At 35.6% G+C, this 59,335-nt stretch overlaps 6 protein-coding genes across 13 annotated transcripts in view; 3 read left to right on the forward strand and 3 right to left on the reverse strand.

Annotated features, from left to right (window-relative positions):
* Nucleotides 1-9,573: 9,573 nt before the first annotated feature.
* On the reverse strand, nucleotides 9,574-12,904 carry LOC109791868 (calmodulin). Of its 2 annotated transcripts, none has more exons than XM_020351233.3 (4): nucleotides 10,760-12,904; nucleotides 10,164-10,324; nucleotides 9,959-10,039; nucleotides 9,574-9,875 (listed from the first exon to the last, which is right to left on the reverse strand). In XM_020351233.3, exons 1-4 carry the CDS (start codon nucleotides 10,788-10,790, stop codon nucleotides 9,744-9,746), a joined length of 405 nt encoding a protein of 134 aa, XP_020206822.1. In that variant the 5' UTR covers nucleotides 10,791-12,904; the 3' UTR covers nucleotides 9,574-9,743. The 2 variants fall into 2 exon arrangements, with proteins under 2 accessions (XP_020206822.1, XP_020206814.1); XM_020351225.3 differs by having other exon boundaries at nucleotides 10,715-12,904.
* Nucleotides 12,905-13,043: 139 nt separating this feature from the next.
* On the reverse strand, nucleotides 13,044-16,399 carry LOC109791853 (GDP-mannose 3,5-epimerase 2). 2 transcript variants are annotated; one of them, XM_020351215.2, is made up of 7 exons: nucleotides 16,167-16,399; nucleotides 15,196-15,606; nucleotides 14,986-15,079; nucleotides 14,772-14,901; nucleotides 14,512-14,644; nucleotides 13,894-14,101; nucleotides 13,044-13,551 (listed from the first exon to the last, which is right to left on the reverse strand). In XM_020351215.2, the coding sequence occupies exons 2-7, from the start codon at nucleotides 15,603-15,605 to the stop codon at nucleotides 13,396-13,398; spliced, it is 1,131 nt and encodes a 376-aa protein (XP_020206804.1). In that variant the 5' UTR covers nucleotide 15,606; nucleotides 16,167-16,399; the 3' UTR covers nucleotides 13,044-13,395. The 2 variants fall into 2 exon arrangements, with proteins under 2 accessions (XP_020206804.1, XP_020206796.1); XM_020351207.3 differs by lacking the exon at nucleotides 16,167-16,399 and adding an exon at nucleotides 15,896-16,047.
* A 3,837-nt stretch (nucleotides 16,400-20,236) lies between these two features.
* LOC145950042 (uncharacterized) lies at nucleotides 20,237-29,778 on the reverse strand. Its single transcript, XM_083060961.1, has 4 exons — nucleotides 29,523-29,778; nucleotides 28,686-28,999; nucleotides 20,911-21,094; nucleotides 20,237-20,745 (listed from the first exon to the last, which is right to left on the reverse strand). The coding sequence occupies exons 1-4, from the start codon at nucleotides 29,776-29,778 to the stop codon at nucleotides 20,237-20,239; spliced, it is 1,263 nt and encodes a 420-aa protein (XP_082917087.1).
* Nucleotides 29,779-41,779: 12,001 nt separating this feature from the next.
* On the forward strand, nucleotides 41,780-43,315 carry LOC145950043 (uncharacterized). Its single transcript, XM_083060962.1, has 4 exons — nucleotides 41,780-42,260; nucleotides 42,305-42,318; nucleotides 42,431-42,501; nucleotides 42,568-43,315. Exons 1-4 carry the CDS (start codon nucleotides 41,780-41,782, stop codon nucleotides 43,313-43,315), a joined length of 1,314 nt encoding a protein of 437 aa, XP_082917088.1.
* Nucleotides 43,316-52,328: 9,013 nt separating this feature from the next.
* Nucleotides 52,329-56,473, forward strand: LOC109795315 (light-inducible protein CPRF2). Its single transcript, XM_020354771.3, has 6 exons — nucleotides 52,329-52,821; nucleotides 53,799-53,895; nucleotides 54,196-54,415; nucleotides 55,325-55,400; nucleotides 55,513-55,638; nucleotides 55,828-56,473. Exons 1-6 carry the CDS (start codon nucleotides 52,486-52,488, stop codon nucleotides 56,212-56,214), a joined length of 1,242 nt encoding a protein of 413 aa, XP_020210360.1. The 5' UTR covers nucleotides 52,329-52,485; the 3' UTR covers nucleotides 56,215-56,473.
* Nucleotides 56,474-58,381: 1,908 nt separating this feature from the next.
* The window catches only part of LOC109816443 (transcription factor UNE12), a 5,471-nt gene continuing 4,517 nt past the window's right edge, over nucleotides 58,382-59,335 (forward strand). The window contains exons 1-2 of one of the 6 annotated variants that reach the window (XM_020381476.3): nucleotides 58,382-58,834; nucleotides 58,929-59,036. In XM_020381476.3, the coding sequence (XP_020237065.1) occupies nucleotides 58,613-58,834; nucleotides 58,929-59,036 (330 nt within the window). In that variant the 5' untranslated portion in view covers nucleotides 58,382-58,612. The remainder of the gene's footprint in view (nucleotides 58,835-58,928; nucleotides 59,037-59,335) is intronic. The other 5 variants (XM_020381485.2, XM_020381469.3, XM_020381502.3 and 2 more) reach the window with 5 other exon arrangements.

Raw genomic sequence — 59,335 nt, forward strand, 5'->3', positions numbered from 1 at the left:
ATAAAAAAAAATTCTTAAAAGTTAAAAAGATATTATACTTTTTCCTACCGTAAGTCCGTTGTCATCGTTAGGGTCACCGCATCTAAGGTATTGTCCGCTTTGACCCTCTTCATTTGGCGCTAGAAGGAGGGCGTGACCAGAAGCTTCGTCGACCAACCTATCAATGCTTGGTAAGGGGTACGCGTCTTTGAGGCAAGCTTTGTTCAAGTCGGTATAGTCGACGCACATACGCCACTTTCCCGAGTTTTTTTTTATGAGAACTACATTGGCCAGCCATGTAGTGTATCTGACTTCTCAAATGAAACCTGCTCTTATTAGCTTTTGTGTCTCGGTTATGATGGCTTCTCATCTTTCTCCACCGACCTTTCGTTTTCTCTAAGCCACTGGTTTGGCCTCTTTGTAGATTGTCAACCTGTGACAGATAAGGTTAGGGTCTATACCTGGCATGTCGGCGCTGGACCATGCAAATAGATCGACGTTCTTGGAGATCTCGGCTATCAGTTGTTGTCCCAGCTCCGGGCTTAGTTGTTGACTTATTTTGGTGCATTGGCCGGGGAGTTTGCTGATTTAGAGATCGGCCAATTCATCGATAGGGCTTGGGCAGTTGTTGTGGGACTCCAATCTAGGATCCAGGTTGGTAATTTTGGCCTGAGTTGTGTGAGCTACGGTGGTAGGTTCGTCTCGGCGTTGCTCCGCTACTGGTGATGATGCTTTTAGGCTTTCGGCGTAGCATTGCCGAGTTGTCCTCTGATTTGCCTTAATAGAGACTCTGCCCATTGCCCCTTGGGAGTTTCATCGTCAAGTGCGGGGTAGACACCACCGCTCCAAGTTGGTTCAGCGTTGGCCTGCCTATGATGATGTTATACGATGTGTTGGCATCGACGAGGAGGTATGTGACCATGATTCTTTTTGAGTTGGGGGATCCCAAAGGTTGTTAGCAGCTCTATGTATCCCTGAGTGTGGACACGTTCACCTGCAAAACCGACTAGGGGTTCTGTGTGAGATTGGATGAGAGAGTGAGAGATTTCTAACCTTAAGAACGTTAGTTAATATAGGACGTCAGCTGAGCTTTCTTGGTCAATCAACATCTTGTGGACTTCCCAGTTAGCTACTTCAATAGTGATGACCATGGGGTCATCTTGGTTTGGACAGATGCCGACATAGTCGTCATCCGTGAAGGTAATTGGTGGTGTGTTGCGCGGTAGGGTTGAGGTGTCAACATGGACATTGTTGATACTGCGCAAGTATCTTTTGCGTGCTGAACTACTTGAACCACCCCCTGCGAAGCTGCCTGCAATCGTATTGATGACTCCGCGTAAGGGAGTCTTACCTGTGTCATGACTTACCACGGCATGCACCGCCCACCAATGTTTTGCTGGGAACTGGAGGGTTCGTCTGTCCAGGCATTGGAGCCCCAACCTCATCCTCGTCTGCGACCATGTCCATGGTAGCCTCCCCTATGAGATTGTGACCGTTGGACGTACTGTCCACGGTGTCCTCCTTGGACGCGAGTTCCTCAATGCGATCCCTGAGTGTTTGGCTTTCCTCGATTGTGTGATCGTAATTTCTATGGTATTGGCAATGCTTGGATTTGTTAGCATTGTTGGGGTTGTGCCTCGATGGTGGCAGGGTAATCAGGTCGGTGTTACTGGCTTCCTCTAGTATATGAACTCGGGGCGCGTTCAGGGGGGTGTAGAAGTCATACCTCTCGCCTTTAGTCTTCCGAGGCTTTTTGAATTGATTGTCATTGGAGACTCTCATCTTGTCTTTGTGACCGTGGTCTTGCTTCCCTTGTGGCTTTCCACGGACTTGGTCACGGAATGTCCTGTGCTCCTCCATCTGGATGTATCTGGCGGCTCGGGCGCGGAGCTCGTCCATGTCCGGGGGAGGTCACCGACAAAGGTTGTCGACAAAGGGCCCGACTTGAGCGCCATGAGCATGGAAAAATACTTATACTCCTAAATTCTCCTTCTTTCAATAAGATTTTTTAAAAGTTGAAAAATACTACTCTCACATCTCCTAACTTCTTCTTCCTTCACGCAGTCTTCTTTAAACTCCATCATCGCCTCATCCTCCTCTTCCTCTTCCCCCCTCTTTAGTGCCTTGCTCTAGAAAAAATAAAACACAAGCTTAAACATAAAAATTTGGCATACATGCTACTCTAGAATAAGACATTTTTATTACTCAATGAATAAAATCTTTACTGAATAAGGGACCCAAATCTCACCTTTGCACCTCCTAATCTCATTATCTACACATGATGCTTTATTTATTTTTAGATAATCTATCTTTCCATTAGAAGTTTAGAACATTCAATTATGCATAATCGGTGTAAACAAGGTTGCACCAGAAAAAGAAAATTGATATTGGAAAGAGATAGAAGGAAAAAAAATATTTAAAACAAGTACAAAACTAAAACTAAAACTAAAAAAGAGGCAACACAAAATTATAGTAGAATTCAGTGTAATACATTGTGGATTTCTTCTTATTTCCATAATAAAGATTTGAAAGTCATGAGTGGTCCATTTCTTGGACTTGAGCTGAGAGTAAACATGGTCAAAGCTTTAGGGCAGTTGGTGTATATGAGCAAGGTGCTAGAAAGGAAGGAAGAAATGGAGGAGAATGTGTGACACCATCCACCTTGCATGCCATAACACATAATATAATTAAAATTGAAATACCTCAATAAAATAAATGAACTCTAATTTTACACAGGTAGAGAGGATCACATTGTTAACATAAATAAGACTTAGCGAAAATAACAAATTACAAAGCAATTAAAATTAAAATACTCAATTTAAATAACATGAATCAAATCCTAATTAGTCCTAACTAATTCCCTAGTGTCACGTATCCTATCAGGGTAAAATCTAATGTTGAGGACTAACTCTCATCGTTGACATCCTCAACACTATGCTAATGATTACCTGCAAAAACCAAAAGAAGACAACACAAAAGAAAAAGGAGTGAGAAACATTTCACTCTGACCCACAGTGCAAGAATGTAAATCGGTTAGTCAAATATAAACAATTCATACAATATGATATAGCATACACAGTTACACATCATCATGATACTTAGTTCATCCATAATATAATAAACAACAACATATATAATTTTAATGCATATGCAATAGACATAGATTACATGTTATCATGCATGTGGCACTAGTAAAAATATCACACTTGTGCATTACTGCTAATAATACACTAGAATAGTCTAGGAGTACATGTCGGGTTACACCCTCTACGCACTCTCACTCGAAGGACATACTATCAAGGTCTGGTCAAGATAGCTAAGCCATACAGGATACATCTCATGCTCATAACGAAATGACTAAGACTTCCAAATCGAGTTATCCTCAAGGTTAATTCCCAAGTTTTTACACAAGGGACCTTCCCTGACACTGTATTCCATGTCATACCCCTTTAAAAAAATATTTTATACATATGATGCATGTCAAATAGACTTTATGCATCACATTGACATGGTTCCATAATCTTATATTTAACATACTTCTTATATCACATTACTCCTTATTCGTATTTATATATTCATATATAGACACCAATTCACATCCACATCCACATTACAATATAGGAATTACATCATTAAATTTAATAGAAGCTCAATAGGGAATTCATAAGCAGCATGGCGCCCGCGCCCGACATGATACCTCTAGAGGACCACATTAGACTCTGTCTAAATCGCACCTGGCACCTAGAGCTCTATAGAGTGTCCACACTTAATGAGAACCAACTCATGCTTGGCGGCAACATCATAAGGAACCCTTGGAGCTTCTACGCCTGATGAAGGTCATCCCACGCCTAACGTGAGAGACCTTGAGAGCAAACTTTGCTCTCAGCCTCAATGATGCTCGGTGTGCCCCAAGTGGCGTTTGACGACATATTATAAAACCCACACAGCAAAAGCACAAATTTTGCGAGTCGCATATTAATTCACCAAAACATATCATTTAATTGGTAAAAGCGTTATATAGCAAGTAATTAACATCCAACATCATTCAATTCACACATGCCACTATTATCATTTCCCCATCATCATAACAAGTTCCCTTAGGGTTTTTTCACGGGAACCCATAGGACCCTAAATCATATAATTTTCATCCAAAACATGAAATTAATCATTCATTCAAACAATTCATGCAATTAATTATGAGTAAGAAGAATAAAGAACATAACAGAAACATTAGGGGAAACCCTTTATACATATATAGGCACACAACATACATAGAATTGGGGACCAATCCCATTACCCCACACCCAGAGCGGGGTTTCTCACTCTCCTCCTTACCTTATTGAGCAAAAAAAGATGGGTGCACAACTTCGTGGTGATCTCCTTCTCCTTCAAGTCCTCCGAGCTCTAAAATATAAGCGCGTACATGAAGAAGTGAGAATGTAAAAATTGATCAATCTATTTTTAAAACTTAACTTCTCCTTAATCATCTAGTTAAAACATATTAACCACAAATATTTTAAAGATCTCTTCCCTTTTTAATAAAATATCATATTATTCTTTAATGAAATATCATATAATATATTCTAAAATATATTACATAATTAAAACAAATATTTAACAATTCCTATAAATAAAATAAAATTATTAAAATTATTAATAAAATACTTATATTACCTTTTATAAAAAATAAGGTGTTACAAAATGAGGTGGTGGTGGAATTCAAGGAAGACCCATGAAGGAATGAGAAGCTAGGAGATGCAAGTGTAACATCTTTGTAATTTTTAACATCTCTGAAGGAAGGGAAATCCAATGGTATAAGTATAACAATTTTTTAGCTTTTAAGAGATCTCATTATAGGTCCAAATAACAAATGGGCCAAGTGCAATGTCGAAAAAACACACGAGATGCAAATGTAATTTACTATTATAATAATAATAATAATAATAATAATAATAATAATAATAATAATAAAGTCACATTACAAGAGAACAAAATAAAAAGTAACTTACGTAAGATAAATATTTATTTCATATGACTCAATTTTATAATAAATACATATTTTAAAATATACAAATTATATTATAATTAAGCTTTATAATAAATAAATTTTCTGTGCATATAAATCATATTTTTAATTTATAAAAAAATTATATTATAATATAACACTATTTTTAATTATTAATAATTCTTAAAACATTAAATTCAATTTAAAACTAAAAAAATAAAATATAACATAGAGAAATCTATTTTTTATTCAAGATAATTATTCTAATATAATTTATAGCGAGAAAATTGTAATAAACCTTACTACATAGGAGTATTATTTATATAAGATTCGTTGATTTGTTTATATAATTTATAACATCACACTCATATTTATTAGTTTTGTAACATCTTTTCATTTTTTTTTCTATCTAATTTGATTCAATTTATCAATTGCGTACTTTTGCCCATTGCAATGGTTTTTACGGTCACTGTTGGTAAATTAATCCAAATGAAATTGTAATACGTGGCTTTTCATAAAATATAATATAAATATTTTATTAATAATTTTAATATTTTTATTTTTATTAATGAGAGTTGATTAATATTTATTTTATTATTAATTATTATATTTTGTGACAATTAAATATGTTAATTTTAATAATTATTTGTAATTATTTTTATATGAATATATTGTGAGATTTTATAATTAAAAGTTATATTATTTAATTATTTATTAAATAAGGAAAAAGATTTTTGAGATAACCATGAGGAATTTTTACGTCCTCATTTTTCATGTATGTGTTTATGCTTCAAAGCTCGAAGAACCTAAACAAGGAGGGGGAATGAGAAATCCCGCTCTAGGTGTGGAAATGTATGTTGTTAGTGGGATTGACCCTCAAGCCTGTCTCTGTTGTATGTCTATGCATGAGGGGTTTTCCCGAAATGTGCCTTTTTCTATTCTCTATTTCTCCTTGAATGTTCTAATTAATGTAATTAGTATATATGTATGTAAGAGTAATGTTTGTGTTTGACTTTTAATTGTAGATTTTGTGTTCCTATGAAAATCCTAAGAGAATACATTGGTAGTTGTATGAGAAGATTGTTTGAAGACATACTTGTATGAGTAAATTGTACTGTTTTTAATGCTTATTGCATGATTTAGAACACTTTCACCAACTGTGTGAATAGATTGATGGTTTGGGATGCAAATACAAAAATCACATATTTTAGAGTTTCTCATCATAGAAACCACGCTGAGTGTCATTTATGGCATTAAACGTCAAGGTGACAAAGAACTGAAAGTGTTGTATGTGACTCTCAGGTTGAGCGTGAGTTTCACACTAAACGAGGCTCAATCAAAGAGTCAGAGTTACTCCCTAGAAACCTTGCACTAAGTGCTCACATTGAGCGCCAGTTGTCCTGTTGTGCTTCCTTCCTTCTTTGTTCCATGAATTCTATTGGTGTAATGTGAATCTTATGTTACTTCTCTCTTGTAGTCTATGATTGGCAATGATGTAAATTCATATGTTATTCAATGTTAACCTTTAATGAATACAATCGATGATTATATGATATGAGATAAATTGATATGATTGAAACGACATGATGAGGTTATATGATAATGAGACATGATAATATGATACGATAATGTATAGAGTCTTGATTTACATGCATTATTTGCATAAATGTTTTTAAGGATACAATATGAAATATACCGCCAAGAAAGACCCCCTTGTGTAAAAGTTTGGGGATCAGTCCTTGAAGATAGCTCAATTTGTAAGTCTTGGTCTCACCTATTGTTTGCATGGGATGTATCTTGTGCGGCTTAACAATCGACTTAACTATTCTAATTAACTAGACCCTAATAGTATGTCCTTCTAATGAGAGTGTGTAAAGGGTGTGACCCGACATGTACTCTTAGACTACTCTATGTGTGTTGCTAACAACAATGCACCATGTGATGTTTTATTGACGTTACATGCATGATAATATGTAGTTCGTATCCATTACATGTGCATTTTAATGTTATATGTTAATTATTTTTTATGTCATGAATCAATGAAGTGTAATATTGTTATTAATCTGTCTATGTTATGTATACATACGTGTCTTATTTGTGTTTGATTATTCGGTGTGCATTCCTATACCGTAAGCTAGAGTGAGATATTTCTCACTCTCTTTCCTTTTGTATTGTTTTTCTTTAATTGTTATGTAAGTGATCATCAACACAAGATTTAGGATGTTAACGATGAAACTTATGCTTCAATGTTGAACTTTGCTCTGATAGGACTAGATTAGGATATTATTTCTATTAATTTATTTCAAAAACCTTAGTTTTATTTTTTTTATAATTTTCATTGATTGTGCTATTTTGTTCAAATTACGGATGTAATACTCTCTATATGAACATATTTAATATCTAATTATGAATAATTATATTATTCAAATTTTATTATTTATGTATTATATTATGCGAGATAAAGAGTGTCACAAAAATAAAATAAAAAGATAAAAAAAATTATAATAAAATGGAGAATCTAACCGAAAAATATATATAAAGTTAAAGAAGCAAATAACTAATTTTGTAAAATTCTCTCGTTCTTTTACTTATCGTCCGAGTTCCAATTTTCATTTGTCGAAGGCGACAAGGAGATTATTATTGTACCTGCACGAGGGTACTCCGGTAATTTTGCTACTCCTGCTGGGTCTTCGTCTTCCATGATGTATCCTAGGGAAAGAGAGGGGTACCTGCAAAAGGCACTTCAATGCTTAAGTCAATCCTCGGTCTCAGAGATATCAATGCTAATCAAATTGATAATTATGAAAACGTACCTTTGTTTGTCACTAGTCACACTTATTTATACTAACCTTGGTGGGCTCAGGCCCATATGCAGGCCCATAAGAGGACGAGAAGTCCTCAGTGCGATCAAGCGAGGAATTATGGATTCTTCTAAGATGCTTTCCCTAATATTCATATCATTATATGGTATAATTATCATTCATTATAGACCTTGAATAGTGAGACACAACCTTAATTTTCTTCAACCTTGTTAAAATAAAATAATGATTCTATCCTTCTCTGGCATATTGTCAGAATCCTCTAACAGGTGATGTTAAGCAATATCACATGCTGAGGAGGGAATTTTTTTTCTTTCTTTTTCTTTTAAAGGTTGGTTGATTTTCTTTTTAAGTAACTATTGTATTGGAAGGAAGTATTTGCTCTTGAAAATATTAACTAATTTTTATGTTAGAAATAGTAAGATACGTATTTTTCTTTTGACAAAATTTATTCGTTGGTTGATGGGCAAGGAATATATCACTATTTTTTTTCTTATCAATTTAGAGTCTATTTAAAAATTGAAGTTAGCTCAACTTCCGCACTCTAAGCCGCATTATATTTGAGCGCAGATATATAAACAAACGCTTTTTATATAGAAGTTGGGTTATATAGGCATGGTTGTTTCAAATTAAAAGTGATGAAATAAAAGGAAGTGAAATAGTGCATGTTTGGATTTCAATTCTAACGTGAATTTTCACGTTTAGTTGAAGTAAAAAAATTTTGCTTCCACGTAAAATCCATATTTAACATGGAGAGAAAGTGTAAAATTACGTTTGAAAATCTAATCTAAACATGCACATAGGAGAGATAGATGACATTTCAACTTTTGGTTGAAGAGAAATGAGAGAGACCATGCACATATAACATTCTTTTCCCTCGTCGAAGGCTTGAAATTGGAGGGATTCCATTACGGTAAATCCTTGTCCATGTTCAGCAATGTCTCACATGTAAAAACAGTTTTCATTTTCCCATGGGGTGCAGATCTTTTTGCGGTTGCTACAAGAGGTTTTCAAAGATAAAATAGTATTTGCTATTAACTTGATTTTTTTTTCTCCTTAACTTTTTCTATTTAAACCAAATGTTTTTTTAGTTTTATTTTCTCTTTATTTTTTTTTACAATTATATTATTAGTTTATTTTTTTTATAAAGATAGAAAAAATTACAAAGATGATCACAATGAGAATTGAACCTAGGTCCTCATACTTCTAATTACCTCAACCCCTCCTCACCTAACCATTAGGCTAACCATAGTGGTTATATTATTAGTTTAGAAGTATCACTAATGTTATAATAACTACTTTTTTTAAATTATTATTTTTTATTTATAAACAAACTTTGATAATAAATAACTTAGGATTATGTTTTCAATCTTAAAGAATTTATAAACAAGAGTTATAAAGTATGATAATAATATTTATATTAAAATTAATTATCATTTTATAAAATCTGCAATATGTAATAATATTATTAAAATGTTACAAAAATATCATCTTGATAATTAATATTTTTATTAATATGTAAGATTATTGTAAAAAGTATTTAATAACATTAACTTTAATTTACATTAAATATAATATTATAAAAATAAATTAACAACATTCACTCATAATTTGACAGTAATATTTTTACTGTTTACTAAAAATACATCATCTTGTTATAGTGGAGTGGAGTTAGATGAAGTTTACTAATTTGTAAACATCATTAACATTTGTATATACAAACAGCTATAATTTGACTGAAAAGTAAGATAAAAAAAAAACAAAATGAAATTTGAAAAAAATAAGATTATATCACTTGAATGATTTTACAAAAATGTATCATTTCATCTAATTATAACTTTTATGAATTTTTATTTCACTTATTTTCCTTTAAGCCTCATTTGGCTTCCCAAATTTTACATATTGATCATGTGCGCGACTAACAGTATTATTACAATGATTTAGAGAGCCATCATCCTGACGAACTCTTGATAATTAACTCGACCATCACCATCCAAATCAGCCACTCTAATCATCTGCTCCAGCTCTTCTTCTGTGACCTTCACTCCAATATTTCTCATCACAGATAACAACTGTACATAAATATATATATCAACTATATATATGTTTAATTACACCAACTTATAATGTCAAACTAATTAATTGAGATTTCAACCTCCGTTGGTGATATGTAACCATCTTGATCTTTGTCAAACAGTCTGAAAGCTTCCTTCAATTCCTCTTCTGCTTCAGTTTGCTTCTCGATCCATCCATACACATACACATGCATTCATAATGCATTAATTTTAGCGTCTTTTTTCAGCATATGTATTACTCTCATTCATAATTCAATTAAATTAAATTTCTTGATCCACACGAACCTTCATTTTTCTGGCCATGAGATTCAAGAACTGCCCAAACTCTATGGTTCCGTTGCCAACCATATCCACTTCATTCATCATGATTTCCAACTCCTCCTTCCTAGGACTATTTTGATTTAGTGTTCTAATTGCACTAGCTAATTCTTCCATGGTTATGCAACCTTTTTCCAATTTACATTATATGTACCAAATACACATGTCATTACATTAGCAAAGACTTAAAAGAGAGCAAATTTTAATAATAGACAAAACTTAATTAGATATATTACTATAGGTATTGGTATTGGTATTGTTTTACAATTAAAATTAAAATTTTATCCAAAAATATATATTAAGATTTAATGGAATCATTTGTTACATATATTACTGAAAAATGAAACTAATTAAAAAACGGCATCAATAATACATATGATGTACTCTAAGTTTTATCCTTCAAGGAGAAAGCATGGATGCAGCACATAAGAGAAACAATGCATTACATAGAAAATTAATTAGTCCAATTATGAAACAACCAAAGAAAGTTGAGAGGAAGGGTCAGAAGAGATACACACCATCTCCATCTCTGTCAAAAAGACAGAAGGCTTCTAGAAACTCACCAATCAGATCTTCACTCAGCAATTCCTTCATATTAACTGGCTCCAAATATACACCAAACACAAAAGAGAGGGAAGGGAGAAGGAAAGAAAGACCACTTGGAAAAGCAAAATAAATATAAAGGCCACATATATTTATTTATATGCATGCAGCAACATAGGCAGCACAAAAAATTAAGAGGGAACTTTGCATTGTTATGTATATTCATGCACCAACCGCCCAAAGTTAAGGCCTACCAACTAGTTATTTAAAAAAAATAATTGTACGAAAGTAGGAAATGAGGTTAGCAAAAGTTTTGCCCCGTTGACGATATATATATATATATACAGCAGAAAATATGACTGGAATATGATAATATAAAATTTGCTATTTGTTAAGATACTTTAAAAAATGTGTTAAGTAGAAATAAATTAGTTTATTAAAATTTTTTAAAACAATTATATTTTTCAAAATAATTAAAACTATTTGATAAAGATTAGTAAATACAGTTTAATGCATATGACCCTAAAAATTCAAATACCGTTACTATTTCAGTCCAATTTGAGAATTTTTTGTCCGGAATCTGTGAAAGTCTTTCTATATGACTTTCTGAGAAGAAATGACAATATGTGTGAAATTTTCTATGGTTTTCCTAGTTCCCACTTCCTATTCCCATTGTCTAGCGTGTAGATGCCGGTGCACAATTTATATGCCATCACTCTGCTTGTTCTTATCGGGCAGAGACTACACATAAAGAAACATAGGAAATTAAAAAATTAATTTATCTATGTATGTAGTTTTATTAAAATTGCGTGGAATATAGAGCATATAGCTAGTTTTGTTTCTTTGAAGTGAAAGATATTCTTAAAAATTAAACGATAGAGAGTTATAGAGGAGCTAAGTTCTATAGAATAATAAATGAAAATTAAGGAGATCATATTTAAGTTTTCTTTTTCAACTTTTTTTTGTCCAGGATTGAGAGATGTGGGATGGGATTTTAGGATTTTCGGTTTGAACTATTGCGCTTGCGACATAATTCAAAATGGCCCAAAGGCTATCAAAGATGCAGGCTTAATAAAGAGCCCAAATCCAAAGAACTATTGCGCTTGCCACATAATTCAAAGTGTGGCATTTAATAATATTGTTAGAGTTAATTATATTTTCTTTTAATAAATACAATAAATAATGTTACTTATGATTTATATAAATACTACATGAAAACATTAAATAAATGCATTATTACACTTGTTCAAGTCCACTTATATATATAAGTTTGATTTTAATTTAAATTATATCGTAATTGTATATTCATCCAATGGGAAAAGTGTTTGGGTTTATTTTCACTATATTCATCCAAGGGTAAAACATTCACTATTACTTAGGTGGGTAGGATGGTACACTAAAAAACGATATTGATCAATAAATGGAGTACTGTTTCTGATTTAATCATGAAAGAGTATTATAATTAGTACAAAAGAAAAAGTACCTTAATTAGTAAGATTCATCCAGAGGGTAAGCATATATATTACCTATGCGGTTAACTAAAAAACAATATTGATCAATTATCAAGATTTCTGTTGTTCTAAAAATAAATAAATAAATAAATAAAAAGTTAAGTTTCTGATTTAATAAAAATAACTATAATTAGTACAAAAGAGAAAAAATATATATCTTAATTAGCAATTAATATCATTTTGGAAGAATTTCTAAAAATATGGAACTTACATAGTTTTTACGGAATATAGCATATAGGCGAGAGCATATACCTCAGACTGAATATTCCTGCTCACTATTTTTATGTCAGGATAATGCAAGGAGAAATACACGTGGTTCAAGTTATTTTGATGAAATAATTACTATTTTAAGATTTTTGGAGGAAAATTAAAAGGTAATTATTCCGGTGACTCAAATATGTTTCAAATTCACCTCAAAAAAAAATATATGTTTCAAATTATTGCAAAAATGATTTATTTTCTAAATTAATTGGGCCCAAAAAATAATAATTGAAATTTTGATAAATAAATCCCTGTTTAAAACTACAGATATCAAAATGATGTATTTATAATTCCAAGTTAGGAACTAAAAATGTATTTCTTTTTATTAAATGCAAAGATTAAAAATAATTAATAAATATAAATAGAGTAAAAAAAATTAAAAAGGCATTTTCATATATCAAAAGAATATTTAAAGCCTGTCATGTTACCAAACATGCACTAAAATTATTCCTTCTCTGATCTCTGTCAAGCAACAAATCAGCCTTTCGCAAGATCACAACTTTATGTTGGAATGAATGTTAAGGGCACACGATTCACGAATGTACTAAGAGTATATTTCTATCCATCATCTTATAGAAAAATCACTACATAGAGACATTCGGAGATACCATATTCACACAGGAAAAAAACAATTACATGCCCTTATTAATCAATGATTTAAACATCAAACAAATAATTTAGAGCTTCTTAGGCACCACGTAGTGCCTTAAAAAGACTATTGAACATTAGGAACATCGAGGCTCCCGTTCCAGACATGAACAACCTGCAGACACGTAAGAAATCCTTAGCAGCTAATTAAAAATAAGCAGATACCGCTATTTAGTGGCCATATAACTCTTCACTTGAAACATTTAGGTGACTACTACAGCAACGTGTTCACCACTTCATTCTTTGCCATCTGCTGCCCGAAGTGAGCCTAGTTGAACTGGTGCTTGAGTCTGCACCACTTTGGAAGATCCATACACTGATATATCAGTACCTTGAGCCTTCTCCTTCTCGATCTGCTCCTTAATCCAGAAGTATGTAATCCTCAGCCCATCCTACAATATCAGAATTGAAATACTGTAATAAGTACACACAGAGAACCCTGTTGTTGGTCATCAAGATCAAAAAGTTGGGGAGAATAAGGTAAACTACAAAGATTTTCATTGAGAAAATTTAAACATTCCATTACTCTTTCTTTAAGATAAAGAGCTCAAATTGGATAATACAAGTTTTTAAGACAAAGAAAGGAGAATTCATTTATACAACTACAATAAACTGAGTATGGTGCAATTGACCTATAAGCTATGACTTTCCGCAGACCTTAATATGAACATGGAACAAATTATATAGAATGGAAATACAAAGGTAATTTTTTGCCCAATTAATGATAATAATACCTTCAACTTCATAGTTGGAGCCCAGCCAAGTTTTTCTTTTATCAGTGTATTGTCTGAATTACGACCTCGAACACCCTCTGGGCCAGGAATGTGATGAATAGGAATATTCTTGTTCTCAAAGCTAAGAATAATCTCAGCCATCTCATTCATGCTGACCATCTCATCACTTCCAATATTTACTGGCTCTCGGAAGTCGGATTTAGTCAATCTAAACAAAACAATAGACCACACTGTCAAGCATTATCGGAGACTGAACTAACTGAAGCAAATAATGAAACATCTCCATAAACCATAATTGCTTGATAAACACCGTATTTTAAATTATGTAAAGACAGAAATCCATATTGTAGTTTGTAGCCATTAATCCAATAGTGTTGAATTAGCTAATGTCTTCTTTCAGAAAGCCACAATTTCAAATAAATGTTTTTTTTAGAGAAATCTACTAATAAAATTGACAAATCCTTATATAACTTAACAATTAACATGAAAATTTACTCAACTGACTCTTTTCGTCAATCATGAAAACTGCGAGTTCAGTAACATTAAACAAACAAACACTAGAAAGAACAAAATAATTTAGCTGTGAGCCACAGAATCAACCAAGAGTCCAAGACATACCTAAGCACACCTTCAACACACTCATCAATGAAGGTAAATGATCGTGTTTGTAATCCATCTCCCCACATCTCAAATCTATCAGTGGAAGTGATTGTCTTACGACAAAAAGCAGCAGGAGCCTTCTCCCTTCCACCTGTATGACAAAATGACAAACCCACAAACTTATTAAATCCAAAAGATTACCCCAGAAAAGAGGTCCACCATTTTAACCAATTGGTAAGACAGAACTATCAATGTTTTCAGTTCAGTGAAGAGCATACCTTTCCATGTCCCAAAAGGCCCGTATATGTTATGAAACCTCCCAATGCGGCACTCAATTCCAAAATCCTTGTTATAGTGCTTGCATAACTCCTCTGTTGCAAGCTTCTCTAGCCCATATGCATCTTGCGGCTAAAAATCAGTTAAAAATTAAACACATTAATCCCAACCCCAATGTCAAAATCAAGAACCAACATAAATAGATCACCGACAAACCTCAGCTGGCCATGCATCAGACTCCTTCAAGCTCACATTAGTCTCTAACTGTTTAAATTCAGGGTAGATGCAAGCACTAGAGGCATAAAAAAACCTGGAAAAAAAATTTCAAACAGGTAAAGCACATCATCATATAATGAAAACCGACACAGCATCATAAATGTTTGTTCAATTATTGGTATAATCAAAATGATAGGCATGATGGTTAACCTCTTAATGCCGTTAATCCTGGCAGCCTCAATCATGTTGAAGCTAATCATCGTGTTGTTGTACATAATGACAGAGTGGTTAGACTGAATAAAACCCATCCCACCCATGTCTGCAGCAAGATTGAAAACATGATGAACCCCCTTCGTAACCTTCAGGCAGTTGTCCATGACCCTGAGATCAACAAGATGGAATTCATCACAGAACATGTCCTCAGTCATGTGCTCATTTTTCTTCCAATCAGAAGCAATAATGTAGTGCCCCTCCGTCTTGAGGCGCCGAGCTATGTGCGATGCAATGAACCCCCCAGCTCCAGTGATGGAAATCTTAAGCTTCTCTGATGGCCAGTAAGGCTCTCTCTCAAGATTCTCATAAGTGTACGCACCATAGTCAGTTCTTCCGGTACTTCCCATTCTGCACACCACAACAATTTGGAAAACAAACAGTTCTAATCAAGTCCAAAACATTAGCAAATACTCCATAAACACACCATGGGAATGTTGTGAGCCAAGGGTAAAGTGAAAACAAGGAAGAAGAAAACTGCAATTGACGAAATTTCCTCTTTTTAAGGAATAAGAAACACATGGTGGCACATGAGGGGTACCAGAATGCAATTAATAAATAGAAGCATAAAGAAAACAATTAACTCATTATAGTTGGCACCATAAAAAATAAAAATAAAAATAAAAAATCCTCCGACTACCTTTCCCAAAAGAAAGGGGGGAAATTAAACTAGAATAAATATTTCGTGTTTGGGTAAAGGGTAATAAATTGAAGCAAAGCGTAACATAATGGGTGGGTGAGAGTAAAACAAAAAGGAATGATGCGAAAAATACGAAAAGGAATGATCTTATATAGAAGACAGGGCAAAAGCGTTACAGGAGACGTTGAAAAGAAAGGCAGGAGTATTGGAAGTTTAAACCCTAAAGATGGATAATAAAATAGAAATATGTGTGGGGGAATTGAGGATGAACCTGTGCAGAGGAAAAAGAGAGGCTGGAGATAATGCAGGGAGAGAATGTGATTAGTGATATGAGAGGGCAATGGGAGAAATGGGTAAATATAAGATGAAAAGTGGAGACCACTCATTGGTTGAGTGGGACAAGGAGCCACCACGCACACAGGTCACAACGTTTCATTGTTTGCGTTCTTCCTCCACCCTCAAACCATTATCCTCTACTTTTAACTTTTAACTTACTTTTCTAACAAAACTTCGTAAATTCAAAAATAGATGACTTATATCAGTACTACCATAATGTTCATTTAAATAGGTGTAGAGGAAGCACATTTAACACGTTGCATATTCAAAATCGGGGAACTGTTTCAACGTGAAAAACAATATCCCACTATTTTGGATAAAATGTTAGAAATATCACCTAATACTGGAACCATAGCTCATATGTTCATCCTAAACTTTATTACCGTTATTTTTACTTTTGATTGTTAAAAACAAGTTTAAAATATTATTTTTAGAATTTTATCTGTGTTTGATTCAGTTTTTTTTTCTGGCTTTTCCTTTTCTTTCAAAGAAAATAAAAGATAAGTCGAACAGATTTTGGCGTTTTTAGAAAGAAAAAAAAGAACTTATTATTATTAAAGATAAAAGAAATTCGTAGGAGTAGCTTTAGTGAAGCTTTTTTCTGGCTTATTGACAAAGCATAAAATAAAGAACAAATAATTTGTCATTTAAGAGAAAAATTATTTCTGAACTTTTTCATCTAGCATTCTAACATTTTTTTTTTTGCAAAAATTTTAGATTCAAACATATACTCAATACGGTTCGTCCAAGTTGGCTGATAACTTCCCTTCGGTGGGGTTTCGTCTTGCCGATCCGGTTGCTCTCCAAACGAGATCGCCTTCATGGAATGTTCTCGGCTTTAAGTTGGAATTAAAGCGTCGACTCATTCGTTGCTTGCATGCCTCGACCACAATCTGTGCCTTTTCTCTTACTTCGTCCAGGATATCGAGCTCGGCGCGGATGCCGTTTTCATTACTCTCTTCATGAAAGTGAGTTCGCCGGAATGACGGTTCACCAACCTCTACCGATATCATTGCGTCGGTGTCGTACGTCAATTGGAAGGGACTTTCTTTTGTGCTTGAGTGGGGCATGCATCGATACGCCCAAAGGACTTCAGGAAGCTCTTTGGCCCAGGCTCCTTTGGCCGAGCCGAGCTGTTTCTTCAGCTCGGTGAGGATAACTTTGTTGGCTGCTTCGGCCTGACCGTTGGATTGCGGGTGTTCAACAAATGTGAACCGGTGCCGGATGCCAAGATTCTCAAGGAAGGTGTTGAACTTTTTATCCGTAAATTGAAGCCCATTGTCAGAGATAATGACGTACGGAATGCCGAACCGGGTGATGATGTTTTTCCATAAAAATTTCTGAACATTAGCGGTCGTGATGGTGGCAAGCGGCTCGGCTTCGATCCATTTGGTAAAATAGTCAACAGCTACTACCAGAAATTTGCATTGCCCTTTGGTGAGTGGGAACGGGCCGAGAATGTCGATACCCCATAGAGCAAACAGCCAAGGGGCACAAACCGTGTGCAGCTGCTCGGGTGAGGCATGTATCAGGTTACCGTGTTGTTGACATTGTTTGCATTTCTTCACATACTCTGCACAATCGGTTTTCAGGGTCAGCCAATAATAGCCGGCCCTCAACACTTTGGTAGCCAATGTCCTTCCACCAGAGTGAGATCCGCAGATCCTCTCGTGAACTTCTCGCATGACGTAATCGGCTTGTTGTTCGTCGATGCACTTCAACAAGGGTGTGGAAAATTCTCGTCGGTATAATTCTCTGGCAACTACGGAGTATCGTGCCGCTTGAGTTCGGATCTTCTTGAGTTGACTTGAATCGGCGAGTTCCGTGCCATTAACGATGAAGTTCACAATGTCGGTCATCCACGAACTCGTGAGTTCCTCGATCGGCATGCATTCTTGTGGGATACTTGGTGTGGGTAATTCCAAGTGGATGGTTGTCCGAAGCTGTCCCAATTTTCGACTACTAGCTAGCCGAGCGAGCTGGTCGGCTCTTTCGTTGTTGCAACGCGATGTGTGTCGGACTTGTACGTCGTTAAACTGATTACTCATCCCTTTAAAGAGGTGGTAATACTTCAGCAGTTTGTGTCTTTGACTTGAAAGTTATCGTTCACCTGTTCGGTAACTACTTTTGAGTCGGTCCAGCACACGATTGTCGTGGCTCCCATCTCGGCGGCTAGTCTCATGCCTGCAAGCAAAGCTTCATACTCTGCTTGATTATTTGATGTTCGGAAGCCGAAGCGTAGTGATTGTTCGAGGCTGAGACCAGATGGGCCTTGCAAAATTATGCCGGCACCGCTTCCTTATCGATTGGAAGATCCATTGACGTGCATGGTCCAAGTATTATCTTCAAAGTGGCCGGGTGGAGATAGCTCGTTGACGAAGTCGGCCAAGTGTTACGATTTGATAGGGCCTCGCGGTTTAAATCGAACGTCAAACTCGGACAACTCTATTGACCAAGCCATCATTTGGCCCGCGATCTCAGGCTTTCTGAACACTTTGGCTATCGGGCAATCTGTTCGGACTACCACCTTGTGACTTTGAAAGTATTGTCGAAGTCGTCGCGTCATGTAAATCAGTGCTAGAGCTACTTTTTCTAGGAGTTGGTATCGGCGCTCGGTGTCTTGCAGGACTCGGTTGACAAAGTATATAGGTTGCTAGTGGCCGTCCGTTTCTTGGATCATGATGGCACTAATGGCGTCGTTGGAAACTGCCAAGTATATGATCAGGTCTGATCCGAGTATCGGTTTAGAAAGAACTGGGGGGTTCCGAGTTGTCCTTTGAACTGCTGGAATGAGGCTTCACATTCATCCGTCCACTTGAATCGGTCGGATTTCTTTAATAGGCTGAGGATTGGTTTAGCTGTTTCGGCCATGCATGGGAGAAAACGGGACAAGGATGTCAGCCGGCCGGACAGTCTTTGAACTTCTTTGATGTTTGTTGGGCTTCTCATGTCTAGGATGGTGTGGCATTTGTCAGGGTTTACCTTAATGCCACGACTGGAGAGCATAAAGCCTAGGAACTTTCCTCCGGATACGCCAAACACACACTTGTCGGGATTGAGACGCATTCGGTGTTCTCGTAGTGCTTGAAATACTTCGGCCAGGTCGGCCGCGTGACCGACAAGGTTAGGTGATTTGACCACCATGTCATTGACGTACACTTCCAAATTCTTTCCTATTTGCTTGTGGAAGATTTTGTCCATGAGTCTCTGATAGGTAGTCCCGGCGTTCTTCAAGCCGAACAGCATAACCTGATAGTAGTAGTTGGCCGATTCGGTGATGAATGTTGTCTTCTCTTCGTCCTGGGGATGCATTCGGATCTGATTGTATCCGGAATATGCATCAAGAAAAGTTAGGAACTGGTGGCCGGCCGCGCCGTCAACTAATCGGTCAATGTTTGGCAGTGGGTAAGCGTCTTTGGGACATGCCTTGTTCAAATCGGTATAGTCGGTGCACATTCTACACTTACCATTCGGCTTCTTAACCATGACAACATTGGCCAACCATGTTGTGTATTGTACTTCTCGGATAAAGCCTGCATCCATAAGCTTGGAAACCTCTCCCTCAATTGCCTTCTTCCTTTCTTCCCCCATTTTTCTCTTTCGTTGGGCAACCGGCTTCGCCTCTCGGTAAACTGAGAGTTTGTGGCATAAAAATTTGGGGTCGATCCCCGGCATACTGGCCGACCGCCGTGCAAAGATGTCTTTATTTTTCTAGACGACTTGTTGTATCTGTTGTTTGGCTTGTTCAAATAAGTTGGATCCAAGATAAGTTACATGAGAATCGGTTGGACCGATGACGAACGGTTGTCTGTCTTCGATCGGCTCAACCCTTTCATCTTGCTCCATGCGAGGGTCGACGTCCATGATTGGGGGATCGAGTTCTCGGGCTACCGTATGTACACGCTTGAGCTTTCGTGGTTTTGTTTCTTCAAGGCGGGGTAAGCGAAGACTAGCAAAATAACATTCCCTTACCGCCTTCTGGTCGGCGTGAACAGTGATTATTCGTCACGATTCAGATGGGAACTTCATCGCCAAGTGTGGAGTTGACACAATTGCACCTAGTTTGTTCAGGGACGGCCTTCCAAGGAGAATATTGTACGACGTGTTGGCATGTACAACCACGTATTTGACCGAGATGCTTCTAGTTTCGGCTCCATCGAAACAGAAGCGTGTGGATAACTTGATGTACCATTTCGTTTGCACGCGCTCACCATAGAATCCAACCAAGGGTTCGTTGTATGGGATCAATTCGGCCTCCGGAATGCCGAGCTGTTTGAATGTGTTCCAATAGAGGATATCGGCTGAGCTTCCCTGATCGACCAGCATTTTCCGAACAATGCAGTTGTGGATTTCGACACTAATGACCATAGGATCGTCTTGATCTGGATTGATGCCTTTAAAGTCTACTTCGGTGAACGTGATGGCCGGTAAACTTCGTCGAGTATGTTCGACTGCATGTACAGTTCGGACGGCCCGCAAGTGTCTTTTTTGGGCTGAAGAGGTGGAACCTCCGCCTGCGAATCCACCAGAAATGGTGTTGATGACCCTTTGGGTTTGGGTTGTCGGCTCATCCTCCTTTCGGCCCCTAGATCAGATACGTTCTCTATAGGGTCGCCTGTCAGACCCTTTTCGGTCAGGCTGATCTCGGCGGTGTCAGCGGTCGTCGTATCGGGGAGAACGAGGCCGATCGACGAAGCGTTGGAGCTGCCCTTGTTTGATCAAGTCCTCAATTTTATCTTTCAAAGCTGCGCACTCCTCGGTCGAGTGGCCCCTGTTTCGGTGATACTTGCAGGACTTTGTTGTGTCGGCGCGTGGAGGAGTCGAGGCTCGCTTCGGCACTGTCAGGACCTCTGACGCAAGTGCCTGGTCCAAGACAGCCAATCGGCTAGTATTCAACGGAGTGTAATGAGCATATCTCGGTCCACGAGCAGGTTTTTATCGGGGGACGAGATTCTTGGGGCGGCTGCGGTAAGAGCTCTCGACCGACTTCTCTATCTTGGTCGTTACCTGATGGAACTACTTGGAGAAGAAAGTTGATTCTTCAAGTTTTCCATGCAAGGACCGAAGAACTCTTGAGGTTGAACTCCTTGAGGTGGCGGAAACACCTTGGAGGATTCTCCAATGGTGGAGAAGCAATGGAATTGGTTCGGTTACTCCTATCTTGTTGTAGAAGCTTGAGGAACCAAGGCAAAGTTTGAAGAAACTTTGATAGAAACCTTAGAGAGAGAATTCTCTACGGTTTTTAAGACTCTTGAGTGAGAGAAATTTGATTTCTATTCTCAAATTGTTCAAAAGTGAATACAAGAGTAGAAATTACAAATATATAGGGAGAGGTAGCTTGTAGTGTAAGCTAACCTTAACCATGGTTCACTAGGAACCATGGTAAGGTATAGCTAACCATCCATGGTTTCTAAAACTTGTAAGAGAAGCTAACCTTGACCATGGTTCACTTAAGAACCATGGTAAGGTCAGCCAAACCTACTAAGGTTTAGAAGCTTGGAAGGCAAGCTTCAAAGCTTGTAGGAGAAGCTAGAAATTTCGGCCAAGAACAAAAGGAATGAGCTAGGCAGCCAAGGCTCAAAAATGCTCCATGATTTATTTCAAAAATATTTGATTTGGTTTAGATAGGTTCATCATATGATGATGAGACCTAGCTAAATCAAATCTATAAAAAAATTAGGAGCAAAATGAGTCTAATATGCAAAATTTTGCCTAGGCCCAATTCTGACTCAATTACTAGTTACACCCTCAAGCATTGCTAAATACAACCCCTTTTTTCTTACTGAAAAAATATAAAATGAATGCATCAACAAAGGAGGTTAAATGAAGTTAAACTCTCCAAGTAACCCACCCTAAAAACAATATACAATCACTAATAAAAGCAAGTAAAGTGTCTCACAAATACAAGGGCAAAAATAAGTCTATAAAAAGAAACTACTATATGTACAAACATATGAAAAAGGTCTTTAAGATCATCCCATTTCTCTTGGTTCTTTTAAGATATCACCTCTTGGATTCCTTGGCCTTGGCCATAGTCTATCATCCCCTCCCTCTTGAAAAGGATTTGACCTCAAATCTCGAGGGTCTTCATGATTATTGGCCATACCTACAAATATATAATAAAATTCAATAGAGGTGATATTTTCAACAAATAAATGTGAAAGGTATATCCTAGAAGGAATCCTTTCATGGAACCTAAAGAAATCTATGATACTAGACCTTCTAATATAATGAATAGGATCCTCTCCTAAACATAGACTAGGTATATTACTAAATCCTAAAAATGTGCTAAAACTAAAACTATAGCACACTGAAGACTTAATCCTAAAAACTAAAATATCTTGCCTAAAGTGCCCTATGTGGTAACTGTTAAGTCTCAATTTTACCTCTTTTTGGATGAGGCTTATTGAACAAATTCCACTCATCCTTTGAACCATTGCAATATAATTGTTCTCTTTTTGGTTCATTTTGTGTGCAGATATAACTAACCCAAATTCATCTAACAATACCTTAATCCACCTCATTTTTTGTGCAGGTATTGAGGAAGAGTGGAAAGTTGAAGACTCTTAGGATTGGAAACCTAAGAAGCTAAGGAGCAGAGAAGAGGTTCTGCGCCGGGCTCAATATAACCTGCGCTGGGCGTGACAAAAACAGAGTATTTCATCTCTGCCAGTTATATTAAGCCGGGCGCAAAAGGAATTAAGCCGGGCGCAAAAAGAATTAAGCCGGGCGCAAAAGGAATTGCGCCGGGCTTGTGTTGAGACAGAGAGTGCTTGACTTCTCTGGAAGAACTTGCGCCGGGCGCGAAGAATTGTGCGCCGGGCGCGGAACCCTAATCTGATCTCCCAGGCTCGTATTTGAAGCCATTTTCGGGGATCTTTCTCTCCATTCTCACATTGGGCGCCTCCAGGAGCTGCGGAAGGGATTCCCAGGGCTTGGGATCGTCCGTGTGCGGATCTTTCCTTCGGTTCTTCACTTCCTCTTCCATCTCTATTTTGTATTTGCCCTCTTTGTTGAGTGGTTTCACCCATTTTGTGGGGTTAGATGTAACCAACGTACTCTATTGTAATCTTTACGGTTTTAATGATATATATACATGTTGTTTTATTCGTTGTTGTGTTTGTTTCTATTCTTAATGCTTGCTTTGGATTGATCACCCTTTGCATGATTTAAGGTTCCATGGGTATTGGAAAATAACCTTTGAAACTAGTTCTGAAACATATGCCTAGTGGTGATTGTATCTAGGGATAGAGCTTGACCCATTAGTAGTCTTAAACCCTAGCCCGTAATGCGGGTGTAGATATTGGGTACTCAAGGGATTGATATTCAATATCCGCATCTAGGCTCTTTCTCTAAGGGATTAGGTTTGAGTAAACTTATGGGTTGACTAAGCAATGAATTCAACAAGAGATTAAGGATACATTAGTGTTACGTTTGGTGAAATCTGACCCCCACAACCTCACAATACCACAATACCATTCCTTACCTTTTCCACTCACAAAACAATATTTATTTACAGCTTTCATTCCAATAGTCACAACTTTGAATTCACTGCACAAACTATGAAATTGGAATTATTCTTTAGTCACGAATAGTCAATAAATGCTTATATTACCTTCTAATCCCTGTGGATACGATATTTTTACTACTTGAACGGCCGGTATACTTGCCGTGTTTGAGACCGTTGATAGAATTAAACGAATTTACAAATATTAACAAAAGTGTTTCAACGGAACTCTCAACAGTAACCTAGGTATTTCCTAGAAAATAAGGAAAATACTACTAAGAAATTTCCTAAACAATTTTGGATTATATTATTTGTTGGATAGTTATGAAAAGAATTTGTCACAAGGAACCTTGAAGGTTCAGATGTTATATCCAACAAATAATATATTCCATAAATTGGGTGCATTATTAAAACAACTAAGGTATGAAATGTCCTACACAAAGGAAGGCTATCTACCTTGGGCACCACCAAGGATGTAGCATGAGAAGTGGAACTAAGTGAAGTCCACTTCTCCTTCACCAAATCTTGAAGTTGAGACTCTTTTTCCTTAAAAATAATGGATTTATGAATCTCCTCCTCAAGACTAGTGGCAAAATGAGGGCAAGAGTTAAGATCTTTATGAATAAAGAGAATTTTTTTTCATAGGATTTTTAGTACTAAAACAATTCTCTTTAGTCACAAATCCTTTAGAGGATATTTCTTCGTCTTTACTCTTCCCTGCACAAAGTTCTTTCTTTTTTTCTATTTCTTCTTTTCTTTTGATTTTCATTTGTCTTCTTCTTTTGTGTTTTCTCATGTCTTCTTTCAATTTTTCTTCTTCTTGTTTAAGAATTCTCAACTTCTCATTTAGGATAGCAAGTTTGGCCTCTCTTTCAATTTTCTCCTTCTCTTTTTGAAAGGCCTCTTGCTTCTTCCATAGTTTAAGTGATTTTAGCTCTTTTGTTAAGTAATAAATGCTTTTAGGAGAGCTATCACTTGCACTATAGTTGGATTGTTGAGACATTTTAAACAACAAGATTTTTCTCTTCACAAAAAAATAGATTTTCAGAAAATAATATTTTTGAAGTGCTTAGACTTGGCACTTAGAGGTCTAAGAGTACAAATTGAACTATGGAGGGAGGTGAGCTACTAAAGAGCCACTTAATAACCAAGCCTCTTCAAGTAAAAATCTCTAAACCCCCTTGTATATTTTCCTTGCACAAAACAATTTTCACAAAGATATTTTTCAAAGAAAAATAACAAGCAAGTGCCTAAAGTGTACAATTAATCAATACTTGAAAACATAAATGGCAAGAAAACATAGATTGCTTGAAAACTTAAATTGCTGAAAACATAAATTGCTTAAAACATAAATTTCATGAAATATTAAAGACAAGAAAACATAAACTAGGCATTGAAAGCAATTAAACCTATGTGAGAGCTTAAAAGGCACCAAAGACCTTCAAGGACCCTCTCACAAGTACTACACGTTTTTACTGTTAGAACACTTAAGGAGAGATGGAGATACACCAAAGGCACTCCAAGACACTCCTTAATAAAGGCCTTGTACAAAAATGGAGAATTAAAAATTTACAAGAAAAATGAAATGCAAATTTACACCAAATGAAATGCAAATTCACACTTAAATGAAATGTAAATTCACACCAGATGAAATGTAAATTCACAATCAAATGAAATTAGTGGTTGCACTTAATTTCAAAGAAAACAAATTAGCCACTAATTAGAAACAAATTTTAGAAACGGATTTTGTAAGGAAAAATAGGTTTAGTAACAAAAATTTTCGTCACTAAAATTGGTCTCTAAAGTTCACAAAATTTTCAAAATTTTGTTGCTCCTTCTCTTCCAATTTCAGCCACCAAGCATGCAGCCCTCACAAGTGTATCACTCTTCTTTTAGAAGCAACCTTGACTTTGGTTACTTCTAGGTGTTTGCAAGAGACCTTCCACCAAGAGAGAACAAGCTCCCTAAGCAACCCCCAAAGCCTTCAAGTTGACTTCCTTTGACTTGGCCTCCTACACCTTTTAAGAAGCACTCAACTACCTTCAATTGCTGGAATATTAGTGCTAAAACTGAAAAGGCATAATTTATAATGGCTACACCAATTGGTAGAATGAAATGAGACAAACTAGAAGGAGTTCCACAAAAAAGACAAGCAAAAATTAAGGCAAATTTAGAAAGCTAGCACACAAAGGATAACCTATCAAAGGCACTAGAATGGATTACAAAAACAAAGCTAAGATTAGAAACAAAATTAAGACACAAAATATGTGGCTGGACTAAAAATTAATAGGCAAAGATTTCACCAAAACCGAGAGCTAATTCACACAAATTTTTCACTCCTTTTGCCTTTTTCTTTTGTTATTTTCTTTCTTTTCTTTTTGCAAAATATTTTTCACTTCTTTTTCTTTGATTAATCAAGAGTTTAAATGCCTTTTGAACAATTATAGGTCTCGGCCTTAGGCTAGAAAAACTGCAGCAAAAATATTTTCACAAAACAAGAGGTGTTCACAAGCATGTTTTCACTAGTGCTTCACAATTTTATAGTATTTTTAGGTCAAATTGTTAGGCACTATTTTCTTTTATTTTTCTCATGCATTTAGAACACATACACCTCTGTTTTGCCTCTATTTCTAATTTATAAAATTTGTTAAAAGTTTCAGCCACACAATAAGACTCAAGAAAACTTAATAGGAATTAGTGTTTAGTAATTTTTTTTTTCACAAAACTTTTAACAAGACATAATAGAAACCTAACTCTAGGAAATTTGCTAGGAGTAATAGCAAATTATGAACACAAATATGTAAAACAAAAGCACATATAGGTAAGGTTCAGATTCAAAAATAAAAATACACAAAAAATTTCGGACACAAACAACACACAAAAAATTAGGTCAACAAGCTAGTCTAGGAATTTTCAACATGAAAAGGACTACACATGACTTCTATGACAAAACAAGTGATTCAAAAATAAAACTAATGCAATATGAATGTTATCTAATCACGGACACATGTTAAGGAATGGAGAGACTCAAACAAACATAAAAAAAAAAACGCACAAGAACAAGAGTCCTAAAAGCACAAACCGAATTGATTCACAAGAATTGGAAACAAGCAAAATATGAATCAATTACTTCTCATGAGACATATAGGATCCATCAAAATATGAAATAAAACTATATCCATACAGCAAAACAAATTTAGACAAAGGAGAAGGAAGATACAACACGGATTCACTAGAAAAAATTAGAACACCAAACCTCAAGAGCACTAGGCTCTAGATACCAAAACTGATGGAACTACTTGGAGAAGAAAGTTGATTCTTCAAGTTTTCCATGCAAGGACCGAAGAACTCTTGAGGTTGAACTCCTTGAGGTGGCGGAAACACCTTTGAGGATTCTCCAATGGTGGAGACGCAATGGAATTGGTTCGGTTACTCCTAGCTTGTTGTAGAAGCTCGAGGAACCAAGGCAAAGTTTGAAGAAACTTTGATAGAAACCTTAGAGAGAGAATTCTCTACGGTTTTTAAGACTCTTGAGTGAGAGAGAAATCTGATTTCTATTCTCAAATTGTTCAAAAGTGAATACAAGAGTAGAAATTACAAATGTATAGGGAGAGGTAGCTTGTAGTGTAAGCTAACCTTAACCATGGTTTACTAGGAACCATGGTAAGGTGTAGCTAACCATCAATGGTTTCTAAAACTTGTAGGAGAAGCTAACCTTGACCATGGTTCACTTAAGAACCATGGTAAGGTCAGCCAAACCTACTAAGGTTTAGAAGCTTGGAAGGCAAGCTTCAAAGCTTGAAGGAGAAGCTAGAAATTTCGGCCAAGAACAAAAGGAATGAGCTAGGCGGCCAAGGCTCAAAAATGCTCCATGATTTATTTCAAAAATATTTGATTTGGTTTAGATAGGTTCATCATTTGATGATGAGACCTAGCTAAATCAAATCTATAAAAATTTAGGAGTAAAATGAGTCTAATATGCAAAATTTTGCTTAGGCCTAGTTCTGGCCCAATTACTAGTTACACCCTCAAGCATTGTTAAATGCCACCCTTTTTTCCTACTGAAAAAATATAAAATGAATGTATCAACAAAGGAGGTTAAATAGAGTTAAACTCTCCAAGTAACCCACCCTAAAAACAATATACAATCACTAATAAAAGCAAGTAAAGTGCCTCACAAATACAAAGGCAAAAATAAGCCTATACAAAGAAACTACTATATGTACAAACATATGAAAAAGGTCTTTAAGATCATCTCATTCCTCTTGGTTCTTTTAAGATATCACCTCTTGGATTCCTTGGCCTTGGCCATACTTGGAGAAGATAGTTGTTCATCCAAGTCTCCATGCAAAGGACCGAAGAACTCTTGAGGTAGAACTCCTTGAGGTGGCGGAATCACCTTGGAGGGTTCTCCAATGATGGAGAAGCAATGGAATTGGTTCGGTTACTTCCTAGCTTGTGAAGGAAGCTTGAGGAACCAAGGCAAAGGTTGAAAACCTTTGATGAGAACCTTAGAGAGAAATTTCTCTTTCGGTTTTAGGAGAGACTTTTGGGAGAGAAATCTGAAGTTTTATTTCTCAAATGTTCAAAAGTGAATACAAGAGTAGAAATTACAAATATATAGGGAGAGGTAGCTTGTAGTGTAAGCTAACCTTAACCATGGTTCACTAGGAACCATGGTAAGGTGTAGTTAACCATCCATGGTTTCTAAAACTTGTAGGAGAAGCTAACCTTGACCATGGTTCACTTAAGAACCATGGTAAGGTGAGCCAAACCTACTAAGGTTTAGAAGCTTGGAAGGCAAGCTTCAAAGCTTGTAGGAGAAGCTAGAAATTTCGGCCAAGAACAAAAGGAATGAGCTAGGCAGCCAAGGCTAAAAAATGCTCCATGATTTATTTCAAAAATGCGGTAAAAGCTCTCGGCCGGCTTCTCTATCTTGGTTGTTACCTCTGCCCTGGCCTGATTGAGAAATTTCGCAAGTTCTTCCATCTGCATGTACTTGTCAGCGCGGCGTCGCAAATCGTCCATGTCGGACGGGGGTTTCTTGCAGATGCTGTTAGCAAACGGTCCCGACTTCAGGGCTGTAGTCAGATGGTGAAGGGCGATGGCTGGATTTAGGTCTCGGATCTCCAATGCCGCTTTATTGAATCGGCTCATGAAGGTCCGAAGAGATTCTTTCTTTTCTTGTCTTATGCTCACCAACGCGAGGGAGGTTAGCTGGTGAGGCCGACTGGTGGCGAACTGGATGGTGAATTGGGACGCTAAAGTGTTGAAAGAGTCAATAGAGTTGACCAGGAGCCGTGTGAACCAGCTCAATGCTCTTCCTTTCAAGGATGTTGGAAAAATTCGGCATAGGGCGGCGTCGTCGGTGGTGCTGAGGGTGACTTGAGTGACGAAAATGTCGACATGCTCGTCGGGGTCGGTGGTTCCATCATACTTGTTTAGCAGGAGGGACTTTCAATGGTCGAGAAGTGAAGATTGCATGATATTTGGGGTGAATGGGTGATGGAGGACCATCCATGGAGCTTCATGTGAGACCCATCACTAAGCCAATGGCTAAGAGAGTGGAAGAGGATAGGGAAGTCAAAACCTTAGAAGACATGCTTCACCATTGACGTTTGTTCATCCCCTTGGTGGAAAGAGTCCATCAATGGGTGTCGGTGTGCTCCGGCCGGAGTGGTGTGCATCGGTCGGCCGGGTGATTGTATAGTCGAGGCGTGATTCCCCGGGGCGGCAGCAGAAGTGTGAGGGACAGAGGTGTGATGTTCGAGTGAGTGGAATGACCCCTGTGGGTCGGCTCGGAGGGTTTCCATGTGGGATCTTGGTTTTGGTTTTTCAGGGCAGCGTTCTCTTCTCTCAAGGCGGCCATTTCACGAGCATCTTTCTCTCGTTGTTGCTTCATGGCGGCCATTTCCCCCTTCAACTGCCGTATCATCTCGGTCAGGTTCGTCTCGTCAACCACCTCAACGTGGTCCTCATCAGATCGGTGTTCTTGGTCGGATCGGTGGTCTTCGGTGTTTGTTCTCCTTGTCATTGCCATAGTACTCCTTCAAAATAACACTTAGTCTGTCTCTTCAAAGCTATAGGTTCGGCCCCACGGTAGGCGCCAAAATGTACTTGTCTGAAGGCACACTCGTAATCTTCTGGTAGGTGAAGGGTCGAATGAGAGCTTCATGTGGATGCTTCAGGGGGGAGGTACCTGTAAAAGGCACTCCGACGCTCAAGTCAAGACAAGCGCAATTCTCGAGAGTAATAAATGAACAGTGACATACCTCGTTTCGTGTGACTTATTTATACTACCTGTCATGGGCCCTGAGTGTGGTGGGCCTCTTCTGACATTTACCAAATTAGGTAATACGGTGCTAATCGACTGATTATGCCTTAATCACGTGTTTTCCCTTGTTAATCATGATCATCGTACTAACTGCTCTAGCTCTGTCGGCCCTTGGCCGAGCCGATAGGAAAAGGTCGAGACGACCCCTTATTCTCTACCTCTGGCCGAGCCGATAGGGAAAGGTTGAACCTCTGGCCAAGCCGATATGAAAAGAGTTGGGTTGTCTATCCTTTTCGGCCTTCTGCCGAGTCGAATACATGTCAACTGCGTCAATATCTGATAGGACATGACATGTCGGTTCACGTGTCCGATACACGTGGTCGATAGGACCCTTCCGATACAATATGTATATTAACAAAACATTCTTTACATTAACACATATCAAATATACAAGTATTACATTATTATTCCTTCATGTGTTAAAATATATACTTTCCTCTCTTGAAAATACAAATATATTAAACTTTAGTAATTTATCTCTTATTTATACATTTAATTAATATTTTTAAAAATATCCTAAATTCTACTAAGTTTAATTACATATTCAAAAATGATTTCTTTTTATTTTCATTTTCAAAATAAAAATATTTAAAATAATTAAATTAAAATAATATATAAATAAAATAAAAAATATTAAAATAATATTATCAATATAATATTTTAATAAGTATTTAAATAGACTGGTATTTTTATTATATAGTATTAATATTATATTTATTAAATGTAATATATAAATATTTAAGATTAAATTTAATTAATAATATTAATATAGTACTTTTTAAATATTTAAATAAACTGATATTTTTATATAATACTAATTATTATATTTCTTAAATATAATATATTAAACGTATATATTTAAAAATGAATTTATTTATAAAATATACTATTAATAAAATGTAATTGTTACAAAATTATATATATATATATATATATATATATCATAATTATATTTTAATAATTTTTTAAAATTTAACAATGTCCAGTTAAAATGGTAAAATTGTATTTGTTTATGATTCACATTTCATGTACTAGACGTGGTATTACATACACCCTTAATTACATTAAACAACTTTACTTGATGTTTGATAAATTTAAGATAGAATTTATTATAATAACAAAATTTATAACCCAATTCCATGGACATCACTTCTTCTGACAAGCGTATGTGGTGTGTAACTTACATATTTATTGAACTACATCACTTCTTCATATATATATATATAGTAAAATTGTTGTCTTTTGTAATAAGAATTTAATTATAAAAAAACCCTAATTTAATGGGTAGAGTGTGAAACATGAATCAAATGAATTAGTAAATTAATTTAATACTGGATGAAAAATTTTATCATTAATTTATAATGGAAATAAGATTGGGTTTAATAAATAAAAAATAAAAAAGTAAAAGTATAGGATTAGTTGATAGCAGCCATGATGACGTAGGGGTTGGGATGATTGATTGGGCATGCCAGATTATGGGATCCAACACCAGACTTCAATGCCAAGAAGACAAAGACAGATGCTGCTGCTGTTCCATAATCCATAACCCTAAACCAAGAGAAACTACTTCGAAACCTGCTTTCCACTTTCCCCCATCCTTCAAGTGGAGCAAACCAAACCAACCCACTCTTCTTGTTTTTTCTTCTGTATTTTAAATACTTTTTTTTATTAACATATATCTCCTAACTAATAACCAAAAACTATTTTTGCAAGACATATACATTAACAAAATAACTTTTTATATAAAATATTCTCTACATATTGGCTTCGTATGGTTAAAGCAAACTTTTTATTCTGGGTGAGTTCTTTTTAACTTTAAATTTTGTTTTCATTGTTCTCTTATTTTCAATTAATATTTTTATTTATAAATATTTGAAAACGAGTTCTGCCTTTGTATTTACTTATTTAATGGTTTGACCTTCTGTAAAATATCTTATGTGTTCCTTCATTTTTAGCATACACTTTTATAGTTTTATAAGTATTTAATTTTATTACTCATTCATTTTTTTAATTTAGTAATTTCCTTATTTTCTTTTATAAGAATAAAAAAACACATTTTTTTATAAAGTATAAGCAAATTGTGTTAATGAATATAATTATGCATTAATTTTATTAAAATAAATTATCTTTTTAATCCTTCAGAAGTTGGTGGTACCTGTGAGGCTGTCATGTATGAATGATTGCTCACCCCACTTATCATTTGATTATAATTTATGCGTTTGGAAATCTTATCAAGTGGATGGACTTATCACGCACTTTCTTTCTTTTGTTCTTATTATTATCTTTTACAAAGTTTGATCTTCAACATCTATAACTTTTCTATCTAATTAATTGGATGTATTTACCGCAATGCTGATTAACATTAACGTGCATTTTGGTGTAAGAGAAGTAAGGGAGAAGAAGACAGAATAACAAAGAAGACACTGTTCCAACTTTATTTAAATAACTTTAAATGAATTAATTAAGATTATTCCTATCTTTTATATCCTTCATTTATTACTCATCTGTTTTTTATTATAAGAAAATAATAATAATTTTACACATATTAAAAATAATAATTATTTACATTAAATTTTACTAGCCTCATAAAATTATTTTTAAATTATTTTCATTATAAATGTTAAAAGAAATAGTGTAAGTGAAATATCATGTACTAAAGAAAAATATTTTAGAGAAAAAAATCATTAAATGAGAAAAAAAAAGTTAGAATTTGTTAATATCTAATAATAAAAAAATGTTTTTTCCTTTTTGTTTATAATAGAAAATAAAGGGGGTATGACTTCATTAATGAGTGATATACTCAATTTTTTTTATTATATAAAAATCTATGTATTTATGGGTTTTTTTTTATACTTTTAAGTATTATTAATTATAATTGCTACTATCATTATTTAATTTTATGGCTATTTTGGATAAAAATTTTAATTGTGATATTATTAATTACAATTAACTAATTTAATTACTTTCATTAATAGTGTGTTTGGATAAAATAATTTAAATGGAGAAAGTAATTTTTGAGAGAATTTTAAAATTTTCCCCTTGAAATAATTCTTGTTTGGATGTTCTATTAAAAAAAAATTAAAATTTCAGTATTTTTGAAATGTTCCTTGTTATTAACTAAAAACCTATAATTATAAATTCCCTCCTAATACAAGAATTCTAAAATTTTCTCTAATTTTCTCAAAGCTGGACCACTCTTGTGGTTGTACGCAAATTTTTTAAATGAAGAAATATAATTTCTTTATTAAAAAATTAAATACAATAATTTCAATTGAAACAATTAAAATCTTAATAATTATAAATTTATTAAATTCTAAAATTATCTATCCAAACACCACATCATGGATTTCTGAACACCTATAATTTTGAGTCACAGGCTTACATCTTCTGCTGGCGTTTCTCATTTTGGGTCGACTTGTCTATATTTCTATGGCAGATGTTAAACACACCTCCACTCTCGTATAAATACACCCTTTTTTTTTAAAAAAATATATAAAAAGTTTGAATTACCCTTAAAAAAATGAAATTTCTAAATTTACACCTCCTTCCCCGCACTCTCCTTCCCCGCACCCCCCTTCCCCTCACCTCACCTCACACCCTCCCCGGTAACTGGCCGCATCGGCCCGGTTACCTTCGTCACCGTCGGTTCCCGCAACCAAGCCTTTTTTTTCTTTCTGAATATGCTTCAATGGCCATAAATGTTCGCACTGTATGTGGTGCGCTGAGAAGGTTCACTCCGCTTCATGCCTCCGATTGGGTTTCGAAGAGAAAAGGTTTCTGCTGCAAGATGTCGACCGAGTCAACTCCCTTGACTCACTCTATCACACTTCCCAATAAATAGAATGAGCCCGTTCTCATCGTTGCTGCTCCCGGACTCTCCCATTCTGATTTCTGGTCACTCATATTATATTTTCTCCTTTAATGTTACCGTTGATTCACATTATAAACCAGAAAGTTTCACTTTTATTAAGAAAAAAATTGATTTCATAGTGATATGTGAGAAGAGCATTGATATTAGCAAATATGATCCAGGTCCTTTGTTTTTAAATTGAATCGAATTAGAAACTAACTAGAAGGTTTTAATCAGTTAGGAGCTAGATTGAAAGTTACTTCATGACATTAAGCGGAAAAAAGTTATAGGAAGAAGGGAGGTGTGGGGTGCGGGGTGTGGGGGTGCAGGGAAGGGGGTGTGGGGTGCGGAGAAGGGGGTGCGGTAAACGAGAATGCGGGGAAGGAGGTGTAAATTTAGAAATTTCATTTTTTTAAGGGTAATTTAGACTTTTATATATTTTTTTTTTAAAAAGGAGGTGTATTTATACGAGAGTGGAGGTGTGTTTATCATCTGCCTATTTCTATTTCAGTTAAGACGAGCATTTTGGGCTTTGGCCCAAATGTTATACTTCTTTGGCTCATAATATATACACCTCTTTTTTTTTTTAATAAGTATACCTCCTTTATTTTTTTAAAAAAATTATAAAATATTTGTAATTTTTAATTTTTTTAATTTTATATCTTCATCTTTTAATTTGTTACTTTTTTTTTTCTCTTTTTCACACTTTTTTCTTTTTTAATTTTCGTATACACTATTTCATCTCCATGTAATTTCTTATCTATTATCGAGAAAATGATATATACCTATAATATTATTAAAAACTAGTTCTACATTTTACATGTGTGTGAAAATTAAAACCGGGAAGAGAGAAGATAAGAGTAAGAAAATTAAAAGAAGAGGGGGGAGAGTAATGTAAAATCAAAAAAATTAAAATTACTTACCAAAATAGGTGAGGTGAAAGAAAGGTAAGGGGGTGTATCTGAAAATTAAAAAAATAAGGAAAGATGGGTAAAAAAAAGGTACTGAACTAAATATTGTAAATGTAAAATTTAAAATTTAAAAATAAAAAATTAAGAATATTTAAAAAAATTAATTATTTAAAAAAAATGGAGGTGTACTTCTAAAAAAAAAAAGAGATGTATATATCATCAACCGACTTCTTTTAGTCACTAAAATCGAAACTATGCTTCGGTCTTTTTTAGTAGACCCATAACGCTGTCCAAATAACCACCCATCCCGAACTACAGAATAAAGATTAATTAAAAAATGTGTTATTATATCATTGTAATCTTTCATGTCTTTAAAAAAAAATATCTATATATTTAAAACTTATTCTCTTTTATCTTATTTGGAATTTTTTATTATTATCAGTTAATACATTATTTGGTCATTGAGCTTTTTTTAAAAAAAATTAATTAGATTAAATCTTTAATTTTTATTTTTTGTTGACATTAATGTCTTATTGTTATTAGGAATGATAATAAGTAAGGTATGATTAGGGTAGTATAGTATTTGGTTTCATATCTATATTTGAAAATATTCATACTTGTCTTCATGCTTGCGTAGAGAACAATTTTAGTATTAATCTCCATAATTATTGGATACCTATATTTTCATGTCAGCACTTGTTATTTGTACTTTGTTTATTTAAAAAATTAATAAATTAATAAAAAATATCAATTATAAAAAATTGTTACAATTAAAATAAAATTTAACTCTTAAATTATCCAAATACAACTTGAAAGCATTGAAACATAAGTCAAAACTTATAGTAAAAAAAAATTATAAACATAAAGTTATAAATATAATTTATAATCATTTAGATATTATCATTAATAGGAGTTAAAATAGTCAAGTTAAGTTAAATTTTAGGAAGCTTGAGTCTAATTTATCTTATTTACACATTATAAATATTTTTTTTAAGATTTGACATGACTTATTCAAATTTTTACTTAGTCTAAAAGTCTATTTACATAACTTTTTTTTTATACAAGATGTATAAATAGACTTATAGGCCCAAGTAGACCAATAAGCCTTGTTTATCACCAAACTTTCTTTCTTTATTTTTATTTTTATTTTTATATAATAGTTGCACTAAAGTTCAAATTCAAGACCTTTGGTATATAATTTACCAAAAAAATAATCTTTGGTATACTACCCTCCACTCCAGCTAGGTTGACATGATGATTCTCATTTATTTGTTTTTAAAAAGACTAATAGAGATGGTTCTTCTAGACTAATAATAATATTAAAAATTAACAAATTATTATATTAAAATTTTCTATAAATTCAAATTATCAAATTTACTAATGGAAATTATTTATTTCAAATATATATAGAGAAAATTTAGAAATTTACAATCACTGGTTAAAATGGTCACCTCCCTATAACCATATAAAATGTAAGATAAAACAAGTATGTAGATATGAAAAAGTTAGTAAATATTTACCACATTAGACATTAATCTTGTTATCTTATAATAATAGTAAAACTTTTAAAGTTCATAATTATATTTTTAGTTTAAAAACTTATTATCATTAGTAATTATATATATTACATATTATATTAATCTCATTGTCACGAGATATATTTGTAAATGTTTATCTATCAAATTTAAATATTATTTTTGTATAATAATACCTAAATAAATTAAAACACGTGGAGACTAAGGATTAAATTCACTAAAATAATAATTAAAAATAAAAAAATACAAATAAAAATATACTAACAATTCTAATGAAATAGATAAAGTATTGTAATTTAGAATTTCAAGTTAATAATGCATAATATAATATAAATTATTTTTGTAATTAATTATATATAAATAAAGGTGTAGGATAGCGGGGTAGGAACTATAGTAGTATAGTACTCATATCTGTCATCATCCTCATTGAATCTTGCGAGTAAATTCTTGCCCCATCTTCATCTTCATTTATGTGAGTTTTTACTCTCTCCATTGAAGATACTTTTTGCAAATACCTATATAAGATTAGGTACATTTTATTATCTTTAATTATTACAAATTTACTTACAATCCATGAAATTTTACAAAATACTTTAATATCCACGTATCTATACAATCATATTAGATTATTGTTCAAATGTGTTAAGAATATTTTGTGAAATTTTATGAATTTTAAATTAAATTTTAATTTTATGAACGGAATTACAAAATATATTATATATAAAAGACTTAATTATATTTTATAATTCATAATTTTTTAAAAAAATTTTATAAAAACTCATTTAATTAAATAATATATTGAACCTTTATTATTTAGAAGTTAAAAACATGTCAAAAATGAGTTGAGATATTTGTTATCCACTTGAGGAAAACATATCGAAAGATGATTTGTCATATGAGATATGGCTGCCTTCTAGATACACGGGAGCAACTTAATTTTCTTTTATGGTCATCGTCATTATTATCTTTATTGTAATGACGATAGCTAAACATAAAGAAATTAAAGATAATAATGACGTAGCTTTTTATTGGTGTTTGAAGTTTAATTTCAATCAAGTCATAAGTTTCAAAATAGCTTATTTTTCTCAAAAAAAAAAAAAAAAAAAAAAAAAAAAAAACTGTTTGCAAGCCAATGAATATGATTGAAACAAAATAGCAAGCAGCAGCCAAAAAGAAAGATGAGAAAGAAGGTTTGATTTGAAGAGAAGTGAAGTTGATGTGGATCCCTCCAAGTGGATTTGAAGCCTCCAAACAAAACAAATCCAAGCCCCCTTGGTTCCTTTAGGAGTCGTTTTAGTTTGGGTTTGATTCTTATCGATATCGTACCCTACAATGATCAACTCTAAATTGCATTGTATTTGTCATTGCAAGAGGGTGTGACCATTCCTCTTGTTAACCACTATTTCTCTATTCATATTCCTATTCCTATTCCATAGTTTTATAATAAACTGGAGAGCAAATGTGTTACTGTTACCTTTAGATGAGACTTGAGAGGAGAGAATGGTGGTATTTTTGTAAAATAAAATAAAAAATCAAGAATTGCTTTTAACCTATTCAAGAACACATTATGAAACTCGAGACAAAGGCATGCACGCTGTATTGATATTAAATATCTTCAATGCAGAGTGATTCCAAAATTCAATGTTTTCAATTGGTTTAAGAAAGTGACAGATTGAGCTTGGATGACTTTGAATTCAAATAGATGGATATTCGGATTAGGATGCAGATGAACACCAACCAAAATCGATGAAAAAGAAAAGTCTCAGCAATATGATATAAATTCATTTTTACAGGTTATAAAAACTGTACAAAAAATAAATTAAGATTGTTTGTGTGTCCTTGTGGATCATGATGTTTCCTTAAACATGTTATTTATAAATTGAGTTCGTGAAATTTTCATATCAAATCCAAATTGAATCAATCTGGTCGATAAAAAGCTAGGTTGATTCTTAAAAATTATTTTGAAAATTAAAATATTGTTTTTAAATGTCATTTTAATGATTTATTAATTGTACCACCTGGACGAGGACCGAGGTCACACCGAGATCCATATCCCATCCCCGATGTGAAACCGAGGTCACGCCAAGATTATAACATAAGAATGTTGACTAAACATTAGCTGACTGAGACCGTGAAGTCAGTAGTACCAATACCAAGGTATATAAAGAACGTCGAATATATAACACGTGATAATAATGACCGAGTTAACCATAGTTAACTCATCTCGGATAACCGCTACAGCAGTTACATCGGAAAACCGCTCCACTCAGGTAAAGGATAAGTATGATAATGAACGAGGAAAAAAGACTAACTTGATCGTCGGAGTCCTTTTTGCAGGTACATCCGAGACGCTCGAGCAAGGAGACCGAAGAGAAGGAATTCGTTCCACCAATCAACCTCGTACACTCTCAGCCAGGCTCAACAGGAGAGACGACTTATTCGAGTTAGGAAGACGACCTGATTCGTGTAAGTACATTTGGCGCTAGAAGGAGGGCCTGGTAAAACTTCTCCTCCTTCACCCTTATGGTTTCGACCCGAAGTCAGACCAACAGAGCAACGAGTATACCGCACCCACATTTGAGCACGCCGAATATGGAAGACAACCCGGCCTTACGAAGGCTACTTGAACAGATCGAATTGATGCAACAACAACATGCAACGGAGATGGAAAATCTTCGTAAACAACATGAAGCCGACCTGCAACAATTACGTGCCGAACAAGCCGCATTCCGAGCCCAGTGGCAACAACATCAACAACCACCTCACACACATCATGCAAGCCATGTTCCTCCCACCACGGGCGAGCACGAGTCCTCTCCTGATCCGACGTATCCACCGGAGCCCACACGAACTCACCGATCTGTACATACTCATATCAGCCGTCCCGAGCATGACTTTCATTCCACTCGACGACACCCTTTCGTCGATGGAATTATGGAAGTTCCACTTCCCCCTTCTTGGAAACTGTTAAACATTGACAGGTACGACGGAACCACTAACCCTGACGAGCACATTGACGCATATGTGACTCAGGTTAACCTTTACACGAATGATGACGCCATCATGTGCCGCGTGTTTCCAACGTCGCTCAAGGGAGCCGCTCTTAGTTGGTACACACAATTACCACCCAGATCGGTAGATAGTTTTGATACTCTGGTCCGTCTTTTCTCTGCCCAATACACCACTAGCAGGCCTCACCACATCACCTCTGCAGCGTTATCTAACTTGCGACAACGAGACGACGAATCTCTCAGGCATTTTATGGAACGTTTTGCCAATGTCTCCATCAAAATCCGAAATCTAAATCCAGAAGTCGCCCTCCATTCCATGTTGATGGCACTCAAACCTGGACCTTTTGTTGACAGCCTATGCCGACACTAGCCAGCCAGTATGGACGACCTGAGAGCACGCGCCGCTGGATACATACAGATGGAAGAACATGCGGCATTCCGCAACACTATCCGAGATGATCTCACTCTCAAGGGAGAATCCAGTAACAAGGAGAAGCAAAAGAATCACGTTGATCAACGATCAAAAAGACCTCGTCAAGTACGAAGCCCCAGGTATGATTTTTACACACCCCTTAATGCTCCTCAAGTCAATATTTTGGAGGAAGCTAACCATGCAGATCTGATCTCCCTGCCCCCTCCGGCCTACAACTCGGCTAATGCCGACAAGAGCAAACACTGCCGATATCACAGGAATTATGGGCACACAATGGAGGAATGTTGGAGCCTCAAAGACAAAATCGAAGAGTTGATTCAAGCTGGTCACCTTGGACAATACGTCCAACGAGGTCAAGCTTCTCGCGGAGGTTTCCGAGGACGCGGTAGAGGACGAGGTCGGTATTCAAATCGATACCAAGGACGGTACCAGGGTCACCATGGTCATCAAGAACATGGCACCTACCAACAAGCACCTGCGCGTGAAGAAAATAAACCCAGTGCAAACAGTGCCGATCCACAACACGGAGATAAACCCTCTGCCGAGAATAATTTGCTCGGGATCATTAATACCATTTCGGGAGGTTTCGCTGGAGGAGGAAGTTCTAGCTCCGCCAGAAAGCGGCATTTACGCAATGTTCATCACATCGACAATTCCACCAACTCGAATTCCAAGATGAACCCATCAACTCCTCCCATCATCTTCACTGATGACGATTATGAAGGCATAAGCCTCAACCAGGATGACCCCATGGTCATTTCGGTCGAAGTAGCCAACTAGGAGGTCCAAAAGACTCTAGTTGATCAAGGCAGCTCTGCTGATGTGTTGTACTGGCCAACCTTTCTTAAGCTTGACATTCCTCACAGTATGATCCAACCATACTCCGAGCCCCTCGTGGGCTTCGCAGGTGAGCGAGTCCATACTCGCGGATTTATTGAATTACTAACATCTTTTGGTACAGCTTCGAATTCGAGAAGGGTGTTGGTGAAATACCTCTTAGTTGATGCCATCACTTCTTACAACATCCTTATCGGAAGACCCACACTGAACTAGTTGGGAGCTGTAGTATCTACACCCCATTTAACCATGAAATTCCCGGGGATCAATGGACAAATCATAGCTATCAAGGCCAATCAACAGTTAGGGAGGAAATGTTACGCCGAAAGTCTAAAGATCACTCCCACCAAACCTCAACTCGGGACGACAAGTTCAACCACAGTGGCCCATGTTGACAAAGACGAGATGGTCGAGTTGGATCCCCGAGTTGACATGTACGACCATCGACCTAGTCCTGTTGATGATTTGCTAGAGCTCCAAATTGGTAAGAAACCGGGACAATGCACCAAAATCGGAAAGCACACAGAGGCCGAGCTCCGAGGTAAAATCATGTCAATTTTAATTAAAAATGCTGACCTTTTTGCCTGGAGTAGTGCAGATATGCCAGGGATAGATCCAGTTTTAGTTGCCACAAATTAGCTATTTACAAAGAAGCAAAGCCAATATCTCAGAAGCAAAGGAAGATCGGTGGTGAAAGAAGAAAAGCTGTTAAAATTGAGACTCAAAAATTGTTGAATGCAGGATTCATCAAAGAGATTACATACACCACTTGGCTAGCCAATGTCGTAATGGTCAAGAAATATAACGGCAAGTGGCGTATGTGTGTCGACTACACAGATTTAAACAAAGCCTGTCCGAAAAATGCATATCCTCTACCCAGCATTGATAGGCTGGTGGATGGAGCTTCTGGTTATGTCATGCTAAACTTTCTGGATGCTTACTCAGGCTATAATCAGATTCTCATGTATCCTCCAGATGAAGAGTACACTGCCTTTATCACAGAACAAGCTAATTACTGTTATCACGTCATGCCATTTGGGCTTAAAAATGCAGGAGCGACATATCAGAGATTGATGGACAAGGTATTTGCCTAACAGATCGGGCGTAATCTCGAAGTCTATTTTGATGACATGGTCATCAAGACGAAGTCAGCCACTGATCATGTCCGAGATCTCGAGGAGATTCTCCAACAAATCCGAAAATACAACATGAGGTTAAATCCTGAGAAGTGCGTTTTTGGAGTTCAAGGGGAAAAATTCTTAGGATTCATGCTAACTTGCCGAGGGATAGAAGCAAATCCAGACAAGTGTCAGGCATTGATTAACATGAGGAGTCCCCAAAATCACAAGGAAGTACAGAGATTGGCAGGAAGGCTCGCTAGTCTATCTCGGTTCATTCCTAAAATGGCGGAAAAGGCCAAACCTATTTTCAACTTGCTCAAAAAACCCAAGGATTTTTGTTGGGATGCCCAGTGTGAACAAGCGTTTGTGGATTTCAAAACCTTTTTGTCTGCACCCCCTATCCTAACCAAACCTCAGGAACATGCCGAGCTTTTGTTATACCTTGTCGTGGCTGATAATGCAATCAGCTCGGCACTTATGCAAACCGACGGTAAGAAACAAATTCCTATTTACTTTATTAGTCGTGTTTTGCAGGCAACCGAGCAGAGGTACCAAACTATTGAGAAATTGATCCTAGCCTTAATAACCTCGGCGCGCCGACTAAGGCCGTATTTCCAAAGTCATCAAATTGTGGTCAAAACTGATTACCCTATTAAACAGATACTTCGGAAGCCCGATCTCGCAGATTGGATGACAGCTTGGTCGATTGAACTATCTGAATACGGAATTAGGTATGAAAGCTGAGGAGCTTTGAAAGCCCAAATTCTTGCTGATTTCATAGCTGAGCTCACACCTAGCCTCCCGTTGGAAGATCAATGTTGGATTTTACATGTCGATGGCTCGTCTAATACCAAAGGTAGTGGTGTTGGTATTATCCTTGAAGGTCCTGATGATATGATGCTTGAGCTTGCAATTAAATTTGATTTCCGAGCCACTAACAATCAGGTAGAGTACGAAGCTCTACTTGCAGGTTTAAGACTGGCAAAAGATGTTGGTATTAAGAAGCTCAGATGTTGCAACGATTCTAAACTAATTACAGAGCAAGTCGAAGGAAGTTACCAAACCAAGGAACCACAGCTCCAAAAGTATAACCTTATGGTGTCTCATTTAACCTCTTCTTTTGACCATTTTCAGATTGAGCATGTTTCACAAGCACACAATGTTAGAGCTGACCTGCTATCCAAACTAGCCAGTACTAAACGTCCAGGACAGCACAAAACAATTATTCAGGAGACAATTAGCGCACCAAGCTATGATTCTATAGCAGTTTTGGCCAACAATCCTGGTCAGTCCAGTTGGATGTTAAGCATATGGCAATATCTCACAGACGGTACTTTACCGAGCGACAAAGTTGAAGCTTCAAAGGTCAAAGCCAAATCTTGCCATTTCACACTCGAAGCTGGTGAATTATTCAAAAGGGGATTCTCAGTACCCCTTTTAAAATGCCTTAACTCGGATCAAGCTGAGTACGTAATGGACGAGATCCATAGAGGCATTTGTGGCATGCATTCTGGAGCTCGATCCATGGCTGCAAGGGTGGTCTGAGCTGGATACTATTGGCCAACTATGAGATCGGATTGCAAAGCATATGTACAAAAATGTCAAGCTTGTCAGAAATTTGGCAACCTACATCAGTTACCTGCAACAGCACTCCACTCCATGCAATCAGCATGGCCTTTCGCGTGGTGGGGAATGGACATTCTCGGTCCTTTCCCAATTGCCAAGGGTCAATTAAAATTTTTAATTGTAGGAATTGATTACTTCACAAAGTGGATCGAAGCTGAACCTTTAGCGCGCATTACGGTGACAAATGTGCAACGCTTTACCTGGAAGAAAATCATTTGCAGGTATGGTTTACCTCAAGCAATCACCACCGACAATGGAAAGCAGTTTGTAGATAAGAATTTTGAGCAATTCTTGGTGCAACTCGGAATCAAGCATAAAGTCACATCCGTAGAACACCCGCAAACAAATGGCCAAGCTGAAGCAGCGAATAAAGTGATTCTACGTGAGCTTAAGAGGAGGTTAGGATCTTCCAAGAGCGAGTGGGTTGAAGAATTATCTAGTGTCCTGTGGGCATACCATTGCACACCACAGACCACCACTCAGGAAACTCCCTACAAGTTGACTTATGGTTCCGATGCAATGATACCCGTGGAGGTCGGCGAGCCAAGTCACAGACGATTAACTTTTACCGAATCCTAGAATGCAGAACAATTGTGCTTGGACAAAGATCTACTTGATGAAACAAGAGAACATGCCAGAGTGCAAGAAGAAGCATGTAAACTTCGGGCATCACGGAGATACAATTCAAAGCTCAAACCGAGATCCTTCCACGAAGGAGATCTTGTTTTGAGAGCTACAGGTGATGCTCGAAAAGATGCCTCTCAGCAGGAAAGTTCGCAGCAAATTGGGAGGGCCCCTTCCGCATCTTAGAATGCCTACAAAATGGAGCGTATAGATTGACCGAGCTCAGTGGCAAAGTTCTCTTTAGGACTTGGAACGCCACCCATTTGAAATTTTACTTCAGTTAAATACATATGTACACCCAGGTACTGTACTCTTTTTCCTACTTCAGTCTTTTTTCTCAATAAAAAAGAAGGGTTTTGGCTGAAGAGGTTTTAACGAGGCATACCTGAGGTCAGCAAGAGAGATGTAATACACATATAACTCTATATTCAATATTACAAGTTCTCTCTTTTTCATAATTTGATTTTTGCTTGTTCACTACTTTGATTAACTATTAAATTAATTTGAAGCTTGACCAAGGTTGAGCCAATGATTATGATGCCATCCAGATACCAATGTTTATAAACGTGTCCAATCCTGGACTGATATTAATTTCCATTTTGGACCGATGTTAATTTCCATTTCAATTCAAAACTTGGCCAAGTATGAGTCAATGTTTATAATATCGTCCAATCCAGAAGCTGACGTCAATTCTGATCTGAAGCTTAGCAAAGCTCGCATATTGTTTACAATCTAATTTATAATCTCGCCAAGTTTGAGCATTACATTCGCCAAGTTTGAGCATTACATTAGCTGAGTTCGAGCAATAAATTACATTAGCCGAGTTCGAGCAACAAGTTACATTAACCGAGCTTGAGCATTATTTCAGGCAAGTCTAAGCGATAATTCAGCCAAGTCTGAGCAATAATTTAGCCAAGTTTGAGCAATGATTTAGCCAAGTTTTGAGCATTTGATCTAGTCAAATATGACCACATCTGAATAATGTTTTAGCCAAGTCTAAACGACATTTCAGTTAAATTTGTTTCCCCGCAACACAATATCATAATTTAGCTAAAAGTTCTAGCTAAGAGTCATTTGACAAATCCACGCCTTAGTTAAATCCAACTTTATTCTACCAACATCAGACAACCATCACTCAAATATCTAGGCGTCAACCTCAAGCATCATACCATAATTCGTCAAAACGTTTAAAATATCCATGATACAATTAAAAATACTATAAAAGTTATCCAAAGTCTAGCCTTTAAAGGCCGCAGAAAACATAAATCCTAAATACCAAAACCCTACCACTTAGTCAATACATATAATTACTCATTGGTTTCTTCACTGCTCATTTCATCAGCAATGTCGTCTTCGTTGACCAACTTCCCCTTGTAGACATCTTTGCTGATATCAACATCTGATAGGTCATTGTTCGGAGCAATGAACTTCACTTGCCGCAGGGCCTTAGAGTATCCCCTCTTGTGCTCTACAACCACTTGGTACTCAGTAGTCTCAATTTCTTTCTTCAGTTTCCTATTCTCATTTTCAATTTCTCCAATCTTCCTCATGTTCGTAGCAATAACCTCTTGACAGGCCCTATTCTTCTTATAAAGTTCCACCATCTCGCCCTTCAAACTTTGAATACTCCCTCCATCTTCTGTTACTTTCTTCTCCAGTGACACAATTTTCTCTGCTTGTGCTCCTTTCTCTTTTTCCAGCAAATTCACCCTCTTCAAGAGGTCCTCTACTTTGGCCGCGTACGATTTATTTGATCTAACTGATATCTCAAAAGCCTTTGAATTCTCTTCTAATTTTTTCTTCAGCTCGCCAATCTCAGCATTCAAAGGTCCAATTTGGGAATTCTCGGTCCTCAGTTTAGACATCTGCATAGCATTTTTATTCCATTTTTTCTTCCAATGGTCTACTACAGAAATAGACCTCTGCAGAAACACTTGCACCGAATCCAGCCCTTCAACAGCCCCAACTTTCTCGATCAAAGCTTTGTCAGCAATGTAAGCTGGGTCTTCCTTGTAAAACGATTCCGCCTTTAACTTGGCACTCCAGAGCGACGTCACATCTGGCGACATACTTATATGATCCAACATTGTCAGGGGATGCTCGGCATCGTACCTTTGGTGCAATGATCTCGGGCGATTTGTCTGCCCACCTTGGGAAGATCCCCCTTGCGAAACTGGAGAGTTGAATCCGAGTTGCGCAATTGTGGTCTCCAAGTTAGATACTAACTGTTCCGACAACTCGGGAACTTTAGTATCGGTCGACTTCAAGTGTACTTGGGGCTCAAGGACCTTGGTGTTGGCAACCTACAAGAAAAGATAAGTTGGAAAATAACACTCAACAAATTATTTTTAACACCTCAACAAATTATTTTAATTGCAGTGTTAAGGGACATACCTCCTCTTTTTCTAGATCAATCACAACATTTTTCTCCTTCCCTAGCGGACCAACATCACTCCCTGGGTTAGCAGTCTTCAGGCTGGCAGCACCCTTTGCATCACTCTTTACATTCTCCTCAACCTTTGGTATACTTGAACCGCTGGTTGCACCTTCTATCTTTTGTTTCTTAATTTTCTTTTTGGGAGAAGCAGCATCAGGAATTTCTTCGAGGTTGAATTTTCCCTTTAATTCGAGCTACTTACTCCTCCCCATGATGTCTGCATCAAATCAACCATGGTAACCTCAGGTACAAAATAAATAACTCTACGACTTGCTTAATCATTGTTAATATTACAACTATTACTTACTTTCTAAATCCTCTTGAGGATTCTTTGATCCAGCAAGCATTAAAATTGACTTGCTTTCTAAGGGCCGAGGCAGTTTCTCCAATTTCCCTATATCTTCCACCTCGGATGGGGACAATTCTAAACCCTCTGACCTAGTAAATTTTACAGGCCGAGATTGCCAGTAGAAAGGAAACCTTGGTTTTCCATTCCGAAAAAAGACACTGTCCAACATCGAATCATTACAACTCGACCGAACTTTAACAAACTCTTCTTTAAAGTTTTTGTAGGATTGGGCAAATATTTGAAACAACCCCCCTCCTTTCAAATTCCCACTCAATGAAACCCAGCCGAACGGTGGCTCTCCTAATTTTATTCGGTAGAAATGCATAAACCTTGCTACACTGACTTCTATTCCTAACACTGCACAGAGAATCTGGAACGCATGGAGAAAGCCCCAACTATTCGGATGTAATTGACTTGGTGCTACATTCACCTTTTCCAAAAATTCACATTCGAACGGGGTGAATGGCATTAACACACCTAAATCTTTAAACACACATTTATACATATATACGCTAGGTGACACACTGGAACCTTCACAGTACACGCGCTCTTCAGAAGTACAGGGTTCTATGATAATCCGCCCCAGCATGGGTGGTACACAAAACCTCAGATGATGCTCCAGCACGCTCACCCCCATTAAATCCACAAATTTGCTGCTATACTTCCCTACATCACCCCTCACCCACTCGTACCCAGATGCTGCTATTTTAGGATGTGAGTCCTTCCGATTGTTCCCTCATCTCTTTCACATTTTCGTCTCCTCCGTCTCTGCCATTTTACTCTTCCCTTTGCCACTTTTCATCCTACCCTTGTTTATCAACCCACACCTATAAGCTACGCACGGACCGCAAATGCAATTTCAAACACAAAAGAATCAGTACATACCTGGAAACGCCCAAAATAAGTGAATAACGCTGGCACTGTAGCACTTCCTCTCTCGCGTCTCTTTGCACAAATGATATTCCAGTAGGAGGCGTACGCCCATTTAAATTCTTATTTTCGCATCCCTCCATGTTTCAAGCGTTCCCTTTACTTTTCACACTTCCCCATGCGACCATCGTTTCGCATTCGCCGCCCAATTAATGGCACCCCGTCACTTCTACCACGTGTATCATGAAACGACATAACTCCTCACTGCACAGCTGTCACCACTCAAGCACTGTGACCCCTCATGTCACTTCTGATTTTCTTCTGGGCTGTGACACCTCACCACGGGACCTCGGCCATCTTACTTTGTATTCAAACTCTTTCGCTCTTACATCGCTCAGAGCTTGGGGGCTTATGTACCACCCTGGACGAGGACCGAGGTCACACCGAGATCCATATCCCATCCCCGATGTGAAACCGAGGTCACGCCAAGATTATAACATAAGAATGTTGACTAAACATTAGCTGACTGAGACCGTGAAGTCAGTAGTACCAATACCAAGGTATATAAAGAACGTCGAATATATAACACGTGATAATAATGACCGAGTTAACCATAGTTAACTCATCTTGAATAATCGCTACAGCAGTTACATCAGAAAACCGCTCCACTCAGGTAAAGGATAAGTATGATAATGAACGAGGAAAAAAGACTAACTTGATCGTCGAAGTCCTTTTTGCAAGTACATCCGAGACGCCCGAGCAAGGAGACCGAAGAGAAGGAATTCGTTCCACCAATCAACCTCGTACACTCTTAGCCAGGCTCAACAGAAGAGATGACTTATTCGAGTTAGGAAGACGACCTGATTCGCGTAAGTACATTAATAATTTATAACTAGTATTTTAACTTGTAAATTTCATGGATTAACATATATATTATATACAACTAAAATTTATAATATACTATATATACAAAAAATATTATATTTGCATTTATAAATTATATTTAAATTCTGTATAAATATATATATATATATATATATATATATACATATGTATATATAAATTATACTTTATAATTAAGATAAATTATTTATATTGTGACATGATTTTTTAATTATTGATAATTTTAAAAATATAAAAATTTAATTCATAAATTGTTATTAGCTTTTTATTATTATTTTTTATTTTTTGAACCAGCTTGTGTTTTTTTTTTATTGGATTATATCCGAAGAGCCCGGAAAATAAATGGAAATAGAGTAAAAAATAGAAATGTTTGATTTAAAATAAGAAAAGGGAAATAGACGAAAAAAACCATTGTTAATGGAATTTTATATGATAAAAGCAATTGTTATTTTGTGAAAATCAAATATCGCATTTTTGACAATTTTATACTACTAGAAAATATCCAAAATCACAACTAAATGCTATTTTTCTTTTTGACAATCTTTAACTAGTTAAAAGTCATCACAAAATGTTAAAAGTGATGCGTCTACAGTTTATTTATGATCATTTTTGTAAAGTCACCACAAAATGTTAAAAAGTGATGCGTCTACAGTTTATTTATGATCATTTTTGTGGTGAAATACATAGGTGTCAGATTTATAATTTTTTCCTCGCCACCTATTTTTTTCTACTAAACACATTTCATTTCCTATTTCCATTTTTTTTCTCTTTTCTTCCCCATTTTCTCTCCATTTCATCCCTACTAACACAACATAATGTTCTAACAAAATACATCACGTCAATTATATTACAAGGATGAAGTCATAAATCATTACAAGGATAAATATTTATAAGATAAATTTATTTTAACTTCTGTTTTCCTTAAAATCTTGATAGTATCATATGATTTAATTTGCACTTGATATAAATATGGTTAAATGTTACCTATAAAATAGGATTAGCTCGATCAAATTTATAGTCATGATCTATTAATCTTAACATCATATAGAGAGAGAGTTCAACTCTATTTACTTTATTATTTGCATGCTAGAAACCAAGTCCATTTCGAGTGGTTGCGAATTTTTGGTTTTGATTTTTTAAAACAAAATGAGTTTGACAAAAATGGAGCTTAAATGGTTTTTAACTCAATTTCAAAATACTTTAACATTTTTTTTAAATTAAGAAAAAACATTTGCAAATTTGGTTTTAATTTTTAAAAACAAACTATTATATTTGAAAATTACTATTTTGTTGTCATTATTAACATCAACACTATTTCTGATATCGTCGTCATTAATATTAACACTATCATCACTATCATTATCATCACTACTATTATTTACATTGACATTATTATTATCATTGTCAACATTATCACTAATAACATTCTCATTGTAACTACCAATAAAACTTTTAACATTATCACTATCATTATCATTATTATTGTTGACATTATCATTATTGTCATCATTATTAAGAGTATCATGACTCCATCATTATCATTGTCAATGTTATCATCACCATTAACATTATTACTTATATTGTTACCTCTAATACTAATATTATCATCGCTATCTCACCACCACTACGCACTATTATCATCAACATTATTATAATGATGTATAACATTATATGTTTATGTAAATAAGAATAATTATAGATTTATTTAAAGTAAATATTCAGTTAATTTAATTAATAAAATATTAAATATTTAATAATATTATATTATTTAATAAATATTATTTTAATATAAACTTTTTTTTTTTCATGATGACTTATGTAATGGGACATAGGTTAGGGTTGGAATTAATATGTCTCCCATTATGGGAAAACAATTATACACCAATCAGATATATTATTTTTAAATTAACATTTAGATTTTTGTCTTTTTCTTACTATGGAATTATCCTTCCCTCTAATGTCACTCTTCCATCCACCCCACCTTTCCCACAATCCCACTTTGAGCTCTCAAATGTGCTCTCCACCTCCAACCTTGTCGACCATGTCAGTTTCAAGGTCTGTAAGTTTGATGTTGGCCAATTGTGTTTCTACAACATGCTTCTTTGCACTAGCTCCATTGTTGATCATGCTAACTCTCTCAAAGGTTTCTCATTAGGCCTCAACACCAAGAACTATGAGTTAGCCAAGCAATATGTAAAGATGTCCTCTTTTTAAGGATAATGAAGAAATGAATATGTTGTGGTATGAGAAATGCAGTAGAAGTAATCTAATCATTTGTTGAAAGTCAAAGTATTTAAAATTGTATTTTGTTTTTCTTTATCTTAAAATGAAGATTTTATAACTAATTGTTATATTTTTATGGGCCGCGAAAATCTCATGATTTTGTAAAAAATTATTCATTATTAGTTTTATATTATGTTGCTCAATCATAATTATTAATGACTAGATTTTGTGTCAAATATATGTTTTGAATCAAATAAATGTCAACTTGTGTTACAAAAAGGGGTGTGAATGATGAGGTACTTAACTAGGCACTTGGTCAGACCTTATCAGCAAAAGATCAGGAGGCTACACTTGTCTACTAGTCTTGAGTATGAAAGGTGTAAAGGTTAAATAGTAAAGATATAGTAGACCTTGTGTCTTGCGAGGACCTTAAACCTGGACCTTGTACTATCCTTTCTTACAACAAAGGTCTCTTACCTTTTATGCATTTCAATCTTTCACTGTAGTGCTAAGTTTATTTATTGCCGAGTTGGATGTGAGTTTATAACTGATTATTGTACAATAGATTCAACTTGTATCGTGTAAAAATTTTCACTAACTATTTGCCGAACGAGTCATGTATTCGATGTCTCCATAAATTTATTTTGTTAAAAGTCACACTCTTCAATCTTTCGCATCTGTAAATGAACGATTGATTCAAGTTATGTTGTGCTTGTCGATTCCACTCACGTGTTTTCGAGTCAATTTTTTGTGTGGGCTGGTCAGTTGCAAGTCAGTCCTACTCATGCCTTTTTGAGTTTTTTTTTGTGTATGGTGGCTGATTACAAGCCGATCCTACTCACATCTTTCCCATCGATTTTTTGTGCGTGGTAGTCAGTTGTAAGTCACTCTTACTTATGTCTTTTCGAGTTGATTTTTTGTGTGGTGATTGGTTGCAAGCTAGTCTTACTCACATTTTTCTGAGTTGTTTTTTTATGCAGGGTAGCCAATTGCAAGCCAATCCTAGTCACATGTTTCTCGGTCATTTTTTTTTCACGTAGTAATCGGTTGCAAACTAGTCCTACTCAAGTCTTTTTTAGTTGATCTTTTGTACGTGATGATTAATTACAAATTGGTCATACTCACGTCTTTCAAAGTTTTACATATATTATCATTATACATGTTATTTAATTTGAAATGAAGCAAACAAATAAACAAAGAATTATAATCATAATAGTGAATTAATAACTAAAATCACGAAATATACAAAATTAATATAATATGGTTATTTTGCAATTTTATCCTATGGGAGGGTACCGAATCATGTTGAGGTTGTTCTACAATCTAATTGTTGAAATCGTGGTCTGGCATTTGGATGGTCTCTGCAATGTCGAAGTGGGCAAATCTAAATATCGTAGCAGAGTGAAAAGTGAAAAGGGAGGTGAGAAAATGTGAAGGATAAATGTAAGAATAAAATGAGAGAAAAGGAGAAAATAAAAATGAATTAAATAGATGTAGTAGTTATAATTTATAAATATGTTTGATAGGGCAAGAAACCAATTGGTTGGTGGTGAAAAAAAAAAAGAATATTGAATGTGGTGTGGAAATTTGACCCATATGCCCTGGGGCTGGCGTTTATTGTAGCTGGCTAGTTGCCTTGCCCCCATCGCATCACACAGAATCAGAGGAAAGGAGACGTACGATATGGATAGGGTCTTCTCAGTGGACGAAATCTCCGATCACTTCTGGCCGCCGCCGATCCCCGTCTCCTCCGCCCAAGACTCCTCCAAGATGACCCGCAGCGCTTCCGAGTGGGCCTTCCAGCGCTTCATCCAGGAGGCCACTGCTTCCGCCTCCTCTCCGCCCTCTTCCTCCTCCGACGTCGTCTTCGTCGAGATCGACGACCAACCCAAACCCCCTCCCAACAACGCCACCCCTTTGCCCAATGCCTCTGCTCCCCTCCCCCTTGACTCCCAGGACTATCAGGCCTTTCTCAAGAGCAAGCTCAATCTCGCATGCGCCGCCGTCGCCATGACTAGGGTAATCCTCTTCTTCTTCCTCTCTAAGCGATTCCATTCCTTCGCTTTTCGATCTGTTTAGCGTCTTCACTTTTCTTGTTCTGTGCTTCCTGCATTTTTATTTATTTATTTATTCGCATTATAGTTCTCTCGCTAGGAACATTTGACTGTTTATATCGTTGGAGTTGAGATTAAAACGGATCCTTCGTTACAGGGAAAACAAGTAGAATTATTGCATGCGCCTTTTTCTGGGACCTCGTTTTTCGTTTCTGGGCTTTCGACCTTAATTAATATAGATAAAATAACATAGCTGAGTTTTTTAGGCATATTGTCAGGAGTTCGACTCCTGGTCATGTGAATAGAGAAGACTTTGTTAAGAGAGGAAAACACACTTTGGTGATATCTACGCCTTCAAATGAATTAGTCTCTGCCTATTGGCTGAGGATATGCATGCTGTGAAAAAAAAAAAATGAATTGTCTGTGGAAGCATGTAAGTGAGGGACACCTCTCAACACTTGAGCTAGCTTAGGGGATTGGGTTTATAGGGTCACCCGTTACTGAGCTGTACACTCGACATGTCTAGCCTTTGGGGTGAGAGAATGTTGGAATAAATAGCATATTCATGTGCAACTATTATGTAATTCAGAGTAGTATTTACATACAACAACTAAAGTCTTATCTCATCAGGTGAGGTCTACTATACTCGATTAAAAACCAAAGCTTGAGGAATATTAATTACTTTGAAATCTCCCTTGATATATTACCTGTTTCTGTACTTCGTTGGGCACTAGCCAGTATTAATCAACCTTATGAAATTCAGTTGAAAATTGACAGTTTTCTTTCAACAAATAGCTATACAGAATTTAGGCTGAAGTGTCCAAATAAAAGGTCTTCAATGGTTTCCATAAAAGGATTTATAATTATATATATGTTATTTTCCGTTCTTTCCCTCAGAGAATTGAGCCAGTATCTAATTTTTTCCCCTATGCATTGCAATAGGGATCTCTGGCCACAGCTCAAGATTCATCCACTCTTCCCAACGGTGGATTACATTCATCTAATCCTTCTCAAGTTGGATCTCAGACTACTTCTAAAGGTTTGAATTGGTAAATATTTATGCATACGTGTATTAGAAAAGTTAAATGTCAATACAGACTCTGAGTAAAGTACAGTCGACTGAAAGCTGAATGTAAAATAAATTAGTAACTATTAGCAGTTGCATGAGTAGGGGTGAACGCATAATCTATGTCTACCATTTTATTTTGATCAGAAAACTATTTCCCTCTTTCACCGATATGTTTAGTCATTTTTTTTAGCAGCTTTTAAGTTGATTTTTCTATATCTCTTTATATGGATAACAAATATTGAATTATTTCAAATATATCTGTCTCTGTAGCATCTATTTCTTCTGTAAATGATCCACCTGAGTTACAAGATAAAGATACCAAAGTACCAGCTGGGATTCCTTCTGTACCTACCATTCAAAAGAAACCTGCTGTTGCTGTTAGGCCATCAACAAGTGGATCATCAAGAGAACAATCTGATGACGAGGATATTGAGGGAGAGACATCCATGAATGATAACATGGACCCTGCTGATGCAAAACGAGTCAGGAGGTAACAATATTCTCAAAATTGCCCGACTTTGTTATAGAGAATGCTGGTGCTTCTTGTATACTCGGGAGTTACATGTTATATCATGTAATTGCATTCAGTGATTTAGAATAGAAGCTTGTTTTACTTGGTAGGATTTGCCAGCTTCTGCTAAGTCAACATAGTGTCTTTGGATATGCATCTTGCAAGGTCTGACGTGTGTAACTTGGAAGCAACACTATAGCTTCTGTATTTTCTTTCATTACAATATTGACGTCGTGAACATCAAACTAAAGGCATGTAGATAATACACTAGCAAACACACACTTAGTGATTGGGATGCCAGAAAAATTGCATCCAGTATCACATTAGATCTTTAAAGTGAGAGTAATGCTGCTTACTTTAGTTTTTTCCCCACAAATTGTGCACAACCTGTTGATGTGGTTACATCTATTATCTTCACTCTGAGCCTTTGCTAGAACCTTTTTCCTGTCAAACATTCTAACATAGTTGTGTACATGTCAGAACCCTTTTGAAGTTGTTACATTGTTCTTAAAGGGATTATGAACCTCCTAATTTGTTCTGTAAGTTGAACAAATTTTATGAGACCTATATATTGCCAGAGTAAAGTTTTTTTACACTGGCAACCAATTATATTTTTTAATTGTGCCATGTCACTGTAAACACATTTATTTTTAACAGTGACATGACACAATTAAAAGATATAATTGGTTGTCTGTGTAAAAAAACTTTACACTGACAGTGTATAGATGATTAACTCATTTTATATTGGTGGCAAGTTTATTTGACCTAGTATTTTTTTTTTCAGATAGGATTCCAAATTTACACTGTTATAATAAAATACTAATTTGTGCGTCTAGGAGACAAATTCTGCATCGGTTAATTCAATGCCTATTAATATTTATATCTCAGGATGCTATCCAATCGGGAGTCAGCCCGGCGCTCAAGAAGAAGAAAGCAAGCCCATTTAACTGATCTGGAAACACAGGTGTGTATAGCTTATTTTATAGACCTGACTTGTTTCTGCCCCCTCTTCTGTGTTAGACGGCTAGTCCTCCCATAGAATTGTTGATGCTTTCTGACATTTTATTCTATCATAGGTTTCACAATTAAGAGGTGAAAATTCTTCTCTGTTAAAGCGCCTTACTGATGTTAGTCAGAAATACAATGACTCTGCTGTTGACAACAGAGTATTAAAAGCTGATGTTGAAACATTAAGAGCAAAGGTAAAGTCCTAGTTTATACTTGATTTAACTAAAACCTATTATTTGTCAAACCTACTTGCTCTTTCTAAGTTTGGCTGACAAACTGAAGAATGGTGTCCAATCAGGGCATTATTAAAAGCTGTTGCTTCATCTGTATTGACAAGGATCTGACATGTTTGTAATTTCCTACCTTGTTATTCTCATTTTTAGGTGAAAATGGCTGAAGAAACCGTCAAAAGAATTACTGGGTTGAACCCAATGCTTCATGCAATGTCTGAGATATCATCAATGGGCATGCCATCATTTGATGGACGAAGCCCTTCGGACACTTCAGCTGATGCAGCTGTTCCTGTGCAAGATGACCCACATCATCACTTCTATCAACCAACATCTAGTAACCCTATTCCCAGTCATGATCTGAGAGTGAACAATGGGTTAGGGGGCATTTCTACAATTGAAAATGTGCAGCAGAACGCTGCAGCAGTGGTAGGTGGGAACAAGATGGGTCAAACAGCTTCCCTTCAGCGGGTGGCTAGCTTGGAGCATCTTCAGAAGCGGATTCGTGGTGGTGTGGATCCATCTAATGGGGAGCAGTAATTAAATAGACTAATCTCATCTCATGAATTAATCTCTAAAAACAGTAATTTCTGTGTTCTTTACAAGTAAAGCCCATTCTTCTGGAATACCTTGTAAATCAATTTATGGAGCACATGATACTGGATTCAATCAGTGCACCTCGTATCTTCTCTCGATATTTTTCCCAGTAAAAATCTCCTGATGATCGGATTTGGTCTGTACGTGAAACTATTACCCTTTTCTTTTTGTTGTCATTGAAACTGCCGACTATTTTCATATATTTTGCTAATGACGTTACATAAGATAAACTCCTGTTTTGCGAGAGCTTGAAGGTTATGAAAATTGCTTGGAGTGAGTTGGAACTTGTGATCTCGTCTGAGGTGGGCAGGAGGATTTATCACCTAATGTTCTATTACTCTTATTTTTAAACGAAGCCATATATATATATATATATATATATATATATATATCCGGTAAATTAAGAAAATACTGTATATGATGTCTGAAAGAAAGTAGTAAATGTGTTGGTAACTTGGTATAATACTGTAATAATTAGTGATCAATTCCATGCAATGTAAATGTAACTGATGGCCTTGAAAATTCATTAAATAATCTGTGCTTAAATGGCATGGAGGTTAAGATCGACGAATCAGACTAGTTTCTTTTAAAAGTGTGATGCGTTGTACTCCACTTTCATTTTATATCTTTTAATTTTTACATAATTCTTCATGAACGATGATTAATTTCCGTGTGAGATGTATAAACACAGCTGTAGTTTTAAAATGATGTTAACAACATAGCGAGTTCGGTTCAAAATCTATATTGACTGAAGAAAAAAAGAGTACACGCGTGCGTGCACGTAACAAAGCACGATTACCGTCTCTCCCTCTTTCTTTGTTGCCTCTGTGCTTATCTGTCTTCTTACGTCCACGTTTTCTGAGTAGGTTTGTCTCTTATCGTATATAATTTTTTATCCCAAGTCTATCTTCCTTTCTTCAATCTTTAATAAAAAGAGAAATTTTATTTATCTAATAAAATCCTACAAAAATTCTTATAACTTTTTGGTACATTTTATTTTGGCACGTGAAAATTATAATTTACAAAATAATAGAAAAAAGAGAAAATACTAAAAAAGTTAATATATGATAAAATGAAATAAAAAAAATACATGTATGAAATTTAATTAGAATATTTCAACAATCTATTTTTTTTTAAAATATTATTATCTAATCCATATAATCATATGATTTGTATTTATATAATTATATATAATATGATATGTATTTAATCTTTAGACTAATCTAATTCAATAAGGATCAAACTTATTGCTTTGATTTCTTCTTGTTCTTACTGCTTTGTGGTTTGTATCATTTTTTTATAGCATATCTTATGCTAAGGCAAACAATAATAATATTTATTTTGTTAATAAACAAAATAAAGACTTAAATATATTTTTAATTTATGTAAAATGAGTGAATTTTGATTTTAGTTTTTGTAATAAAAAAAGTTAATTTTTCGTCTTTCTAAAATTTGTGATTATGTTTTGGTCCTTATAAAATATTTTCTTTTAATTTTCATCTCTCTAAATTTTAAAATCACTATTATTAAGTCTTTATTGATGATTTTAATGTAGATAAATAATATTATTTGAGACTTAAAAAATAATTTAAAGGTGTCACATGCTAATATAGTATAACTAATAGTTGTGAGAAACATGTAAGATGATCACATAATCTTTTAATAAACAAATATAGTTAAAATTATTTACATTATAACAAGAATTAAAAATAATTGTTGTAAGTTTTAAATGATGAGAAATAAAGAATTTTTTTTACAAGAATCAAAATCAAAATAATTTTATTTATTTTATAGAGACTAAAAATATATTTAAATTTAAAATAAATTTATTAATTTTTATATAAATGTTTGTGTTGTAATAAATTATGAATTCTTATTGCGATTATCTTTGTAATCTTTCTTATCTTTATTAAAAAATTATAGGTATTTAGTTTATGAAGCTATTTGAGTTAGTCGGTAATTATTTAGATTAAGGGATAGTTTGTTGTGTGAAATAGTTGATGTTATCTTATTGAAGTTTGAAATCTTGAAATAGTGATTAGGGTATTTGGTGACAGGCCAAATCACAAGTGTGGTTAGAAAATGAGTATAATAAATAAACGATGATAAGTGAGTGTAAGAATACATTTTTTAAAAAGTTATATTTAAAATTAATAATTGAAACAGAAAAGTGGTAATGAAAAAAGTAAATGGTATGGTTAGTGTTATTAATAAAAGGCAGAAGGGTGTGTTGTCCATGCGTAATGAGAAGTGAGAAATTGGAAAAGCTGAAAAGCTTACAGTGGCAAATATAAAGCGGTAGGAATCGTGCAGTCCCATTGAGTCTCTGTTTGGTTGTGACATGGCGGGTAACAGCTCGGAGGGGTTGGGCGACGATTTCTTGGAACAGATCTTAGCAGTGCCGGAAGCTCCGGTGGGTTATGTGGGCAGAAACGTAGTGAGCGATGTGGGAGTGTTGCAATTGGGTTTCAGACCTCTGGGGTTGAATTTGGAGCAAAGCGGTTTTGTAAGACAGCAACAGCAAGAGGACCTGAATTCGACATCCTCATCAGCCTCTTCGACAGTACGTATTATTGTTATTAAATATTGATGATGAGGATGATGTTTAGTTATTGATGTTATGCATGTGAATTGTGAATTTGTGATGTGAGTGACAGGATATGCGGGGTTTGTTTTCAGCGTTTGGGCAAATGCATAGTCCTACTCTTGCTCCCTCTGTCCGCCCCACGCTGCCTCCTCACCCTCAACTCCACCTCCACCAACAGGTCTTTCCTCTATTATTTTCATTTTTCATTTCTTATTATAAATTAAATATTAATTCATTTACTCCTAATTTCTTTTTTTATCCCTTACTTTACAACTTTACCCTTTTCCCTCTGGATCCGCTCATTCTCTTAAATCTTAATTTACAATTTCACTCCCTTAACCTCAACCTCAACCTCAACCCCAACATTCACATTCACATTCGCCCAATCGTTGCCTTTTTTTCATTCCTATTTTAAATATTCCCACATTTTGTTTTCTACTCACTTTTTTCTTTTCTCATTTATATTTTCAGTACCAA

Source organism: Cajanus cajan, chromosome 7, assembly GCF_000230855.2.
Source record: "Cajanus cajan strain Asha chromosome 7, NIPB_CcT2T_4, whole genome shotgun sequence".
Lineage (NCBI taxonomy): Eukaryota > Viridiplantae > Streptophyta > Magnoliopsida > Fabales > Fabaceae > Cajanus > Cajanus cajan.

What these genes read in the sequence shown, in the direction of transcription:
- LOC109791868 (XM_020351225.3), bottom strand. Translation starts at nt 10,790, where the DNA reads ATGAAGGAATTGCTGAGTGAAGATCTGATTGGTGAGTTTCTAGAAGCC. An exon ending in TCATGGCCAGAAAAATGAAG is followed by an intron (nt 10,040 to 10,163) that starts GTTCGTGTGGAT and finishes TGGATCGAGAAG; the next exon opens with CAAACTGAAGCAGAAGAGGA. An exon ending in GTTACATATCACCAACGGAG is followed by an intron (nt 9,876 to 9,958) that starts GTTGAAATCTCA and finishes ATTTATGTACAG; the next exon opens with TTGTTATCTGTGATGAGAAA.
- LOC109791853 (XM_020351215.2), bottom strand. Translation starts at nt 15,605, where the DNA reads ATGGGAAGTACCGGAAGAACTGACTATGGTGCGTACACTTATGAGAAT. An exon ending in CTGATGCATGGCCAGCTGAG is followed by an intron (nt 14,902 to 14,985) that starts GTTTGTCGGTGA and finishes ACTGATTTTTAG; the next exon opens with CCGCAAGATGCATATGGGCT. An exon ending in TGTGTTGAAGGTGTGCTTAG is followed by an intron (nt 14,102 to 14,511) that starts GTATGTCTTGGA and finishes TGTTTTGTTTAG; the next exon opens with ATTGACTAAATCCGACTTCC.
- LOC145950042 (XM_083060961.1), bottom strand. Translation starts at nt 29,778, where the DNA reads ATGGCAATGACAAGGAGAACAAACACCGAAGACCACCGATCCGACCAA. An exon ending in CTCCGAGCCGACCCACAGGG is followed by an intron (nt 29,000 to 29,522) that starts GTCATTCCACTC and finishes TCAACACTTTAG; the next exon opens with CGTCCCAATTCACCATCCAG. An exon ending in TCAATCAGGCCAGGGCAGAG is followed by an intron (nt 21,095 to 28,685) that starts GTAACAACCAAG and finishes GTCTTGGACCAG; the next exon opens with GCACTTGCGTCAGAGGTCCT.
- LOC145950043 (XM_083060962.1), top strand. Translation starts at nt 41,780, where the DNA reads ATGGTCATCAAGACGAAGTCAGCCACTGATCATGTCCGAGATCTCGAG. An exon ending in CTATCTGAATACGGAATTAG is followed by an intron (nt 42,502 to 42,567) that starts GTATGAAAGCTG and finishes GCTCACACCTAG; the next exon opens with CCTCCCGTTGGAAGATCAAT.
- LOC109795315 (XM_020354771.3), top strand. Translation starts at nt 52,486, where the DNA reads ATGGATAGGGTCTTCTCAGTGGACGAAATCTCCGATCACTTCTGGCCG. An exon ending in TAACTGATCTGGAAACACAG is followed by an intron (nt 55,401 to 55,512) that starts GTGTGTATAGCT and finishes ATTCTATCATAG; the next exon opens with GTTTCACAATTAAGAGGTGA. An exon ending in TTGAAACATTAAGAGCAAAG is followed by an intron (nt 55,639 to 55,827) that starts GTAAAGTCCTAG and finishes TCTCATTTTTAG; the next exon opens with GTGAAAATGGCTGAAGAAAC.